Genomic DNA, 72,089 nt, shown 5'->3' with positions numbered 1-72,089 from the left:
CCACACTTGCCCTCCACCTTTAGAGTTACTATCTATTTAAAATAATTTGACAATTTGGAATAGCAGGCGGTCAGGATGTAGAGTGCATGAGATGAACGTGGTAAGGAAACAGAAATGATTAAGTGATGGGGGGTGCCCTTTTTCTGTAACAGAATATCCATGAGAGAGAAGGCATGAGCCCCAACCACATGTTGATGGTTTTATTCTAGCTACATCTCTGTATGTGTGTATTTACTCAGACATTTATCATGCACCTTCAGTGATGGAAAACTTCTTTTCTCAATGCACTACATTTTTAGTTAATTGTAATTATCAGAAAGCTTTTTTTTTTTTGGCTTTGTGCCCAAATACTTCTTGCAAGTAGCACCTAGTGAGTCAGGACCACAGTTGGAATATGAACCAGGACTTGATTCCAGAACCCAGTGTTCTTTGCCACTGAAGATTACCTCTGTTCCTTAGATATCTTTTCTACATTACACATTGACGTGCCAGAAATTAAATAGTTCACACATAATTCCAGAGTTCTCACCTGCTTGAGCTTTACGTGAATACTGGGAAATCCCAAGATTTCTGCCCTAATCTTGGAACTACATAGTATAAGTGTGCCCACAAGAGTCAGAGAACTGCAAGAGAGGTCACAGGATAGTAATCAGGAGATTACTTACTGACATACTGAATATAACTAATTTAAAATCATATCATTTAGAAAAAATTATCCCAGTCTTAATTAGATTGTTAATGAACACAAAATAAAACTATGTTAATTTTTAAGGGTATACATTATTTATTAATTTTGTAACTTTCCGCCAAAATAATTTGGTAAGTCGGGAAGCATAAAATGTGTAGTTCAAAGCATGATATTTAATTTGCTGAAATTTATTTCTACACTTTATGCTATAGGAGCATAGACACAGAAAACAAAGTGTTTAATTAATATAAATATATTGTAGACTACAAATATTTTTCTTGTTCATTGAAAACCTGTCAAATTGTGTGTATGTGGAAGCTTTCCTAATTTGCAATGCAATTGTTTAATTAAAGTGCAGCTTAATATATATAATTATTAACAAAATAAATTAATTCTCCTGTATGTAAAATTTCATATAAAAACCTAAAGCATATTACTTCATAAATTAGTTGCTTTACCATTTAAATTATTGATTTAGTTAATTTGCTTATTTGCTTGTTTATTTCTTTATTATTTTTTGAATGAATAAGTGAAAGTAATTTGGCCTACATATAATTCACTTTTTTAGTTTATGAATGTTTGAGGATTTGGGCAAAGTATTTCTGGAAAAGAGAAGAATGAAGCCATCTGTATTTATTTCAGGAAAGACAAAAATATTTTTAAAGAAGCAACACAGATGGTCTAAAAAGTGCCGTGGTCTTTGGGGCTTTTATTGTACTATCAGTGTCATGCTTGGGGAGTGTGTTTCCTCCACTATGAAAATAGGAGAGCACTATTTCCCCTATCACTTTATAACACTTCAAATATCATCAGGATTATCTATTTTAAACAACAGACTACATTTCTTACTGCGAATATTGTCACCCTGTCTCTCTTTTTGGAGGTATCTCTTTTGGCAACTTTACAATTTTTGCTGATATATATTTTTCTATTATTTTTAAGTAAAATTGCCACATTTTTATAAGTGATTTGTATAATGAAAACAAATAATTTGAAGTAAATTACTCCAGTAACCAAATATGATCCATAACTTTCTAATATTGGAAAAAATGTGCTTGTATGGAGTGCTTGACTAGCTTCTCCTCGCTTATGTAGGACACAAAAGTTATCCCTCTATTTCTTGAACCTGCTCGGTTTACAGGTACATGAATAAATCGCTGAATTCCTGAAAGCCAGAGAGCAACTGTGGAAACTAAGTTGGTTGCTCCTTTCATAACCAGAGCTCTACAGGCAGTCAAGGATACAATCAGAAACATTAGACCAACAAGCAAGGCAGCTCCTGTTTTGAGGCGGAGAAAAATATGCTGCCACAAATGCCTTAACACTTTATTATCTCAATTGATCATATTTATGAAGACCTCATAAAGTTGCAAACAGTTATAATACAAAAAGGCAGTTAGAATAATGCAAAGTGGTCTATCATAGCCTCTTGATGACAACTTTATTATTGCTATGGACTAATGTTGTACAGAGGAATCTAGTAGCCATAAGTTATCTTGAAGTGAAGCAGCACAGCAGGCTGGAGTATTACTGTATAAAATTTATTTTTTATGAGACACAGTAATTATATCAAACAGTTACCAAAACGTGTGGGAACTACAGGATCTATTAAGATATCACAACAGGGGCATCCCCTTTATGTACACTGGGAATGGCACTAAGCATTACTATCTGGGTAGAGAGACAGGCTCTCACAACTCATTCTTGGATTGCCTATAAGTTAGTGTCTCAGGTGAATGGCAAAGACGAAGTTTAATAACATGTGGTCTCATGGAGCTCAGCAGAGCAGGCTTAACGGCTTCTCTCCAGGAAAAGGGATTTAGCATTCACCGGCGTCTAATTAGGCTGTTACATTTCTTACTATAAGAGTCAGAAGGAAAGAGGTTAACTATCACCTGTGGACTATTGCCTATTTATTCTTGAACATTATAGTCTTATTACAGAGGATAGGAAACAAAGGAAACAAACAACAATATAGTTAATTTTCTAAGGAGCTTTCTTATAAACAAATCTAATTATCAGCCTTCAGATGAATGGGATAATTAGAATGTCACACTGGGAGTTTCAAATGTGTTGACTCCCCTCAGATATATGTCTGAGACTTACCCTAGAAATTACCAAATTCCTGAGACCATGCTAAATTTAACTTGAGTCACTTTAGTACTCTAGCATCTTGCAATCCTGGAACCATTTGTATTTTTTATTACTCATTAAAATATTTATTGTCTACCATATGGCAGGAACTGTTCTGGGCAAAATGAGAACCAAATTAGAATTTATTCCAGAAAAATGTGATCAAAGGTTGATTTGGATTAGAGACTTATTTTTTCTTACACTTACCCATTTGAATCTTCTGAATAGGTATAGCCAAGATGTAAGAAAAGCAACGTAGTGTCCTTTGAATAAATAACATGGAAGCTGTCTCTATAAACCTGAGCATTTTAATAAGAGAACTTCTGCATAAGGATTATGCTAACTGGCTTTTGAGGCAATTGCTCAGGGAACCCCCACTTCCATTTTATTTGGAATTTCTTTTATCCTTCCTTGTTACCCTACTAACAATTTTCCATGTCTGTGTCTTGACAGGTACCCCTACATATTGGATTTCCACTATATTTGGTAGGCTCTCATCCTGATTCTCACTCTAGCTTGCCTCTTAGGCTTCCTGCAGTGTATCTAGCATGCTCTTCTTCCTGATCCCTTGTCACCCACTGTCAGAAGTGAGGTCTCAAGTCTGAAGACATCAACCCTGTGTTATAATGAGTTATACCTTATTAGTTTAGCTTCAGTTTCACTTTAGGCTTAGTTTCAGTTTTAAATACAGTAACAAAATATAAATACATCCTTGTGTTATATAATTAAAATAAAATAGAAATACATGGATTAACAATCAGTCCTTACTTACTCACATATACTCTATCTTCTGTAGTTTTCTCAGATGTTTTCTGTTTCTTATGCTACTCTATAAGGGCACTTTCTCTCTATCTTTATTTTATTTTACTGAATCTTCTAATCTGTATTAGAAAATGTAAATTCCAAATGCAAAATTATATAAAAAAATTAATCACACTGCTAATAAAGACATACCTGAGACTGGGTAATTTATAAAGGAAAGAGGTTTGATTGACTCCCAGTTCCACATTGCTGGGGAGGCCTCACAATCATGGCAGAAGGCAAGGAGGAACAAAGCCACACCTTACATGGTGGCAGGCAAGAGAGAGAATGTGCAGGGGAACTGCCCTTTATAAAACCATCAGGTTTTATGAGATTTATTCATTATCATGAGAGCAGCATGGGAAAAACACGCTCCCATGATTCAATTACCTCCCAACAGGTCCCTCCCACAACATGTGGCGATTATTACAATTCAAGGTGAGATTTGGGTGGGGACACAGCCAAACCATATCATAATCTATTTGGTGATTTTTATTTGGTTGTACATTATATAGCCAGATGAAAATGGGTAGTTTCTATTTTCCTTTCCATATGTACTTCTCTACTTCTTCCTATGTTCCAAAAACCTGACCTTATGGTCTGCGTCAAATGTTCTTTTACTCTCTGTTATCTGCATGCTTGGGGGCAAAGGGAGCCATCAGCAAAAGCTCAAAGTGGGACATTTGATCAAATGGGATAATTATTCTTCTGGCCTTTCTTCCCAGTCCCCACGAGATGACTGTGCACCTTTACCAATGACCTCCACTGTTGTGGGCATCCTCCTTAATAACCACTTTCTCCAGGTTCTGGTAACCGCTTCCTTCTCTCATCTCCTTAGTTCAATGAATGATAAAGGCAACACATGGTGCTAGCCCACAGGGTACTTTATTATCCCAGGTTTTTTGCCTTTTATCTGCACACTTCTTTTGTAATTAAAAAAATCATTAATATATTTTCAGTTACTCCCAATGAATGGAACTTTGATAAATTTGTTTGTTTTTGCACAGTATTAGGACTTGATATTCTACCTATCAGATTGAGTGGGTTTCTCTTCACGTATTGTTATGAATTTCTTCATCTGTAAATTGACGAAAATAAAAGAATGAACCTCAGGTTCTGGGAATTAAATGAGATGAGGCATGTAAGGTACTTAGCATAATGCCTGGAACATGGTAAAGAATCAATAACGTGGCTGTTTTTAAGTGGACATTTCTTCTTGCAGCCTGCTCCTTGACATGGTCCCCAACATCAAGAAAATTTTTGTGTTGTCACTTTTTAATTACCACTTTGGTGATATATTCCCTGTAAAATCAATATATTTAAAGCTAACTTGGCATTCTGTCAGTAGGGTATCTATCTCACCTCTGATTAAAATTCTCCATGTTACTGGCATAAGAATTGTATCTTACCTTGAATTCCAGTATTGATATAAAAAGTTCATTACTTTGAAGGGAGGGAGGGAGGGAGGAAGGAAGGAAAAGAGGGAGGGAGGAAGGAAGGAAGGAAAGGAGGGAGGAAGGAAGGAAGGAAAGAAGGAAGGAAGAAGAAGGAGGAAGGAAGGAAGAAGAGGGAGGAAGGAAGGAAGGAAGAAAGGAAGCAAGGAAGGAAGGAAAAGAAAGAAAGAAAGAATTTAAACATACAAGCATTTCCGCTGACACAAAGCCTTGAGGTGTGTACACTCGGCGTGCAAGATACTGGTTAAGTCCTTTACTCCAGAGCCCAGCTACACTCTAATCTCTTCAGTCTAAGCATCAATTCAAGGCCCTCTGCTCGTTCCCCTTGTTAGGAAGGGAAAGGTATGTCTGAATTGTTTTGACAACTTTCTGCATTCAGGCTTCTTGGTGTTTTAAAGTGATTTATACAGTGAAATAAATATTTACAAATTTCTTGGCATGAGTAGAAGGGCAGGATCTAGGCTGAACTTCCCGAAATCACTCCCGTAGCAATATCCACAAACTGGCTGACTTGGAAAACTGGAAGGGGATATAGTCATTGTTCTGCTGCTGCTACTGCTGCTGTTCTTATTGTCACCACCAATGCTGCAGAATCGCCCTTCAGCTCTCACAAAGTTAGTACTGGAATGCTGCTACAGGAGCATCCGGAGCCGACACAACTCTGCTTTCCACAGCAGTTGCCACAGCAGCTGCAGATGGCCTCTCCCTCTCTCTGATTTTGTGTAAGTGCATCTAATTTACAGGAATAAATTTCCATTCAGAACTGCAGCTCTAAGGGAGTCTGGGAAATATTCATTTTAGCTTTCAAGACTCTGCAAAGCAAGAAGGAAATCTAAGAGGAGGTTGAAATTCACTCTGTGTACCAATTATTCATATACAGCATGTTTATGTTCAACATGGTGTCTATGTTTCAATGGCTCCTCAATAGCTTTAAGGAACTCCCAGTGAATTTAAGTACAACATCAACACTATCACCCAAAAGTCAGTACTACTTATAGATTTTCTGTTCATCATTTTGTTGTTACTGCCATCACGTTGTCTCTTGTGGAAGATTCCTCTGTTCCAGACACTTAGAATGAGGTTTTCTAGTGTAATATTAGAAGCCATCCAAGGAAGTAAATCTTTGTATCATTTGCTTGAAATAATTTTTTATGTTCTGTTTCATGAATAGTCTTCTTCCAGGTAAATATGCCCTCTTAGAAGTCTTTTAATAGACTTCTTTCAAGTTATTATTTTATCTTCAAGTATTTATCACACGAAAGGATGTACAGCTGCCACTGTACATGCCATTCTATATGTGGTAAACTTATATAGATTCTGGTCATAAGGAAAGTTGATGTAAACTGCATCTGTAGCTTCTTTTATTTTTCTCCTCAATTTAAGAAATGAGATCACATCTCTGTGGATGTGAGATATTTCAAGAAAACACAGACTTTTTGAGGATTTTATTTTTTATTCTGGGAATAATGCAGCAGTCAATTATGGGCAATTATTTTAGGAAATTGAAGTAAAGGGGATTTCTATTTTAGGACATTGAAGTAAATGGGATTTCTTTGTTTAGTATTAATATTTATTAATATTCACAATGTTATCAGGGATGAGTCTACTGAAAATGTCATGAAAAGTACAACGTCTTCTCTGAGATTCTACCACATGAATTATAGACTTTCAGCTATTTAATAGTGTTCTCTACTAGTCTAGAAAATAATCAGAAATGCTGTTTATAAAAGAATAATTTTTCTTATTCTTTCATAAATAGCATTTCTGATTATTTTCTAGAGAGCAACTAAGAAAAAATTATCCAATATGGAATAATTATAATAAAAATATGAAGAACATTCAAGAGCATGTGTTTTCCCTACTGTTCTGACAAATGGATAAAAACAGCAATTCTTACTTACTGCAATTCTTTCAAACTAAATTTAAAAAGTCAAAAATATTTTTTACTTTAACAGAAGAGATAATTAGCTTCCATATTAGGGCAGAAAGGGAGATAAAGAAAATGATATGCTAGGATTAAAACATTTTAGTCATCATAATTAAAATATGAGAGACACATGTGTTTGTGTGTGTGTGTATTTCTCTATCTCTATATACGTGTCTGTGTGTGTATGTCTGTTTGTGCACTTATGATTAAAGACTCTGAGACTATAATATTGGCACATCTTTCCAATATTGATTCCAAGGTCAAGGACATTATTCTGGGAGTCAGGAAAAACTGAGCGAGAAATCGATTTCAGTACTTGCTCTACCACTACATTTTAATTCATGACATCTCCATATTTCCAGTTCTACATGGCAGAAACCTGAGTTATCCTTGACTTCTCTCTTCACAACCCACATTCAATCTATCATGAAACCCTTTTTGCTTGTACCTTCAAAATTCATCCAGGATCTGTCAGTTTCTCAGTATCTCTACTATTTCAGTTCTGATCTGAGACCCCTAGATTTCTTGCTGGCATTAATGCAAGAAGTTGCTTCGCAGTCTTCTTGCTTCTATTCTTGCCTGCCTTACCCAACAGTGATTCTTTTAAAACTTTCGTAGGATCCTTTCACCCCTTTGCTCAATTTCTACTGCATTAGTTTGCAAGGGTTTTCATAACAAAGTACCATAGACTGAGTAGTCTAAACGACATAAATTTATTTTCTCACAGTTCTAGAGGCTAGAATTCCAAGATCAAGGTGTCAGCAACATTGACTCATTCTGGGAGCTTAGAAAGAGAATCTATTCCATGCTTTCTCTCCTAGTTTCTGTTGGTTTGCTGGCAATATTTATTTTGCTGGGAAAGCATCACCCCAATCTCTGCCTCCATCTTCATATGGCATTCTCTCTATGTGTGTCTACCTCCAAACTTCCCCTTTTTATAAGGATACCAATCATATTGGATTTGGGCCCACCCTAATGACCTCATCTTAATTAATTGGATGGGCAATGGCATTGTTTCCAAATACGGTCTTATTCCAAAGTACTGGAGCTTAGGATGCTAAAATATGAATTTTGGGGGATACAATTCAACCTGTAATGCTTACTAAGGCTTGCTTTTCACACAGAGTAAAGAGCCAACATCCTTAGAGAGGCTGTAAAGTGGTGCTTCATGCCTGGAATCTCCATTAACTGTCTCATCTTTACTCTCCAACTTGGTCACTGCTCTAACCACTCTCTTACCTGAGAGTTATTGCACTGACTCTTCCTTGTGCTTGCAGCACTTTTCATTCAGATGACAGACATGTCTACTGACCTTGCTTTCTTCATATTTTTGCTTAAATGGCACTTTTGCAATGAAAAACTGCCCTGACCACCTAAAATAATATTGGAGCTGCCCCTTCCTCTCCAGAATTTTCAATATACTTTATTATATTCTATTTTTTCCAAGCACTATGAAATTCTAATATATTGTATGTATTATTATTTATAAAAAATAGTTTACCGCTTTTCTTTCCCACAAAACAAAGTTCCATTTATTAACTTACCCTAAGCATTGATAACTGCTTGACACATAAAAATGATGGCTCACTCTAAATGAATTGAATCTTGGATCAATAGTCCTTTGTGAAATAGACAGTAAGAGTCACGTTAGATCTGATCAAGACTGAATACTGTAGAACGACTCATTGTCTACAGAGCCTCGATATGGACGAGACGGGTGTCCCGATATCACATCTGGATTGGGCATTCAGAGAAAATCTGAGATTGTCTCTTTTTATAGAGGTAGCAAAAATGTTTACAGCATTCTAAAGTGAGGACCTTTAGATAAAGGAGACAAAATGTGTATGTGCCAAGCAGTAAAAGATAGAATTTAATAGAAAATTCATGGAGTGAAAGATTGATTCACAAAAATTTTCCCTTTTATGGAATTGGGACTCAATATCAGCTTCCAATCATTAAAAATTGATACAGAGTCACCTGAACAATTTGAACAGATGTAAAGGAGTAAATGAGAATTGTGGAGTTAAATCACACTGTAGAGTTATGGACAGAAAAATCATGATTCCTGCTGCTGCAGGATCTGGAAATGTCTATTTCTTTTTCTTTTCACATTTTGTTTAATTGAAACATTTCATGAGATACTAAAATATTCTTTCAATAAATTGGCCTCCCCTTCTTTTAAGATTTAAGATAATCAGAGAATTTTTTTAAGCTTTTTTAAAATTTAAATTTAATCTTATGTAAAGATTTCAAAGAGACAAAAATAATGTAACAAAAGCTCACACTTCTTCTTATACTGCACTTTTTCATCTTGGATTTACCTTTCTTTACATATATAATGGATGTATACTTTTTAGATATAATTCAGAATTTGAATTTCATGCTTTTCCATCAGCACTTTGATAGTCTTATTCCATTACATTCTGGTCTCTATTGTTATTGGTAGCCTGTTATCAGTTTAACATGCATTTTTACATACAATTTTTTAACTTGTCATAGTTAAAGTTTCTCAATCTTGAGGATTCCACAGATTTATAACGTGAAATCCCAGATCTAAGTTAGCTTCTTTTTTGTTGTTCAGAAAATTGTGCACGCAAACTTTGAGAATTTATGTTTGCACAATATTTTGGAAAATTCCCAGCAGTTATGTCTTTCAAGCCTGCCCCTCCCATTCTTTCTCATTCTGATTCCATGTCTCATAACTTGTCCTCATTTGTATATTACCTTTTCAGTTACTTTTCTTCTGCAATTACTTTGTCTTCTCTAGAAGCATTATCTGTTTCTTTTTCAAATATTCTCATTCTTTTTTTCTCCTCATCCATGTGTTTCCTTTTTTAAGGGCATTAATTATTTTTACAGTTTTTAAAATGTTTGCATATTTGTATTTTACTCCTTGTGTTTGATCACTGCTCTGTTATCTGAGGATCCTGCTGTCTGTTATGCCTGACTCTAAATCATGACAAATTGTTTTCTCATTTCTTTTGTAATTTTATGCCATGAACTCCTGTCTTTGTGAGTGGTAGGAGACAGGTATCCCTTCTGGACTGAGTTTTTGAAGCGTGACTCCTGAGGAGTTATGTATTTGCTTCCTAAAAAAGAACCTGAAAATATTGTGTACCTATAACTTATCACTGTATTAATTTTTTATCTTGAGGATTCTGGATTTACATGGGTATTGTAAAATCATTTCTAAACCTGATGGCTGCCCAAGCTGAGGGACTCTATATTTTAGGTGACAATAACTTTTTTTTTTTTTAATGAGAGTCCAGACAGGGACAGATGAGCTTCATTGTCATCATTCTGTGCTAGAAAATGAATTTTCTTCTATTTTCCCATTTCTCTCTGGGAACAACCCAGCTTTATTCAGGCATCTCATTCACCTCCAACTGTCTACCTCACACTTTTCAGTAAGACCAAATCCCTTAGTAACCAAGGCACATAATAACCTTGGCTTAAATTTTAAGGGAAGCCATAGGATAAGTTTTTATACTTCAGCAAGTGACTTTCATTCACCTCTTCAGGTTTTTTCCCTGTAATATTCATTTCCTCTTAAGACCTTAGCTATACTTTTAAACATTTTTATGATATATTTCTCCAGGAATTTTTATGCGACCCAAGTTTTCCATCATGTTAGCTTTTATCTAGAGTATAGGCAGAATATAATGGCATGTCAATGTTTGTTTCTAGGGGGAGTATCTTTAACTCTACCCTTTCAAATTTTACCCAGGCAAATAATATTTTGGAGATAGGCCTAATGAATAAATTGACTATGTTTTATATGAGAAAATAAACTTACTGATTACTTTTCATTTGTTCCATATACCTAATTACATGCAGTGTTACTAGCATCTGAAACAGCCTCTCCTTTAGAAGGCTGGAACACGGCCTGGAATGGGCATAACTCATGGCAAGACTCAACATTCTTCTTTGCAGGTGAGCCTATAGTTACAGCTTGGCTAACAACAGATGGCATTATTTTAACACAGAGAAATGCTGAGTGACACAGTGATTCTCTCTTAAGAGTAGTGACAGCCTGAGATTCTTGGCTTAAATGAGACCCTGGTGACTGGAATTCATAAACCTGGACAGGAGAGAGACTCATCTACTGCCAAGCACATAAAACACCTTTAATGACAGTCACATTGCTAAAGGTTAAATAAGCCCAATGTAAGTAAAAATAAAAAGAGAAAGACAAACATTTTTTCTTAAAAAAACTTATTGAATGTCACCATCTTTTGTCTCAGTAGTGTGAAAATCCTGGGGTAAAAAAATACAGAAATAAATAGGAGAGAAAGCCTTTGAAGTTGAGAAAAAGAAAAAGATTTTTCACACATTTAATTTCTTAGTTACTACTCCTGGCTGTGCCTTTAAAATATGCCAAGAATCTGGCTCTATCTATTTCACTGATCTGGTCTAAGACACAACCATTTCTAGCCAGTATGACTGCAGTAGCCTCCCACTGATCTTGCAAACATCATTCTCTAGAGTCAATTTTATAACACAATCCTTTTTAAAAATATATTCTTTTTGCTTTTGTTTCATTTTTAATTTTGAAACTTCCACAAAACAGAGAGAAAAAATATAATGAGCTGCCATGTGTCCATCACCAGCTTTCAACAATTATCAACATTTTGCAATCTTGCTTCATCTATCCCATCCTTCCCACATGTCCTAGTTCTCCAATAATTCTTTTAAATTTGAATCCAGATCAAGTTTCTCTTCTGCTCAGAACTTTCCAAAGGTGTCCAAACTTAGAAGGAGAAGCCCTAATCCCGTTGATAGCCTATATGACTGATGTAATCTTCCATCCCTGTTCCCCCTGACTCCTTAATCCTCCTCCTCACTCCCTCTGCTCCAGCCACTGGCCCCTTTGTTGATGGAACATTGTGACCTGCTCCCACATTAGGAATTTGCGCTTGCTGCTCACACTGCCTAAAACTTTCCTTCCTCTCCCACTGTCCTCCTATACAAACAGATTCCTTCTTCAGTTTTTTCAAGATTTTGCTCAAATGTTACTTTAAAGTAAGGCACTTTCTGGGCATTCTATTTAAAAATTTAATTTACCCCAAGCCACCTGCTGGCACTTTATATCCTCCTGTTGGCTATATTTTCATCTTAGCACTATTTCATTTACTAATGCAACTTTTATGCAGATATATGCCTACTGCCTGGTATATAAGTGGTGTTCCATAAATATTTGTTGAATATTAACGTTGATTATACATTGCAAAGTTTTGAGTGAAGTCGAGATGCTAAGCATATTCTAATCACTGACATAATATGCTATTTTTATATATTTGTAAAACTCTCCAATGTGCAGCTGTGTTGTAATCTAAGAGGAAAGGGAAGTCTTCCCTGTTCCTGTCAGATCCTGATATTTGACAGCACAACAGATGTCCTGAGAGAAACAGACTTCTTACGAGTGTGATATTTTCTTACTTCAAGTTTTACCAACAAGCTCTATGGTGGTGGGGGTGGGGGAATAGGAGGCGGTAATAAAAGCCTCTTTAACCAAAACTACAGTCAGACTCCTTTAAAATCATCTCATTGATTAGGTCTGGAGTCTTTGGTCTTCCCTCTCCATCCTTGCAGAATCCAGTTTGAGCAAGAATCCTGCTAAGTCAGCTTACCAAAACCCCCCACGCTTGATATCTGACTTGGGATCTTATCATTGTGGCCTACCTTCAGCAGTAATCATATCAAGTCAGTTTAGCGAGGAACCTCTTATCCTTGGTGTTTCCTCTTAGCAATTTTCCATCCACTGACCCCCAATCATGCTCCTTGGTTATAAAACTCCACCTGTCCTCGTTGAAGTCAGAATTGAGTGCAATCTCTCTCCCTTGCTGCAAGACCCCACTGTAGTGGTTCCCGTACATAGTGCCATGACCACCCCTGGAATAAAGTCTGCCTTGCCATCTTTAACAAGTGCTTCAATAACGTTGTTGTTGTTTTTCTTGACTGGGGTAAGCGTGGTGTGCTGGTAAATGTTTAACAATCAGATTTCTGGGAGAGAATTAGAAGATCTGAGTAGTAGCATTGCTAAGTTCAGTGGTATAAATACTCCCTCCATGGCAAATTGCAAGCTACTAATATGCAATCTCCGAATGTGGATTTGGGGAGAAAATGCACATTAGAACATCATTTTAAAGCCTCTCCGTTATATGTATATGAGAGAAGCAAAGAATCTAGAGAGGAGTGTCAGCAAATGACAGGTTCTGAGCCAAACCTGACTTGCTTCATTGAGTACTGCCATCCTCATTCATTTGTGCAGTGACTGTGGCTGCTTTTACGTGGGAAGGACAGAGTCGAGTAGTTGTGACAGAGATGATATAGCTCGCAAAGCCAAAAATATTTACTCTTCGGCCCTATACTTAAAACATTTGCTGAACACTGGCCTGGATTATAGTAAAAGGTGTAAAGAGATTAAGTATGAGTGAGTTTTGAGTGCTTATTATCTTTGTGTCTTAACATCATTTGTTTAACAATAAGTTTATATAATTTAATTTTTAATAATATCTTTTTAATAATTTCACAAAAATTCTAAAAATTTTATAATGAGCTCTTGCAGTCAAGATCCAACATACCATTAGGGGAGAGGAACTTCTTAAATTCATTTGTAAAAAACTACTCATATCATCTGACCCAATAATATTTTTGATAAGCCCAGTAGATTTTTAAAACATTAAATTTGTTTTATATATACATATATATGCCTATAAATGTATCAACTTTACTATTGTACAGTATATTTTCATTAACATAACTCTATCATTTGGCCAGTCTGTCACTGAATATTTTTAGCCACCTACTAGGGGATTTAGTGATGAATAAGACAGACAGAATCTAAGGAGGTGGCATTTCAACTGAAACTTACTAATAGGAAGAAAGAGGTGCATGAAAATGGGAAATACATTGGCTCAATTATGAATAATGGCAAGTGCAAAGGTCCTCAAATGGGAACCAGTTAGATGTATTCAAAAGTCAGAATAGTAATTTGAGTAAAATAAATGATAAGTCACTTAAGAACAAAGGTAAAGTCTGAAAAGTACGTGGGGGCTTTACAGCTAGTAAGCTTCAATATTTTTCTTAGTATAATCAAAGACTTTTGCAAAAGTTTTAAGCTGTGACATAACCTGATCCGATTTGCATTTCCTTAATTGTGTTTGTGTGGAAAAGGGGCAGAACAGGGCAACAATAGGCTCAAGGAGACCCAAAGGAGGCCATTCACCAGGTAAGAGTGACTTAGACTAAAGCGACAAATGTGGAATAGGAAAGAAATGACCAGATTCATTACACATTCAGATACATTTGAAAGTCAACTAGAAAGTCCTTTTTTCAATTTTGCTCTATGAATTTGCTAAATGGTAACATTATGGTACTAATTTGACGACATATTACTAGTATTCACTTCTCCAAGTGGTCCACTTGATCTTAGAGCAGACTCCAACCTGCACGGTTGAATTAGGTCTTGCTTTTCATTCATGTGACTCAAACCTCATCTGGACTTTGCATATCTTACCTCCACCTTACCCCTACAGCGTCCCTTTCTTAGGTTGATCCTAGGCAAAACCCAATAAAATGAATTGATTCTTAAAATACAAATATATAACTAGCAGCACATTTCCGAAGAAAATCTCCAGCTGGCTTTTGGGGCTCAGGACAAGAACAGAAGAGCAGAAAATGTTATTTTTATTGTCTTTTATTGATACAATTGCAACGCTAATTTTTGTACACAATTCTAATTTACCAAAGGAAAAACCAGAGGATCAATATATAGCATACAGTTTTTTAAAAATTTCCCCTGCAAAGAAGTCAGCTTGTGATTATTTTTGTCTTGAGATGTATTTTCAGGGAAATATAATGAGATAACTGGCTAGGTGATACTTTCCAGTTAATTCTCTAATACTGTGGTGCAAGCTTAGGAATTGGTTTAATAAATATTTCCAAACCATACCTCCCGTCCCTCAGTTGCATTCCTTTATGTGGGCAATAAACACCACTCGCAGCATTATGAATGGAGTGAGTTTTAGTGGGTGTCCTGCAGGAGCTCATCTACTCTTCTATCCTTAGTGGCCCAGGGCTGATTAAAGGTCTGCACTGTCTAACATAATACAATATTTATCAAGAGTCTAGTAAGCATGTTTAAGTGTCAGAGTGACCTAGGTTTGATATCTAGTTGTAGTTCTGTCTAGCTGTGTGACCATAAGCTACTTAACCTTGCTTTGCTGCCATTTTCTTACATTGCACTTCACAGGTTGTTTATGAATATTAAATGAAACAAAGGCCATACAGTGCTAGATAAATAATAACTATTTTTATATTTGTCTTTAGGTAAAATACATAACAAAATCAGGGCTCTTAAAGATCGTATATAGAAAATATGGACAAGGTAAATATATTCTCAAAATAAATATAAAGCATCCAAAGATAAAAGAGAATGAAAGAGCTAAACTAACATGTTTTGGGAGTGGAAAGAAGTTTGGTTTTCCCTGTAACAATGTCTCATGACTATAACTCCCATCTCAGCCCCACTCTACAAATATGCTTCTTTTCAATACTTTCATCATAATTCTACCAAGGCAAATTCTCATTGCTTTATCTAGTAATTTAGGTATCAGCCTCCTCTAGTATTGTTTTGTCTAACGAAGTAGCTACTAGCCACACATGGTAACCTAGAACGTGAAATTGGGCTAGTGCAGCTGAAGACCTGAATTTTTAATTTTATTTAGTTTTAATTGTTTAAAATTTAACTTTCGAAAACTAATACTTAATTCAGCCAATGGAACACTTCATTCAGAACAACTTGGTTATGTGAATCTACTTTTTCAAATGTAAATTTATGAATCCACATATGGATCAAGTATTCTCAATAAAAATTAGTGTTTAAATGAAGATGTTCTCTAAGTATAAAATATACACCAGATGCTGAAGAAAATGTAAAATAGGTCATTAATAGTTTGTATTATTGATTAGTTATTGAATTGATAATAGGTTAGACACATAGGGATAAATAATATATACAATACAAATTAATTTTACCTGTTTCTTAATGGAGCTATTGGAAAATTTATCATTACATTTTGGCTCAAGTTATATTTCTATTGCACAGCACTGCTCTAGCTCTTCCTAACAGGATAAATAAGATACTTCATCATCCATTTACCTTAATGTAGTGGATTTTTATGCTTTTTCAAATTGAGCTAAGAAAGTTAAGCTTCTAGTTCAAGTTAAGGTTGGAATTTTTTCTATAAGTGCCTTATTGAATGTATTAATTTTCAAATTTGAAGAGGAGGTAGAAATTATAGAATACATTTTCTAATCTAACAAAGAACTATGCAGCAATGCCAATAATATACATTCCTCTATCTTACTGGAGCAAACTCACCAAGAGGAAAATCACAATCTCAAAAAGCAGTTCATTGCGCTGTATATAAGAGCTAACTTTTTGAAATATCCTATTTATACTAAAGTATTTAACTTTTATTTATTGTTCCTTCAACTTGAGCCAAACTAGAAATTGATTTAATTCCCTTTTTATGTGTTATCTCTTTACTGTAGCTATCATCCTTTCCCACTCTCACTAATGTATGGTAGTATGGCTAGAGTATCCATGACAGGCAGCAATCCATTCCATCCTAAAGTCTTGTTGCACTCTCCCCTCACGAAGTTTGCATGGGCACTCTGATCCTTTGCCCTTGTAAACTTCCCTTTTCAAAGCTTCCATTGTCTGCAAAATACCATTTCTGACTACTGTCACCTTTTCTTTCTTATTGGTAAATAAGAACATTCCTAATCACAAGCCACTCTATAGCTTTTCGTACATGGCATATTTTTCAAGTCGCTGCTATAATATTAATACATTCTAACTCTGAGTAATATTGATGATTTTTTTTTGTCTGGCTTTGTGGTCTCTAGCATAATCCTTATGATTTACTTTTCTCTATTTTACATTGATATTTTCCAAAATGTTCTTAAAAATGCCTCCATCATTTTGGGTATAGCATTTTCCTCCCCAGTATATATTTCTTCCTCCTCACTGTGGCCCAATATATACTCTTTGTCTTTTACTTTCTTTTTCTTTTTTTTTTTTTTAGGGGAAGAGAGATGTTTTGATTTTTGGTGTTTTTTCAAATTTGCCAATATTCTATAATCATCATAAAAATAATAAAAATACAAGTAAGAAAAGGGAAATAAAGAAAAAGCTTCACTAATCTTATAATATGAATATAAACATTTTTTGTATTTTAGACTGTAGCAAAATTTTTGTCTTTAGATGCAAATTTGCTTGTATTAAGTTTTAAAAGGACATTTTGCCATTATATAACTTGGTAGCCAGTTTTCTTTAGTAACAAGAAACAGCAACAACCCTAAAAACTAAAACTGATAGATACCTGCCATATTATTTATTCATTGTAGGACACAATTCAATAATCTAATATACAAAATTTACATGGCTTTCTTAGGCTTTTTTTCTTGCATATATAATATGGTCATAGACATTTCTTTTAATATATTTTAGGCAGTTTTAAAATTATTTCAAGATGAATTATCAAACATAAAATTGGTAATTAAGAGATTTGGAGATTCTTCAGTTTTTGACATTTACTATCAAAATACCCTCCAGAAAAGCTGTACCAATTTCTAATCCAACCATTTGGGTGTTTAGTCACTAAGAGTACATCACATCATTCTTTCACAGCTTTGTAAATCTTATAAACAAATGTTAGCTTGATATCATTGATTATTAATGATATTGAATATTTTTGTCAAATATTTGTTGACCATATTAAAGAAGTCTATTTTTGGAATTGATTTTTTCCTGACTGCATATTTCAGTTAGAGTGTTTGTCTTTTTAACAGATTCTATTCATTAAATATTTGATTGCTAATAATTTTACTGGCTGTAGTTTGAATCCATATGTCATTTATTAATTTAATATTTTATTGTTAAAGTTTCACAATTTTACTTAGTAAAATCTTTCTTCTTGTTTTCTTTTATAAGAAAACAAGTTCTAAATTTATAAATTTATAAATTTAGGTTCTAAATTTATAAATTTATAAATTTAGGTTCTAAATTTATGAAATTTATAAATTTATAAATTTATGTCCTACATTTATGAAATTTATAAATTTATAAATTTATAAGTTCTAAATTTATGAAAGACAAGTGAAACATATTCATAAAGTTACTGTCTTAGTTCATTTGTGTTGCTATAACAGAATGTCATAGACTAGGTAATTTAAAAAGAACAGAAATCTATTTTTTCCCTTTTGAAGGCTGTAAAGTACAATACTGATGCACTGGCTTTGACGTCTGGTGAGGGCTGCTCTGTTTCAAAGATGGCTCTGTTGCTGCATCCTCCTGAGAAGAGAAACATGGTGTCCTATATGCATGAGGGACAGAAGGATAAACGAGCACTCCTTTCAAACTTGAGTCTCTTGAGCCCATTTTTATTTTTGCAATTGTTAATTGATCTATTAATTTTTACATTTTAATTTTTTATATTGACATAAGAAATTGTATCTCCTGTGTACTACAGGATTTTTTCAGGTATGTATACGTTATGGAATGACTGAATCTTGCTAATTAACATATGCATTACCTCACATAGCTATTATTTTTATGGTGAGAACACTTTATATCCACTGTCTTAGCAATTTTAAAGAATACCATATTGGTTTTGTGCCCTTTTATAAGGTGCTAATACCATTCAGGAGAGCAAAGCCCTGATCATTTAATTATCTCCTAATCACAATTCTCAATACTACTGCATTGGAAATTAAGTTTCAACACGAGTTTTGGAGAGGACACCACCTCTGCTCAAACCGTTGCAGTGGCCATATTGTATCACACAAGTAATCATCCTGTGCTTGGTAAATTTACTTCAAACTAGAATAAAGAAGGATGTTAAATGAGCATTCTAAAAATCTTTAGCAACATTTTTTTGTCTTCTGAGACGCATTTATTAAAATCAGACCTGCAGTCAAAGTTAATTGTTCATTATTTCTGTTCTCATAATATGCATACTATCATTTGTATATGCTATTACACAGGACCAAATGTTCCTTATTTGGATGTAATCTGCATTAGGTAATCACAATTAACAATTGGTATTGACGTTTAGGGATTGTGTAAAGTAATTAATATATTTCCGATAATCTCTGCTATAATTACAATAACTAAATGTATTTGATTATATATAGTTCTCTTGAAAAACACATGCAATAGATAAAACGCAAACAAAATATAGAACTTATTATTTCTTCCCTGGATCATATCCTTGTTTGCAATGTAAAAGAAAAACAAGAATGTCTCTATAAAAATATGTCTGACTACACAATTAAATTGTTCTTTTTAATATTTTATTATCTAAAATCCAATTTTGACCGCTGAAATATTTTTTAAAAACAAAGGTCAAAATTCTGCCAATTACGTAGATATAATACAACTAATTTCTGCCAGTCATTTACTTGATTCTCATAAAGATAACCAATAACTTCTTATTTGTATTTTCTAATAGTTAAAATTTCTGTTATTGCTACTTTCCTTAAGGTCTTCTTATTTCTTGATATTAATATTAAATGAACCACTGAATGGAAATAAGAAGTAACACACATAGATATAAGGTGAGACTTAAACCAGAGTGATTTATAAAATCTACAGTAGGAGAGTTGTATTGAGAAAAAGTATATAACAATGTTACAATTAATAGAAAGTTAGCAGAAAAGTAAGCATTAGGAAAATCTCACTCAATCTAAGACTTTGGACACTTGTCTTACTCTAAATTGGCCATAAACTTCACTCCATAGTGAGAATAATCTTTTAAAAAATACAAATTACATTGCATTACACTTCAAATCCTCCAATCATGTTCTATCTCTTCTATGACACTATCTGAACTCCTTAGCTTTTTATATCGAAGGATTTATTTCATCTGTTCATCCCTCCAACCTCATCCACCAACACTTTCCATTTCATCTTTTTCTTCCATTCTTTTTTTTAAATTTTATTATTATTATACATTAAGTTTTAGGGTACATGTGCACAATGTGCAGGTTTCTTACATATGTATACATGTGCCATGTTGGTGTGCTGCACTCATTAACTTGTCATTTAGCATTAGGTATATCTCCTAATGCTATCCCTCCCCTCTCCCCCCACCCCACAACAGTCCCTGGAGTGTGATGGTCCCCTTCCTGTGTCCATGTGTTCTCATTGTTCAATTCCCACCTATGAGTGAGAACATGCACTGTTTGGTTTTTTGTCCTTGTGAAAGTTTGCTGAGAATGATGGTTTCCAGTTTCATCCATGTCCCTACAAAGGACATGAACTCGTTTTTTATGGCTGCAGAGTATTCCATGGTGTATATGTGCCACATTTTCTTAATCCAGTCTATTGTTGTTGGACATTTGGGTTGGTTCCAAGTCTTTGCTATTGTGAATAGTGCTGCAATAAGCATACGTGTGCATGTGTCTTTATAACGGAATGTTTTATAATCCTTTGGGTATATACCCAGTAATGGGATGGCTGGGTCAAATGGTATTTCTAGTTCTAGATCCCTGAGGAATCGCCACAGTGACTTCCACAATGGTTGAACTAGTTTATAGTTCCACCAACAGTGTAAAAGTGTTCCTATTTCTCCACATCCTCTCCAGCACCTGTTGTTTCCTGACTTTTTAATGGTCATCATTCTAACTGGTGTGAGATGGTATCTCATTGTGGTTTTGATTTGCATTTCTCTGATGGCCAGTGATGATGAGCATTTTTGCATGTGTTTTTTGGCTGCATAAATGTCTTCTTTTGAGAAGTGTCTATTCATGTCCTTCACCCACTTTTTGATGGGGTTGTTTGTTATTTTCTTGTAAATTTGTTTGAGTTCATTGTAGATTCTGGATATTAGCCCTTTGTCAGATGAGTAGGTTGCGAAAATTTTCTCCTATTTTGTAGGTTGCCTGTTCACTCTGATGGTAGTTTCTTTTGCTGTGCAGAAGCTCTTTAGTTTAATTAGATCCCATTTGTCAATTCTGGCTTTTGTTGCCATTGCTTTTTGTGTTTTAGACATGAAGTCCTTGACCATGCCTATGTCCTGAATGCTATTGCCCAGGTTTTCTTCTAGGGTTTTTATGGTTTTAGGTCTAACATGTAAGTCTTTAATCCATCTTGAATTAATTTTTGGATAAGGAGTAAGGAAGGGATCCAGTTTCAGCTTTCTGCATATGGCTAGCCAGTTTTCCCAGCACCATTTATTAAATAGGGAATCCTTTCCCCATTGCTTGTTTTTGTCAGGTTGTCAAAGATCAGAAGGTTGTAGATATGCGGCATTATTTCTGAGGGCTCTGTTCTGCTCCATTGATCTATATCTCTGTTTTGGTACCAGTACCATGCTGTTTTGGTTACTGTAGGCTTGTAGTATAGTTTGAAGTCAGGTAGCATGATGTCTCCAGCTTTGTTCTTTTGGCTTAGGATTGACTTGGCGATGCGGGCTCTTTTTTGGTTCCATGTGAACTTTAAAGTAGTTTTCTCCAATTCTGTGAAGAAAGTCATTGGTAGCTTGATGGGGATGGCATTGAATCTGTAAATTACCTTGGGCAGTATGGCCTATTTTCACGATACTGATTCTTCCAACCCATGAGCATGGAATGTTCTTCCATTTGTTTGTATCCTCTTTTATTTCATTGAGCAGTGGTTTGTAGTTCTTGAAGAGGTCCTTCACGTCCCTTGTAAGTTGGATTCCTAGGTATTTTATTCTCTTTGAAGCAATTGTGAATGGGAGTTCACTCATGATTTGGCTCTCTGTTTGTCTGTTATTGGTGTATAAGAATGCTTGTGATTTTTGCACATTGATTTTGTATCCTGAGACTTTGCTGAAGTTGCTTATCAGCTTAAGGAGATTTTGGGCTGAGATGATGGGGTTTTCTAGATATACAATCATGTCATCTGCAAACAGGGACAATTTGACTTCCTTTTTTCCTAACCGAATGCCCTTTATTTCCTTCTCTTGCCTGATTGCCCTGACCAGAATTTCCAACACTATGTTGAAGAAGAGGAGTGGTGAGAGAGCGCATCCCTGTCTTGTGCCAGTTTTCAAAGGGAATGCTTCCAGTTTTTGTCCATTCCGTGTGATATTGGCTGTGGGTTTGTCATAGATAGTTCTTATTATTTTGAGATACGTCCCATCAATACCTAATTTACTGAGAGTTTTTAGCATGAAGGGTTGTTGAATTTTGTCAAAGGCTTTTTCTGCATCTATTGAGATAATAATGAGGTTTTTGTCTTTGGTTCTGTTTATATGCTGGATTACATTTATTGATTTGCGAATGTTGAACCAGCTTTGCATCCCAGGGATGAAGCCCACTTGATCATGGTGGATAAGCTTTTTGATGTGCTGCTGGATTCGGTTTGCCAGTATTTAATTGAGGATTTTTGCATCAATGTTCATTAAAGATATTGGTCTAAAATTCTCTTTTTTTGTTGTGTCTCTGCCCGGCTTTGGTATCAGGATGATGCTGGCCTCATAAAATGAGTTAGGGAGGATTGCCTCTTTTTCTATTGATTGGAATTGTTTAAGAAAGTATGGTACCAGCTCCTCCTTGTACCTCTACTAGAACTCGGCTTTGAATCCATCTGGTCCTGGACTTTTTTTTGGTTAGTAAGCTATTGATTATTGCCACAATTTCAGAGCCTGTTATTGGTCGATTCAGAGATTCAACTTCTTCCTGGTTTAGTCTTGGGATGGTGTATGTGTCGAGGAATTTATCCATTTCTTCTAGATTTTCTAGTTTATTTGCATAGAGGTGTTTGTAGTATTCTCTGATGGTAGTTTGTATTTCTGTGGGATCAGTGGTGATATCCCCTTTATCAACTTTTACTGCATCTATTTGATTCTTCTCTCTTTTCTTCTTTATTAGTCTTGTTAGGGGTCTATCAATTTTGTTGATCTTTTAAAAAAAACAGCTCCTGGTTTCATTGATATTTTGAAGGGTTTTTTGTGTCTCTATTTCCTTCAGTTCTGCTCTGATTTTAGTTATTTCTTGCCTTCTGCTAGCTTTTGAATGTGTTTGCTCTTGCTTTTCTAGTTCTTTTAATAGTGATGTTAGGGTGTCAATTTTAGATATTTCCTGCTTTCTCTTGTGGGCATTTAGTGCTATAAATTTCCCTCTACACACTGCTTTGAATGTGTCACAGAGATTCTGGTATGTTGTGTCTTTGTTCTCGTCGGTTTCAAAGAACATATTTATTTCTGCCTTCATTTCGTTATGTACCCAGTAGTCACTCAGGAGCAGGATGTTCCGTTTCCATGTAGTTGAGCGGTTTTGAGTGAGTTTCTTAATCCTGAGTTCTAGTTTGATTGCACTGTGGTCTGAGAGACAGTTTGTTATAATTTCCATTATTTTACATTTGCTGAGGAGAGCTTTACTTCCAACTATGTGGTCGATTTTGGAATAGGTGTGGTGTGGTGCTGAAAAAATGTATATTCTGTTGATTTGGGGTGGAGAGTTCTGTAGATGTCTATTAGATCTGCTTGGTGCAGAGCTGAGTTCAATTCCTGGATATTCTTTTAAACTTTCTGTCTTGTTGATCTGTCTAATGTTGACAGTGGGGTGTTAAAGCCTCCCATTATTATTGTGTGGGAGTCTAAGTCTCTTTGTAGGTCACTCAGGACTTGCTTTATGAATCTGGGTGCTCCTGTATTGGGTGCATATATATTTAGGATAGTTAGCTCTTCTTGTTGAATTGATCCCTTTACCATTATGTAATGGCCTTCTTTGTCTCTTTTGATCTTTGTTGGTTTAAAGTCTGTTTTATCTGAGATGAGGATAGCAACCCCTGCCTTTTTTTGTTTTCCCATGTGCTTGGTAGATCTTCATCCATCCCTTTATTTTGAGCCTGTGTGTCTCTGCATGTGGGATGGGTTTCCTGAATATAGCATACTGATGGGTCTTGACACTTTATCCAATTTGCCAGTCTGTGTCTTTTAATTGGAGCATTTAGCCCATTTACATTTAAAGTTCATATTGTTATGTGTGAATTTTTTCCTGTCATTATGATGTTAGCTGTTTATTTTGCTCGTTAGTTGATGCAGTTTCTTCCTAGCCTTCATGGTCTTTACATTTTGGCATGCTGTTGCTGTGGCTGGTACCGGTTGTTCCTTTCCATGTTTAGTGCTTCCTTCAGGAGCTCTTTTAGGGGAGGCCTGGTGGTGACAAAATCTCTCAGCATTTGCTTGTCTGTAAAGTATTTTATTTCTCCTTCACTTATGAAGCTTAATTTGGCTGGATATGAAATTCTAGGTTGAAAATTATTTTCTTTAAGAATGTTGAATATGGGCCCCCACTCTCTTCTGGCTTGTAGAGTTTCTGCCAGGAGATCAGCTGTTAGTCTGATGGGCTTCCCTTTGTGAGTAACCTGACCTTTCTCTCTGGCTGCCCTTAACATTTTGTCCTTCATTTCAGCTTTGGTGAATCTGACAATTATGTGTCTTGGAGTTGCTCTTCTTGAGGAGTATCTTTATGGCGTTCTCTGTATTTCCTGAATCTGAATGTTGGCCTGCCTTGCTAGATTGGAGAAGTTCTCCTGGATAATACCCTGCAGAGTGTTATCCAACTTGGTTCCTTTCTCCCTGTCACTTTCAGGTACACCAATCAGACGTAGATTTGGTCTTTTCACATAGTCCCATATTTCTTGGAGGCTTTGTTCATTTCTTTTTATTCTTTTTTCTCTAAACTTCCCTTGTCACTTCATTTCATTCATTTCGTCTTCCATCACTGATACCCTTTCTTCCAGTTGATCGCATCGGCTCCTGAGGCTTCTGCATTCTTCATGTAGTTCTCGAGCCTTGGCTTTTAGCTCCATCAGTTCCTTTTAGGACTTCTCTGCATTGGTTATTCTAGTTATTCATTTGTCTAATTTTTTTTCAAAGTTTTTAACTTCTTTGCCATTGGTTTGAATTTCCTCCTGTGTCTTGGAGTAGTTTGATCGTCTGAAGCCTTTTTCTCTCAACTCGTCAAAGTCTTTCTCCATCCAGCTTTGTTCCATTGCTGGTGAGGAGCTGCGTTCCTTTGGAGGAAGAGAGGCACTCTGCTTTTTAGAGTTTCCAGTTTTTCTGCTCTGTTTTTCCCCCATCTTTGTGGTTTTATGTACTGTTGGTCTTTGATGATGGTGACATACAGATGGGTTTTTGATGTGGATGTCCTTTCTGTTTGTTAGTTTTCCTTCTAATAGACAGGACCCTCAGCTGCAGGTGTGTTGGAGTTTGCTAGAGGTCCACTCCAGACCGTTTGCCTGGGTATCAGAAGCGGTGGCTGCAGAACAGCTATGGCTGTAGAACAGCGGATGTTGGGGAACCGCAAATGCTGCCGCCTGATCGTTCCTCTGGAAGTTTTGTCTCAGAGGAGTATCCGGCCGAGTGAGGTGTCAGTCTGCCCCTACTGGGGGTTGCCTCCCAGTTAGGCTGCTCGGGGTTCAGGGACCCACTTGAGGAGGCAGTCTGCCCGTTCTCAGATCTCCGGCTGCATGCTGGGAGACCCACTACTCTCTTCAAAGCTGTCAGACAGGGACATTTAAGTCTGCAGAGCTTACTGCTGTCTTTTTGTTTGTCTGTGCCCTGCCCCCAGAGGTGGTGCCTACAGAGGCAGGCAGGCCTCCTGGAGCTGTGGTTGGCTCCACCCAGTTCGAGCTTCCAGGCTGCTTTGTTTACCTAATCACGCCTGGGCCATGGCGGGCGCCCCTCCCCCAGCCTCGCTGCCGCCTTGCAGTTTGGTCTCAGACTGCTGTGGTAGCAATCATTGAGACTCCGTGGGTGTAGGACCCTCCGAGCCAGGTGTGGGATATAATCTCCTGGTGTGCCATTTTTTAAGCCCGTTGGAAAAGCACAGTATTAGGGTGGGAGTGACCTGATTTTCCAGGTGCCATCTGACACCCCTTTCTTTGACTAGGAAAGGGAACTCCCTGACCCCTTGCACTTCCTCAGTGAGGCAATGCCTTGCCCTGCTTTGGCTCATGCACGGTGTGCTGCACCCACTGTCCTGCACCCAATGTCTGGCACTCCCTAGTGAGATGAACCCAGTACCTCAGATGGAAATGCAGAAATCACCTGTCTTCTGCGTCGCTCATGCTGGGAGCTGTAGACCAGAGCTGTTCCTATTCGGCCATCTTTGCTCCACCCTCCTTTTTCTTCCATTCTAACAGAATTATATACAACTCTAATTGTGATGTGAATCTGTTAATAGCAAAATTCCTTTCCCATTTGCTGCCTGAGTAATTCATTTTTGAGGCCCTGCTTGAGAATATTCTTTTCTGTGACACCTATCCAGACGTCCCCAGGCCCTAGCAGAATTGATCACACTTTCATGTTTTCCTGCTATGACCTCCATCTTCATCCCTTTATCTACATTGTGTTTGTCATTTTTTAGTTATATTTGTTTCCAATAATACATTATATGCTGTTTAAGAGCAGGGACTATGACCTTATTAATCTTCATGTCTACAACACAGTGCCTGGCATATCTAATAAATATTTGTTAAATGAGTAAGTAAAAGGAATAAATAAATAAATTTTTTAGAAAAGAGAAAATAACTGCTCTTAAAGACCTTGGGGAAATTAAATGACTTTTAAAGCAATACAAGTTATATGAATAGCACACACAATTTGGTCTTCAATGTTCCTTTGCCACAAAATTTGATTTAATGTCAAGTGAGCAAAGTAGCTATGGTGGCTTATTTCATTGACTAAGCATTTTGTGGGCCAAAAGTAAGCAGACGTGACCATTTAGGAGGGTATTTATTTTATAGAGGGCATTAGGGCTGTAGAGAAAAGGCTATGAAATCACTCTTTTCAAAGAATGCAGAAGTGAATTGACAAGGAGTTTAGTAAGTAGCAATTTTGTAGCTGGCTGTGTTCCTCCAATTTGTCATTGTCACTGGAAAAGTTGCCAAACCACAGCTCTATCCCAGGATAAAATTAAATATAATTTTTTAACTGAAAACACCCAATATCCACAAATGCATAGAGACATATCTCTATCTCAAGTACAAGTACCAGGTTGATTGTATTCAACCGGTGTATTAACATATGTTTTTATTAGTTGCTCCAGTAAAATAGAATTGTTATCACCCTGCATATTCAGCAATACTCTCTAAATATAAGGAAGCACTCCTTCTTTTATTCTACCAAAAAAATCAGAAAAGAATGATATAACTATATATCAAAATAATATTCATATTATAAAACCCACATATGGTAATTATGTGAAGAATTACTACTAATATTGTTAACACTTAATATACAGAGACTTGGATGAAAAGTTATGGCCTCTTAAGTCTGTTTCTTGCTTCCTCTTTTTATCTTTCCTAACTAGTAGCCTTAACTAGGGTAAGTGAAGAACCAAAATGTACTAAAGGCTGAATACCTTGGTTTATCTAATTGTGCTCTTTTTCTGTCAGTTAAAAGCTTTTGTGGTAGAGATAAAGTCCTAGAAAGAGGCATTTTTCCCCTTCTCGTGAATAATTTCAGGTAAAAAGATGTATTTTGAGGGGACTTCTCACTGCCTTTTTGCCAGAAAATGTGAGGAATGACTCTTCTCCTTATCCATGTGATAAATTGCAATGTGGGAAGATAATTTACTGAAATACTAATGTGTATGTATTTTATTCTTTCAGTGATTCTTTTTCCTTCCTCTCAAGAAAATAAATGGGCCCTTTTGGGATTCTTGCCTGGCAAGAGTGGGCTGGTTGATGAGACTCAGGGATTCATGCTTATGGAAAGAACATGACAGAAATGGAAATGCCATGGATTTCTAGAGACAAGGTGGGAACTGAGATCTTCAGATTCTCTAAGCATGGAGACCTATGTGCAGGTCCAGACCCCTGGTGGGGAGGCATGCCTTGGGAAGTGCAAGAATTTGTTTGCATGGTGCACCCCAGAGGTGGGATCATAATTTTGTGCTCAAGCTCATAATGAAAGTGGCACAGCCCCTTGGATAAGAAAGATATCAATAGCCAGCTGGTGGGTGAGGGACATATATGTAACTTCAGGAAAGATAAAGTGCTCCTAAAAATGATTGAATGTAGATGCTCTGTTCTGATAAAATGAAGTTTCAGTGTCAGATTTCTTTGATTTGATTAAAATAAAGTAATATGGTATTTCTTTGTCACCACCCAGTTTGCAGAGTGAGATTTACCCCTGTAAAATGAATTAAATAAGATTATACATATGTTAGATAAAGAGATACTGGCTATTAGGAAGACATGTGCTTGAGATATCATGGAGTGCTGGGAAGTTTACAATGTGTGTGGGTATGAGAAATTTAAATTCTTACATTGATGCTGTTGAAAATGACTTGATGTCAAGACAACTTTTGGCACACAGCCTTCTCCTTCTTCTATACCTTATCTTCCTATTTCCTATTCAAAACTTACTTGCATCTGATCTCTGTGAGGTCAGCCCATTCTGAATTCCTAGATTCGTATCATTTTCTTTCAAACTACTGCCTTATATTGAGTCAAATGACTTTGTAAATAATTTTTGAAACAACTTAGAATGAGGTCCCAGAAATTGCACCCAGGCACTCTGTTGTACAACTGTCCTGAGGAGATAAGTTGCCTTCTAACAACATCCTTGGGAATACTGATGGGCAGAATTTTCACTATGTTCAAAGATTAACATGGACACATTAATGTATAAACATATTTAAGTAGCTACCAACAAATCACAAATGTGCACATATGATTGTGCTTGTGGATGTTGACACACATTGAGAAACCTTAATATATACCAATTAATAAATGATATTTATGTAGATGTTTCTATTATTGTTGTGATTTGTTAATTTAAATATTTTAAATGATTTATAAAATGCTCTAGTGGTATAAAAATCAAATTTTTAGGATAAAAATGTAGCATCTCATAGATTTTGATAACTTCCATTTATCTAACAATGTTTATCTGGTTATGCCCATTTGGAGCACCAGAACTCAGAACTAAAGTGGTTAGTTAGGATTCATTTTGTTGGGGTATCAATATTTCCTTAATATTTCCAGGTGACTTTTCATTCTAGAGAATGGTGGAATTACATAGTAAGAATAATTCAGTTAATTTGATAAAGATAGCTCCTATCTTATTCAATATTTATCTGTGAAAATCTTACTGCATTCTAGCTGCTGAGCTCCAGTGCTGGGGCTTCAGTGGTTAAAGTTACAGATCCTTCTAGCATGAAGTCGGAAGTTTAACAAGAGCTATAAATGTAACTATAATCATAAATGTAATCATAATTATGAATATATGGCAATTATAACTGTGTCTGTAATTATAACTATAAATATACCTATAATTAGAGCATTTACTATTCAAGATTATTTACAACTACCAATAAAGGGTATACAGAAAATTTTGGTGTCTGTTATCCCTCATCAGGAATTAGTGATAACCCTTAATAACTTAATAAGTTAGCATTCTGGGTAGGGAATATTCTGCTTGAAAAAAGGGTTATTCTCCCAATGATGCGAGACAGTAACTGCATCTTGTTCACATTCTGAGTTTCCATTTCCATATTCTCTGATATATTATTACTGAGCATTAATTTCACTCCTTTGGAAAACTTCAGCCATTATTACCAGTTATTAATGCCTTCATCTTACAGATCCATCAGAGACTAACCATCACCTTAATATGATACAGCATTCCTGAAATTCATTGACATGTACATGTTACATGGAAAATGGGACTTCTTATTATATACTGGAAGTAGAAGGCAGAAGAACATTATACTCCAGGAAAGAGGCAAGAGTCCAGAGATTTAAGAGTCCCAAACTAGGCTTATTGCAGTAGTTTCGGGAAATGAGGATGAATACAGTGATACAACCAAGGAAGAGCTAACAAGCTTAGTATTAATAACTGAGGAGACACAAGGAGTGAGGGTGAAAGGGGCTTGGAGCCTTCCAATATAAATGCCTTGATATTTAGAAGAGTCATGTCACTTGCACAAGTGAGAAATTTGGGAGAACCAATAAATATGTAGAAAACATTAATTTCTTTTTAAATATGTTGATGACTTTGATACGTTGATGAGAATTCCAAGTGAAAGTGTCCTTTAAAAATGAGAAATATGGGATTAGATTTCATAAGATAAGGTAGAGCTGGAACTTAGTTCCCTGAGGACTTCATTTCAGAAAAGACATTGAATGACCTCTCCCTGGGTCTTCTAAATAAGAACTCTAGGATTTATAGTTTCAATCCATTTATATAGCCTAATTCATAATTTTCATATATACTTTCCTTAGTAAAACATTCTAATCTTATTTTTGAACATAGAAAGAATGAGTTTTAATTTAGTGCTTGGAAAGAACAAGGTACATTGGCCATTGAATTCTATCTAAAAAGAGCTACAAGAATTGAGAAATTGCATGCTTTGGCGATACTGGAGAAAACTGATTTCTTACTTGCTAAGGCAAAGCACACATTTTTGCTGAAAACACCCATCACCTTAGCAGCAGAGTGGTAGCAAATGCTTTACTCAGACTCTGAGCACTTTAGCTTCTATCTGCCCTAGACAGCAGAGTTTTCAGGAATTTCCTAGGTCCTTGCCAATTCACTTTTCTGTTTTAATCAGGTATTTCCACTCTTCTCCATTTGTGGATTCAGAATTCTTAACTCTTTAATAGTAGGTCTTTGAAATTGCAGGAAAGAAATAGTCTCTAATTTAGAAGGCTTTTGTGTTAGCATACAGCTCTGTTCATATTTTGAGGTGTTGTGACTTTTATGTGACTTATTGTTTATGCTTTGATGCAAATCTGAACATAGTAACTGATCATTTTTCTTCTCTGGCTAGTCTGTGGGATTACTGATTACTGTGATCAGCTTTGACATATTAGACGCTTATAGTAGTGGCTTCTTGATGCTACTTTCTTCATAATTTTGGAAAAATAAAGTTAAATAAAATTAGATATTCCATTTTGTTTCTTCATCAGCCACATATACATTCTACATTCCCTACCGAGGCTCAGCCAGGTTTCCCATTGACTGTGAGAAAGGCTTTGGCAATACCCTATATCTACTCTGCAGTAGTAGTTCTCAAATTTCTGTAGTTAGGAATCAGTTAGTTTACTTTCCAATCAGAGATTCATTCTTTTTAAAAATACCCTGTAGGCTGGGCACGGTGGCTCACGCCTGTAATCCCGGCACTTTGGGAGGCCAAGGTGGGTGGAACATGAGGTCAAGAGATCGAGACCATCGTGGTTAACATGGTGAAACCTCCTCTCTACTAAAAATACAAAAAATTAGCCAGGCGTGGTGGCAGGCGCCTGTAGTCCCAGCTACTTGGGAGGCTGAGGCAAGAGAATGGCGTGAACCCAGGAGGTGGAGCTTGCAGTGAGCTGAGATGGTGCCGCTGCACTCCAGCCTGGGTGACAGAACAAGACTCCGTCTCAAAAAAAAAAAAACTACCCTGTAAAACAGGACAAGTCTAGTAATTACATGTTGGATGTTGTGACTATGTTAGGTTGCTATATATATATTATATATAAAATAGATAATATGTATATAATATATAATATATATATATTTTTAAATTACTCTCAATTTTATTCTTATCTCATTTTGGACCAGTAACAAACATTTTTATAGCTACTCAAGTCCATCGGCCAAAATTTTGGTCATACTGCATCTAGAACATGTACCAATATTTTGAAGTTCCAGAGCAATCTTGAAAAGTAATTTATTAAAAGGGTAAAAATAATAAATTACATCTAAGATCCCTCAAAGCTATAAAGATTGACAGTGTGATTAAATGACATTCTTCAGCCATTTCACTCCTCTCTATAACCCTAATCCCCAATATCTTTAAATAAAATAAAATAATAAATTATAATTACATCTCACACTGTTTACTGTGAGCTTACTATGCATCGGGGACCAGGATAAGCGATTTGGAGACATCATTGCATTTAATTCTCACATTGACCTTATGAGGGGAGTAATTTTATAGATAAGGACTTGAGGTCCAGGGAGCTTAATTATCCTTTCAAAGTCACACACTTACACCACGACTGATAAAACTATCAAAAAATCTGCAATCCAGAAAATAAAAATTAATTAGATTACAGCCTTGTCTGTTTCCCAGCCCAGAGAATTTACTCTGGGTATTGTACTGAATTTCATAATTCCCAAATCTCCAATAAGAAGATATTATAATCCAAATTCCAAGCTCCAGGTTGTCATACCATGGCCTTCTGCATACTGATTATCGAAGATAGGCTGTGATCAACTCCACAACCCAACCTAATGCACAGGACTATAGAAGATGCAAGGGCCACTTGTGTACATATCAATCATAAACTATCATGGAACAAGTAACAAAACAAAGTAACATTAATCTCCCTTAGACCTATTCAATATCCCTTAGGTCGACAGAATTAGATTATGAAATATTTTGGGTAGTCTTCCATTTTCACCATATATTCACATCTTGCTTAGCAAAATGAGCTGAACACATTTTCTCTTTCGAGTGTTTGATGAAAGGTGAGACCTTTAATTTGGTGAACTTCTTGTTGCAGGAAATATTCAATATTGTGTGAGTGAGACTTTGATTTTGGTTCTGATTCACACGCCTCTAATTACAGAGTAAAACTCAGCAGTAGCCTGGACCCCTATGGTAAATAACACAATTTTAGCAGTAAAATGGAAATGATAAAGACATTTCACTCCTCAATTTTTATCAGGAAATACTGGGAAGATATTCACTGCTAATAAAAATGTGCATATTTGCTAAGGTTGTTAATATATTGCCTGCATTATCACAGAAACAGAATCACGAAGTTTTATAACTTGGTAACACTGCACCAGTCTCTTATAGACATTTCACAGAGACAAAGCATTTAAAAGGAGCATTGTAGTCAGGTAATTCTAAAAGTTACTTCTGTGTTTGTTTAGGGTACCATAGGGAAATTTCGAACTTAAAATTCATCTAGTCAACTGTGTGCACTGTATACATTTTACAGGTAGATGATATCCTGTATTTATAATAGTTGTTGACAGACTTGCAGCTCACATACAAAGATGACTGGTAGGGGCCATGCCAACAAATGCCATCAATCTGTGAGACACTGATGCAAAGGCATGCAGATGTGCAGTGAGTAGTTGTCAATCTTGGAAAAAAGTATTTTATTACTTCCTTCTGGTATGTGGGACTAATTAGAGGGTGGTGGTGTGTATGTGATGGCCACTAATGCTCATCAAAACCCAGTTGCCAGGATGTGGAATAGGAACAGAGGTAGATATCATCATGTGTGTAATTGCATATGATTGTTTTATTATGGTCATTAATGTAGATGCCTCCTTTTCCTCTGTCTTTGTGACAAGCCTCTCCTCTTTCTTCTCTTATTTGCCAACATTTTCTTTTTTAGTATGCTTGGCATCCATTCTGGTGTGGAGCATCACATTTAGTTAGATTTTCAATTACTTCTCACAAAAATGCAAATCATCTTAAAGGAGTCTTTAACATAATATGTTTGCATATACATATACATATATAGTACAATCTGATACACAAATCATGTACTATTGAACTATTGTACTGATGAACTGCTGTACTGTTGAAAAGGTCTGTGATCTCATGTGGTTATTTAAAAATATATCGATAGATTATTGATACTCTTCTCTTCAAAAGGTGAAGTGTGATTCCCACTGTAAAAATGTAGGTTATCTTTTTTTTTTTCTTTTTGAAATGGAGTCTCGCTCTGTTGCCCAGGCTGGAGTGCAGTGGCGTGATCTCAGCTCACTGCAAGCCCCACCTCCCAGGTTCAAAGTATTCTCCTGCCTCAGCCTCCCAAATAGCTGGGACTACAGGCACCCGCCACCACTCTCGGCTAATTTTTTTTTTTTTTTTTTTGTATTTTTAGTAGAGACGGGGTTTCACCATGTTAGCCAGGACGGTTTCGATCTCCTGACCTCGTGATCTACCCACCTCGGGCTCCCAAAGTGCTGGGATTACAGGTGTGAGCCACCGCGCCCAGCTTGTAGGTTATCTTTTGTAATTCACTCCTAAGGAATAGAATGTGACAGAAGAGTGAGTTGTGATGTCTAAGATTAGGACATAAAATGCACCATGTCTTCTTCCTTACTTTCTTGGAAAATTTGCCAGGTGCCTTATTATGATGATACTCAGTCCCATGGAGAGGTCCAGTAAGCAAGAACCCTACAGCAAAGTACAGAGCAAGGAAATAGAGCCTCAAACTAACAGCCATCTGGGTTAGCGATCTTGGCAGCAAATCTTCTAGCACCAGTCAAACCTTCAGATGATGGCAGCCCTGGCCAATCACTCAACTAAAACCTCATAAAAGACCCTGAGCCAGACCCACCTATCTAGGCAATTCTTGGATGCTTGACCCTGAGAAACTGAGAAGGTCAATTTGTTTCAAGCTGCTAGGTTCTGGGTTAATTTTTCATGCAGCAATAGATAACCAATATGCCAAAGCCTCCTTCATAATTCAATTGGACAGTTTCTGAGTCTGTTTCATCCAGGTTGGCTAAGCCGTTACTATGCATTTGAATAAACAGCAAGGAGAGATGCACTGTGATGGCAAGTGCCACTTAACATTAAAAATCACTCAGACACATGTCATAGGTTCTGTCTGCAGTGGCAATTTATTTTGTAAATCATTCTGCATTCAGCGGAGTTCAAAGCATAAATCTAAATGCTAGGCAACTCTTTAATTTTGTTATTGAGTCTTGAACACCTACTATGTATCAATATTTATTACAGATATTGGTGATACAAAGATGCTGAAACAAACACAATTGATCCCCTGCCTATGATTGTTTAATTAAAGGATGTGTAAATCTAGCCACAGTATTTCTGTTTGGGGTTATTTGTTACAAAATACACTTACCATTAAATGTACAATAACTCCTTAAATTGAAAAATTGAAAAATCTTTCTCGCTCTCTTTTCTCTCTATCTCTCTGTCTCTGTCTCTCTCTGTCTCTCTCTCTCTCTCTGTATGTGTCTAAATAATTATTTGTGTTCCGGAGTTGTCTACTCAGTTTGTCATTTCCTGTTTCTAGTGGATGTGATGTTGGAATGGTTCTAACGAAGAAGCAAAAATGATAAAGCAGAATGTTCAAGGCACTAAGAGTCAGATCCCCCAGCTCTTCTCCAATTTTGCCTGTGACTAGTCATGTGTCTTTGGGTGAGTCTCACGTGTTACTCAAAGTCCTTTATGCAGTCGTGCTGTGCCCCCTTTTCTTTGCCCTAAAATTTTTACTTCTGAGTAGGAAAGGGTGCTATTACTCAAAATTCCCACTAGTGTTCTGATTTCACAGCTGTGTATTTGTTTGTTTAAAGGTACAGTTAATTGTAAGTCTATGTGTTTTAAAGTACCTGACTAAATTGCTTCCTGTGCCCATACTCTCTCCATCTTTTTTGTTTCTATTGCAATGTGCAGCTGTTCCTCTCCTCTCCCCTCCTCTCCAACACATAGGGCAGAAAAGTTAACTGATTCCTGCAGATATGCAGTCCTCAGTGACCTTACCCAACACCAAAAGTGTTGACATTAATCATAAATTGGATTTCTGACCTTCAGTTTCTTTTTCTTAAAATAGTCATGTTCCCATGAGTCAATCAATCACTACAAAAATAAAATATTCATTGTAAATTATTTTGTTCATAGCATTGTACTATGGCATTATGAAAAATCTTAACTGTAGTTGTATAAGTCTTTATCTGTAAAATGTAATAGTGCTACTGGTGTCCATCATTTTAAAGTCTGTGCCAAATTTGAATATTACTTTTTACTATTACATTTACACATTTTTGCATAATTGCCATCGTGTTACAGAAAAAGTATTTTGCATGCTTTTATCACATTTCCTGATACTGTATTTTCCTTATTTTCTATGTCATCTTAACTGTTTTTAATTAGTTGAATAAAATTTGCATAGCTTGCATGTAGAAGATGACAACTCTGAACGTAGTGATCCAATTCTCAAAAGTACACAATCAAGGGTTAAAATATAAGGAGGCATAACAGGTTGCAAAAAAGAAACCATGAAGTTTATAAGCAGAAAATGAAAAAAAATGACTGTCATGCTTTCTCTCTAAGAAAAACCAACAGAGTCTCAAGAGAAACATACAGTGCAGATAATTGTATGCATGGTAGTTTAGAAAGGGAATAACGAGGCTAGGCTGAGGTTATTTTTCTGTTCTATCAGGCAGATAGAGACTAAGGGAGTAGTCAGTGAACAATGGGTAGGAACCAGCAGGTTTGTAAATTATGCCTGGATGCCTCACAAGCCCGCCTCTGACAGGAAATGACAAAAATACTCATTGCTGAGTTACTTATTACTGTGGAAAAATCACTCATTTGTTTGACATTGCTCTCCCACCAAGGGGGCCTTCTGTTGTTATCCCTTTACAATTTAAAAATTTATAGTGAAATTAAATTCTGTTACTTATTGTCACTGTGTACTATCTTAAGCTACCATTAATCACAAAGGCAGAGAATACAAAGGAATGAGTCCAATGCTGTGTCTTTAAGGAACTGAAAAGAAGTAGGAAATCAAATGCACAACTGGAAAGAATAGGGACTAGATAATGGCAAGAATAGTAGAATGCCTATTTTGAGACCATTTATGTTAACAGTGGTAATAAATTACCCTGTAATTCAGAGTATATGTATTGCATTTGTAATATGTTATTTTGGGAAACAAAGCCAAACTTCATTATGTCATGCTGTGTTATTTCTACAGCTGGTACTATTGTTGGCAAATGTTTTTTGAAAAACCTTAATAAGACAAGGAAAATGCTCCAATTGGTCTCATTACTAAGAAGTGATGTTTTCATTTAGACTTTTCACATAGTCTCCTGATCTCACTTGATTACATTGATATGAACAAATGCTTGGCTTGGAAGAGCCCTTGGTTTCTACAGACCTGGGGTCCACCAATTGCTCTTTCTGGGTTTCATGTGTTCTCTGTGGCACTTCCAAAATATATCCACAGATTCCTTTACACTAGTCCCATCACCTGGAGTTATCTGTATCATCTCCCCCTTGAAAACGGGCAAGTTTTGTGATGTTTTTGAGCAACAGAGAATGGCAGCATTGGCAAAGCACCATGTGACTTCTCAGTCTAAGTCACACAAACGCACTGCAGGTTCTGCATTGTTTGCTTGAATACTCACTCTTGAAAAATATTAGCTGCCATGCAAGGAGTTTGACTACATGTTTCTGTTGACATGCTATGAGGAAGCCTAAATTAATTAACACTGAGAGACTGCATGGAAATAACACGGGTAAAGACTCTAAGACTCCTGGAGAAGAGAGTTTTGCCCAGACGTCCCCAGCTGCTCTACCGTCCAATATATCTTACTCTATTGTTGAGTTGGAACTGAATGAGGGAACCAAATTATCACCACCTGGTTCAGCTCTTTCTGAATTCCTGAAGTTAACAGAATAAAACAACGTGGTTTTTTAGGCCAGTTGGTGTGGGGCAATTTGCTATGCAGCAATAGACAGTCAGAACATTTTCTGAACCTAAGTGAAATGAAGATGTTTCCTATATGAGAGGATAGGTGAGGGCGGCACTTATTTGTACATGGTTCTACCCTAAGCAGTTACTCAGTAAATTGGAGCACTAGCAAATTTTTAAACTATACAAAAGTTTCATAAATAGAGGAAAACATCCAGTCAAAATCCCAACCTTCTAGTGTAATAGGCATGAAATTATCCGCAATACTTGAATTGTCTAAATCAACTTTGATTTGTTTAAGTCGAATGAAATTTGTCACAAACCATAAATAACTGGATTAGGAGAGTAGTCCAATCTCACTCAGTCTCTGCTTTCTCCCTGCTTCGGATAATCCCAGAACCACAGAGAGAGTGCATTGCTCTAAAAACAGTTTCCCTTCTCAATCAGAAAAGGTCCCAAACCTCATTGCCTTGCTGCTGGTTACTGTATCTCTTCCTGTGCCTGCCGAACTCTAATGGAGCCGCCATGGCAGAGTTGTAGAACTCTCACTTCCGTTTCTTTCCATTCTTCATGTATCCTCCTTCTCCAAGGTGGCTGCCTCGAGGTAGGGCCCTTTGTAGAACCCATAATCTTGATCTTCTTCTTCACAGTGTTGCTAATTTATTTTTTATACTCAATACAACAAATATTCATGTCATTCTCTACTTCCATGATATCTTCTGAGGACTCATGTGGAAGGCCTGTGGCTAACTCTAACTTCAGCCATTAGAAGCCAGAACAGTGAAAAGCCCATTTTTAATGGAAACTATTCTAGTATAATACCATTCTGTATACTTTCACTTAATAGCTAATAATCATTTTATATTTTAATGTTGATTTTATAATTAAAATTTATTCCACTGTTGCATTAAATTATTTTTAAAATTTATTGTTTTTATGTCTTTGTATAGAACTATAAAATCTTGACTACTTTATAGAACTTTTTTTGTATATTTTGTTGAAAAAAGCAAATATAAAATATTACTGTGATTTTTTGGTGAGATCCAATTACCCAGCATTCAATAACAGCTATCATTTTTATTCCTGTATACTAACAGGTACATTTATGTACAGATACATTTTATGTATACACATGTGTATATAACTTGCATTCATGTGTATGCAAATCCAGCATTTTGTATGTTACTGACACTACACTAAAAACAATGTATGACATCAAAATAATCATAACTTTTTCAGTGAATTGACAATAGAAATAATTGTTATATTTTATTAATCAGTTGTCCAGTTCCTGGGCCAAATTAATTTGGATTTTAAGTGCTATGCAATAGTTTTACCACTGAACAGCTATTAACAATGGCTTAAATAATGTTCTGAAGATTTGATTAATAAATTCATCATTAATAAATAATACTATGCCATTGAAAACTTGAATATAAAGTGTATCGCTTCCCCAAAGCAATCTAAAATGTTAAAAACCAGTTATGATTTGTCCATTGTTAGACAATTTACTCTTCTCTGTGTTAGCCTCAGAGGAAAGATGTGGAAGTAATTGCTTTTTTACTGTTCTTATTCTGACTGATATATGTTTATTCAGTGTGATTTCATGCAAAATGAAGATATCATAAAAAGGACTCTTCTGCTCTAAGAGTCCCTTTGGAAGTCAAGCATTCATAGAAAATATCATTTTTAGACTTAAAGAAAATATGTCTTGTTTTCAAGTTTCACATTATGCAAAAATCACTTACTTAGAGTTACAGAATTTATGGGAATGCTGCCTTAAAATTCCATCTGACAAGAACTGCCTGAAAAAAATTTTGTCTACTGTTCACATAGCCAGTCTCAGTCATGTGCAACTTCACCATGTGTATCTTCACCATGGCTCAGAAGTACTGGTTTCTAGTTAGAACAAAAGAGGAAAGGAATAACGAGATCCAATAACACATACTTCTTTTGCTAACTCATTATATTTAAATATGATACTGTGCTGTGCATTTCTCTCTCACTAATAAGTTCTTAGGCCCCATACAGTCAAATGAGTTCTGTTGTTCTTTGATTTTCTGATTTTTGCAATAATATCTGTGATTACTTCTCGTCTGTTCCACTGGGCAATACTCACATCTCTCACTCATGTAAGCAATGGAAATAGGAGTGACTCTGGTTGCTCTGTTGAATCAGCAAAGGATAGAGATGATTTAGTGTAACTTTTATTTTACCAAGAGACAGAAAATAATAACTTACTTAAAGGCAAATGACTAGCTGATGGGCAAGCCAGAGGCACTAGGATTTCAGTTAGGAACACTGCCACCATTTTGATAGGTCAAAAATGGGGGAAGGATTATCATTGTCAGGAGCTGCTGCTCCTGCGGTTATTATTTTAGACTTTCAACTACATTTTATTACCTTATCTCACCCTTCCAGTGTGCCAGATTTGAGCTACTACTGATTTTTCATCTCATAGGCTGAACTCTGCATTTCCAGATGAAATGTGACTGTGTACTTCAGCAGCGCCTGGTCCTCATCTATTGGGATGTCCTACAAACCACTATTCCTATCACTGATCAGAGGTTGCTTCCTGTTCACTGCATCGACCTCCTGGATTGCTTTTCTTCATCTCTAACCACTGACCTGTTTTCTCCTTAATTGTCTCACCTCCGTTTTGACTATTATCTCCAAGTTATTGCCACTTTCTAATCTTTCTGATTACATGTTATGATAATAGATTTTTCAGACCCCAGTATCCAAAATACCAATAACTAGGTTTCAACTCATCAAGGTGATCACTGGTCTTGTTTATGCTTATTTTTAATAGAGCAAGTGGACTTGCTTTCATCAGACTAGTACATCTTTCTAATTCCTATAATTTTCATCATGGTAAGCCACATTTTTCCCTTTGGTACCTTCATTTATTTACTTTATAATATAGAGTCAAACCTTTGCCATGCTTTTTAAACATTGGACTAATATAGTTTGCCATTTAAAATTTTCTCTTTGTATGGTTAGTATATGTCACTCCATTATTCATGTTAGTTGAAAAGTGTAGTGCTATGTTCTGATAACTCTTATTTACTATTTGCTTTATACTAATATGTATAAAGACTGGATATACAAATGAACAATGGTCAGGGTATAAATAAAAATAGAAGTCTGACTCACAACCTGCAGCAATCAGCCAAGGAAGCCAACCTACTATCTGTTGCAACCACTCTAGGAGGTCAAGCAATACCCCCTGTAGCTAAGTATAATTAAAATAGCTTGCTTCCAGCAGGAAGTATAATGAGGATTTTTTTTTCTGTATTTCTAATGCTCTATTTCTAAAAGTTTTTGATTAATTTTTCCTTGGTAGAGAGGATGGAAAACATACCTCCTAAGAAGACAATATTCAGACTATTGTAACTATATTAATTTTGTATTCTTACACATTGTAAAGACCATGTGATTCCATTTTAAGCAATTGGCTCAAAATGACAAGAACTTGATTAATAACTGATGGCTTTCCTATTTTTTGCAGCTGCTTCCCACTTAGGACCAACTGGAGAAAGCAAAATAATGCACTCTTAATCGCATATGCTTCCCCACTTCTAGTTTGACTACCTCCAGCATTCCCATGCCAACAGCCTCCAAAAAGGGCATACCTAAAACCTTCTGTTTTTTTCTACTACAAAGCTTTCCCAACTCTCAGTCTGCTTAAGTCTCTGTAAAATGCAAGTGATGATAACTGTTTCTCTTGCTATGGTAAACTCCAAAAAAAACCTGCCTTTGCTTGTTCTCATTTGGGTGGTCTTCATATATTTCCACAGTTAACGCCATATTGTGACATATTTTAAGACAAGAAAAGGGTTAAGGGTAGTCTTTCTCTGATAGACCCAAGATGATGCTCCTTGGGGATGCCTTGAAAACCCAGGAAGCTCCCTTTGACTGGAATCACCACCATGGGTAGCAGGCATGAATTGGTTACATAAGAACCAGTTGATATTTAGGTTTCCTCGGTCACCGCTGATGTCTTACAATCTCTTTGAGCCTAATTTGCCTCATCCGAAAAGAGGAAGATAAAGAAATCTATCTCCTGAGTCAGTTGATTGGAATAAATAAAGAAATGAATACAAAGTAACTATGATGGTGTTTCTAAATGCTCCTTTCTTTTATCCTTTAAGGGCATCTAACATTCATCATCAAAGAAAAGTTGTGGTGGACTGTCATTTCCCCAGAGGTCATTTTTCTGGTTGAGGATGAGGTATGTATATTTATTCTTGCTCTCTTTTATTCTTAATATATTAGTTAATTAATTTAATTTAATTTCAGTGAATGCTTATTATATACAAGATTCTTACTTAGATACTGGGGCCATGGAAGAAGACAAGCATGGGTCCTGCCATCTTACAATGCAAATTTAGGAAAACAAGGTACACACAAAGTGATATGAACCGATAGAAGGGGAAATTCAAGAAGCTATAAGACTGTTTAGAAGTAATATTTAGTTCAAAATTGCACACTGATAGCATATGTCCAAATATGATTGAAAGAACCATATTATTGCTGGAAAATAAAAAACATCATTATCATACAAAGAAGTTTAGGAATTGAATAATTACTAAACAATAGAAAATAGATGGGATGAAAGTGGTAGAATTATCAAAGAAAACAAGCCAAAGAGAATAGATACTAATAGATACTGAGCACCATGTACAATGTATTGTCACTTAATGCTTAATGAAGTAAATATAATTTTTCAACTTAGTCTTTTAAAGAAGTCAACAGTTCCATGATAACATGTCTGAAGTCACACAACAGAAGTGGAGAAGCTGTGCTAGCAAACTAAGTAGCTTGGCTCCACAGCCCATGCTCCTAACCAGTGAATTTTGCTGGCTCCTGAGGTAAATGAAAGCAAAAATGTAAACAATTATTCTCCATGGAAAAATGCAGATTTCAAATTCTACAAACAAAAGGAGGAGGAGTTTCTTTCAAGGTTTCTACTTTGGCAATTCAGTAGGTAATTGTGCCAGTTAATAAGATAAAATCTCTGGAAGACATATGTGGATTTTGGTGGGGTGGTTTCTTGGTTTTGTTTTTGTTCTTGATCAGGAAGAGACTCTAGGGTGTTTTGGCCAATGTCCACAAAGTTGAAATAATAATTTAATAATGTACAGTTTTTATTATAGTAAATATATAATCTTTGAGCTAATTATAATAACTTGCTGTTGCATTATTTATAATATGGAAAAGCTTAGTGGAGGCTATTTAAGGAAGGGCTCATTGCTATATCTAGAATAGTTTATAAGAAAAGAAGATACAGGTTTAAAAGTATTTATTTTACTAACACTTTAGTGAATAATCAAAATGTTGTTTCTTCTGTAAATTATGTTAGATTCTATTGTATTACCTTTGTGATATACATAGTACCTGGAATACAGTAATTGCACAATAGAACACTTAATAAATACATTTATCATAATATGTATTCATTTAAAGAATATATAAATAGAGACCAGAAGTCAGATTTTCTAGATTCTGTTGTGTGTATTCTCTCTGTCTTTTTCTTGAAACAGAAGATGAAATACAGCACTGGTTAAAAAACTCAAAAAACAAAAAAATACCTCTGCCATCACCAAATGAACCATGTTTCTAAATTATTAGTGCAATATGAGCTGTTTAACCTTTATTCAAGTTACTGAAACTTCGCAGTAATACTTTTTAAAAAATATTGAGTAACTTTTGAAGAATTCAAAGATTTGGGGCTTTGACATCTGTACGTGTGTGTGTGTGTGTGTGTAACACAAACACATACTCAAACTTACATCCTCTTGACATTTTCAAATGTCATTTTGATATATTAAATGCTATTATACAATGATAAAAAATCTGCTCCCCACCCCCAGGAAATGTACTTCAGGGAGCCTGAATAACATTTTGGCTGAAAATACTCAAGATGAGCCAAGTATAATGAAAATAGCTTGAAACTAGCAGGAAGTGTGACAGAGAATTCCTTTGCTGTGTTTCCAATGCTCTATTTTATTTTAAATTGACTATTTTTTTCCTTTGGCAGAGAGGATGGAAAACATACCTCTAAGAAGAAAATATTCAGACTGTTATAACTATATTAATTTTGTTTTCTTATACATTGTGAAGACCATGTGATTCAATTTTAAATAACCTGAAGGAAAAAACAAGTTGTATTAAGATTCTCAGTTTCTTGAGCAATGCATTTATATGGTTTGAGCTTTTTGAAATGTTATATAAGTAATGCTTAAAATCATCTCCTTTTTCCCCCTGCCAGTATTTTAGAATATCCTAAGTTGATGCTAAATTATTAAGATATTTAAGAAGTCTTCATTCTTTCCACAAATTTTCACAGGTAATATAATTTTTCCCTGACCCAGATGAAAAGCATATCAAAAACATGTTCTTTTCATAATATCTTTAACCAATATCTTTAATTGAGGGAGTAATGAAAATGAAGTAGTGAGAATGAAGTAGTTATACAAGAAAATGACAAATAAGAGTCTTATCATTCAGGCTTTATCACAAAGACTGCCAGTCCTAAGTCTTTGTCTCCCACTTATGATAGTTCATTACCTGATACGGGTCCCAGTGTAGGTAGAGGTAATTTTTAAGACAACTACAGTTAAAGGGAATATTAAAGGGGTCTAAATGTTGTCAATGTAGCTACATTTCACTTGAAGTGATACATATTCTAACTTCTATCTTCTGTTTGTTGCCATCATCTTTGTTTTCTTTATATTTTTTTAAAATCAAGCTTTCTTTAACACCACATTGCCAAAATTTCTCAATTATCTTTAATTTATCATGAAGATTTTTTATGGGAAAATTAATATAAAGCCACCATTAGTGTGAACATTGCTTTTTAAACAAAATATGCATACTATTTCCCAGTAATGTAAAGTTAAAAATATTATTTTGGTGATTTAGAAATCTGAAGGAATGAAGCATTCTGGTGAGGTTTAAAAATGAGTCCATTTATAAATTTTCCGTCCTTATTTCTAAAACTCTAAGAATACAAGTCATATTTCTTCTATAGTAGGTGTGTAATAAATTAAATTCAATCCTTGTAATATTAATTGAAAACCTCTAGAGATTTAAACTGAAAAATATATTCTAACTTTTTACTCTTGATAGATTAGAAATATTATAAAAAGCATTGTCAACTAATGTGCATGTGCATCCCTCCTCCAAAAGTTTGCTTTCTTATTTGCATATTTTTCTTAGGCATGAAGTACCAGGGAAGTGAAGAACTGTCAAATTCTCCTTTGTGAGGTAACAAAGGTTTTTGTTAGCTAATGCATCACAATTGTTCTTTCAGGAGAACATTTTATAGCACATAGCAGCATATTTTATAATTCAATGATAACTTGATAAGTATTGCATTGGGAAAAGCCACCCAAAGTCTTAGTGTTGGAATTAGAGTGCCTAAAGTTAAAAATCACAAGCATTCTTATACACCAATAACAGACAAACAGAGAGCCAAATCATGAGTGAACTCCCATTCACAATTGCTTCAAAGAGAATAAAATACCTAGGAATCCAACTTACAAGGGACGTGAAGGACCTCTTCAAGGAGAACTACAAACCACTGCTCAATGAAATAAAAGAGGATACAAACAAATGGAAGAACATTCCATGCTCATGGGTTGGGAGAATCAATATCGTGAAAATGGCCATACTGCTCAAGGTAATTTATAGATTCAATGCCATCCCCATCAAGCTACCAATGACTTTCTTCACAGAATTGGAAAAAACTACTTTAAAGTTCACATGGAACCAAAAAAGAGCCCGCATCACCAAGTCAATCCTAACTGAAAAGAACAAAGCTGGAGACATCATGCTACCTGACTTCAAACTATACTACAAGGCTACAGTAACCAAAACAGCATGGTACTGGTACCAAAACAGAGATATAGATCACTGGAACAGAACAGAGCCCTCAGAAATAATGCCGCATATCTACAACTATCTGATCTTTGACAAACCTGACAAAAACAAGCAATGGGGAAAGGATTCCCTATTTAATAAATGGTGCTGGGAAAACTGGCTAGCCATATGTAGAAAGCTGAAACTGGATCCCTTCCTTACACCTTATACAAAAATTAATTCAAGATGGGTTAAAGACTTACATGTTAGACCTAAAACCATAAAAACCCTAGAAGAAAACCTGGGCATTACCATTCAGGACATAGGCATGGTCAAGGACTTCATGTCTAAAACACCAAAAGCAATGGCAACAAAAGCCAAAATTGATGAATGGGATCTAATTAAACTAAAGAGCTTCTGCACAGCAAAAGAAACTACCATCAGAGTGAACAGGCAACCTACAAAATGGGAGAAAATTTTCACAACCTACTCATCTGACAAAGGGCTAATATCCAGAATCTACAATGAACTCAAATTTACAAGAAAAAAAACAAACAACCCCATCAAAAAGTGGGCAAAGGACATGAACAGACACTTCTCAAAAGAAGACATTTATGCAGCCAAAAAACACATGCAAAAATGCTCATCATCACTGGCCATCAGAGAAATGCAAATCAAAACCACAATGAGATACCATCTCATAACAGTTAGAATGGCCATCATTAAAAAGTCAGGAAACAACAGGTGCTGGAGAGGATGTGGAGAAATAGGAACACTTTTACACTGTTGGTGGGACTGTAAACTAGTTCAACCATTGTGGAAGTCAGTGTGGCGATTCCTCAGGGATCTAGAACTAGAAATACCATTTGACCCAGCCATCCCATTACTGGGTATATACCCAAAGGACTATAAATCATGCTGCTATAAAGACACATGCACACGTATGTTTACTGTGGCACTATTCACAATAGCAAAGACTTGGAACCAACCCAAATGTCCAACAACGATAGACTAGATTAAGAAAATGTGGCACATATACACCATGGACTACTATGCAGCCATAAAAAATGATGAGTTCATGTCCTTTGTAGGGACATGGATGAAACTGGAAATCATGACGAGTTAATGGGTGCAGCACACCAACATGGCACCTGTATACATATGTAACAAACCTGCACATTGTGCACATGTACCCTAAAACATAAAGTACAATGATAAAAAAAAAAGATAAAAATCAATTGGAAATTTGAGATTTTTCTGTGGGCAAATAAATAAAATGTGTTATCATTAAAGGTAAAGTAACTACAGTTTATACCCTGCAGAGAAAAGATTGGTTGATTTGAAATTGGAAAAGAAACAAAACTGTAATGCCAACCATACTTTTGGGCAATCAAGGACCATTAAAGCTATCAGTGACAAAACTATGTAAATGCAAGCATTGAGGTTTTTAGTAGCCACATCCCATCAACTGCCAAATTTGGTTTAATTTGATAGGTATGAGGTCACACAGGGATGTCAATTACCAGTCACCATCCGTCTGATTTACTTTCTGGAAAATGGAAATCTGTGTATATCATATAAGCCCAATTATAGAGAAGTTTCCTAATAAACCCACATTAAAGAAAAAAATAATGACTGAATTAATATATATGTGAATAAAAATAGTGAAGGCTTCCATTCAATGGAGCAGAGCACTGAAAACCTTAACTAGCAGGGTGTCAGTATATTTATTCTTTCACTGCTTTTCTTACAAATGCAGATCAATACAAGAAAAAGGAATATATTCAGTTCTTACCAAAAACGCATGCGTGCACGCACACACACGACAAAACAAACAACAACAAGAAAAAAGAACAAAACAAACAACAGCAGCAACAAAAGGCACCATGTTACATAAACCAATTTGGAAATAGGCAATTTAAATTTTATTTTATTTTAGTGCCACAGTATCTTCAGTTAAGCTGATCAAATAATAAATGGAGTTAAACACAGTTGGTTTATACTGTGTATATACTGTGTTAAAATATTCCTGTAATTTGAAAGAAATACATACTTATAGAGAAAATATTTGAGTTTGATATCTGTCTTTTTAGTCATTTTTCACTCATTTGGTATATATAATTATGATTATTTCCCTAAAGGTTAAAAGTTTATATCTAATATATTACATGTTTTTGCCAATATGATTTTTAGTGATCACGTAATACAGATTTGTCTAAAAGTACTTCAGAAAATTTACCATTTCCCATTAACTTATAATATCTTTCTGTAATGTTAACATATAACCATAAAAATACATCAAATCTAAGAAATTAACATTGTGAAACTAATAAGTAAACTAGACTTTCTTTGAATTTTACAGTTTTTTCCATTAATATCGTTCTTCTGTTTTCAGGATTCAATTCGGTATTTCACATTGCATTTACTTCTGTCCCTCCTTAGTCTCATTCTACCTGTCACAGCTTCTCAGTTTTCCCTTTTATGATTTAGACAGTTTTGAAAAATTGGTAAATTACTTTGTTTAATGCCCCTCAGTTTGGGTTTGCTACCAGTTTGATGTTATCTAATGATAAAATTGTGTTACACATTTTTCTTGAGAATACCACAGAAGTGATATTTTCTTTTCAGTGAGTCATATTAGGGGTTAAAAACATTAATATGCCTTATTAAGTCTGAATCACTGGTTTAAGGGATAACTGCCAGGTCTCTCCACTATAAGGTTTCTATTTTACTTGAGGATGATGCAAATATGCTGTGCTTTCACTTTGGTATCTACTATTGAATCTTGCTTGCAAAAATTATTACTGTGGTATTTTAAGGAGATTCTCTATTTCCTTCATTTTTGTACATTTATTAATCACTTATGGTTAGTGCTTTTTGAGACTCTATTTTAAAAAATATCTGCCTTTCCCAAGCTCATGAATGAATTATCCTCTGTCATCTTCAGTGAACTTTATTGTCTAATTATCTATACTCAGACCTATGTTTAAATGTATAATTAATTTTTGTGTATGGGATGAGATATGGGTGAAAACTTTTTGTATGTAAATCCAATTTACCCAACACTATTGATTAGGAAGCTTATTATTTCCCTATTGTATTGCAGTGGCACCTTTGTCATAAAATAACTTTGAGTGTATGTGTAGGCCTATTTATGAACTGTACTCTGTTCCCTTTATAAATGTGTTTATCCTTAACCTATACCCTACTGTCTTAAATACTGCCTACTGTCTTAAATACCGTGGCTTTATACAGATTCATGATATTTTGTATTGTAAGTTCTCCAATATTGTTCTTTTCCAAATATGTCTTGGGTATTTTAGATGTGATGCATTCCCACGTCTACTTGAGAAGCAACTTCCCAATTACTAATAAAACTTGCAGGGATGTTGATTGGGATTTTGAGGAATTTATATATCTTCTTTACAATATTGAATTCTTCAATTCATAAACATGTTACTAACTTCCATTTACTGAAGATACCTTCACATTTTCTCAATAGTGACAGAGCTTCCAGTGCTGAGGTATTTTATGTCTTTCATATTGATGATTTTTTTTTGCTGTTGCAAATGGTATCATATTTATAATTTCATATTCTAACAGCTTGTTGGTGTTGTACAGAAATAATTTGTCCTTTTATTGTATATTGGCCTTAAATCTTGCAACCTTCCTAACTCAATTTTTATAGTTTCCTTGTAGATCCTTCTGCAGTTTTTTCAATTTTGTTTTCCCTGTATAAAAATTATTTTATACCGAGAAGTTGTATATTGTCCCTGTATATTTTCTTGTTTTATTTTTTTCTTTCATTATTGCTTTGGTAGTAATTTCAGTAAAATATAACTAGAAATAGTGATACAGGATTTCTTTACCTCATTCCAAATTTCAGAGGGAAGTTGTCACTTTTTCTGTAAATGATATTTGCTGCAACCATTTGGTTATTGTTATATAACTTCTTTGGCATAATAATGTTCCTGTTTTTTAGCTGGCTGAGAGAGTTTGATTTTTATATAAATAGTTGTTAAATTTTATAAGAGCTTAGTCTGCATCCATTGAAGTATTTAAAGGTTTTCGTTTTGTAAATTTGGAAAATTACGTTGGCTGTTTTTTAAATGTTAAATAACCTTTATAGTCCAAGATTAAACCCAGTTTTGTCATGATGGATACATTGTTTTGTCATATATATTTTTTATTTGCCAACTTAGCACTTATATTTTGCGTCTATGCTGATAAGAGGTATTGTCTGCACTTCTTTTTTCCTTTTAATGTCTCTGTAAGCTTTCAATTATCATGGTTTTGCTTACTTCATAGAATTAGTTGATAAATGTTTCTTCTTTTTCCATTCTTTGGAACATGTGTGTAAAATTGATATTATTTCTTTCTTAAATGTTTGAGAAAATTTGCCAGTCAAGGTTATTTAATTTGGAGATTTATTTATGGGAAGGTTTTTAGTTATAGATTCAATTATTTTAATTAAATATAAAACTATTAAGAATTTCCACTTGTTTTGCATTAATTCGGGTAACTTTAATTATAATATCCTTAAGATCAGTAGTGATTTTGCCTGTATCATTCTTAATATTGGTAAGTTGTACCTTCTTTGTACTTAATTAACTTTTCTAGAGTTTAACCTAATAGTCTTTTCAAAAACTAACATTTAGGTTATGCTAGCTCTCTTTTGTTTCTCTATGGATTTTAGGGTAGTTTTTTCTAGTTCTGTGAAGAATGATGGTGGTATTTCGATGGGAATTGCAGTGAATTTGTAGATTGCTTTTAACAATATGGTCATTTTCACAATATTGATTCTACCCATCCATGAGCATGTGATGTGTTTCCATTTGTTTTTTGTCATCTATGATTTCTTCCAGTAGTGTTTTGTAGTTTTCCTTTAGAGGTCTTTTACCTCCTTGGTTAGGTATATTTCTAAGTATTTTAATTTTTTTTTTTTTTTTTTTTTGCAGCTGTTGTAAAAGGGGTTGACTTCTTGATTTGATTATCAGCTTGGTTGTTTTTAGTATATAGCAGAGCTACTGATTCGTGTGCATTAATTTTGTATCCTGAAACTTTCCTGAATTCATTTATCAGTTATAGGAGCATTTTGGAGGAGTCTTTAGGGTTTTCTAGTTATACGATCATATCATCAGCAGTGAGAGTTTGACTTCCTCTTTACTGATTTGGATGCCCTTTATTTTTTTCTCTCATCTGATTGCTCTGGCTAGGACTTCCAGTACTGTGTTTAATAGAAGTGGTGAGAGTGGGAATCCTTGTCTTGTTCCAGTTTTTAGAGGGAAAGATTTCAACTTTTCCCTGTTCAGTATTATGTTGGCTGTGGGTTTGTCATAGATGGCTTGTGTTACATTAAGGTATGTTCCTTGTATGCTGATTTTGCTGAGGATTTTAATTATTAAAGGATGCTAGGTTTTGTCAAATGTTTTTCTGCATCTATTGTGATGATCATGTGATTTGTGTTTTAAATTCTGTTTATGTGGTTTATCACATGTATTGACTTGCACATGTTAAACCATCCCTGCATTCCTAGTATGAAGCCCACTTAATCATGGTGGATATATGTTTATGTGTTGTGTGTGTATGTATGTATGCATATGTGTGTGTATGTATGTGTATATATATAAAAATACATACCTCTGCTCTTTTACTTTGCTTTGTTTTTAATCAATATTTTTTCTCTTGCTTCAGTTTGGATATATTGTATAGCCTTATCTTTCATGTCACTAAAACTTTTCTCATTAATGTCCACTTGACTAATAAACACATACTGAGTTCTCAAATTCAGGATTGTATTTCTCGTTCTAGAATTTCATAGCAAAAAATCCATTTTTCCCAGTACTAATTCTATTTCTTTAGTGAAATATTCAACCTCATAATCTATTTTGTTGAATACATTAAGTGTTTAATTCTGAAGGCACCTAATGTATTATAACTGACCATCAATACTTAGGGAGTCCATTGATATATGAATAAGTCATGCATTTGCCATTGTTTGGATGATGTGTTTAAGTAATGCATTATTGTTTTTTCTGGAATCAAAGACATTTTTTATTTGAAATTTTTAGTAACTATAAAATTTTAAAGAAAAGTGGAGTATAAAATATTAAAGTAATTTAATAGATTACTAAGTCTGTGAAGGCTGGGGTCCACCTACCTATTTTCCAGTTTATAAAATATTGATTTGTTGAAGTAGAGATAGAGCTAGTGAAAAATATTGAAGTAGTAATTGTTACAGATTGGCCTCATGGGCTTTATATCTTACTCAAGTGATTAATGCATGTTAATTTCAGATAGTGAAGCTCTCCAAGTCATTTGAAACTGAATGTATTATTGAGTGAGAATAAGTATGACTTGGTCATTAAAATTAGACAAGCAGCACTAACCTTAAACTCAGACAGAGAATAAAGTACATTTGATTGTAATGGTATAGGTCTATAGCTTGTAAAATAAAAACAGCTCGTTTTTCTCTCTACTGCTATGAAAGATGGTGTTGGCTAATTTGACTATATTGCATTTAAAATAAGTCAAAACCTTTTGTTACATGATTAGGCATAGGGAGACAGTCCCAGGAGGTATGTTAGTGACTTTAAATTTATGGTAAAGTAACTATTATTAGACCCATACTCAAAGGCAGGTTTGAATCTAAGTCGTATTGTGAGGATAGTATCATAGGCAAACTTCTCTTCATAATTCCTCATTGTTATTACCACCTGTAATTTATATTAAGTTTAGATGTATATGCTCAGTTCTTCTGAAACAATGTAAAGGAAACTAAAAATTGTTATCCAAACATTAGCAACATACATAAGAAGTTTGAAATGAAGAACAAGGTCTTAGTCTTGGCCTGGCCATATTAGTATTACTTATGCATTTAACAGAGTTTAGCTTCAATAGATAATAGTTACATAAGCTGTATACCTATCATGTATACAAATTTAGACTCAATATTTAGGCAGCTATATCATCTTTTCTCAAATATGATTTGTTTTCCTGGAGTATTCTTGCTACTTATCTACACAATTTCTCTGCATTTCTAACTTACCAAATCACTCATTTTCTTTTTTCCCTCCTCTTTCACGATTTTCTTCCCTTCCTCTCAGATAATCTCCTCTGGCAATACATGCTTATCTAATTATGTTCTTGTTTGAGAAATCCCAGAGGCTAACCTTGAAACAAACCAGGCATGGAGCCCCTGTAGAATCCTCCCACTTCTAGGGAGTTGGCAACAATTAGTCCACAACCATTGGGTGGATGTCAAGATATCATCAACCAGACCTCTAGATGGGTGATTGCCCAAGATAGCCATTAGAACAAAGACACACATACCCTGCACCTCGTATCATTCCTGCATGTCTCCCATACCAACTTTCTCTTTAAAAACCCTGTGGTGAAATTTAAAATGTAAGATAGTGCTTCATACTTTTTATTTTCTTTTTAGTTTTTATGGGTACTTTAGAATGCTAGTTCATCATCTCTCAGTTTTCTTGCTCTCTGAATAAACCTGCTTTTCCTCCCACCAACTCCTCTCTCTCATGTCTGGCTTTTGAGCAGCAAGCAGTTGAGCCTGGGTTTCATTACAATAGGATTAATAAGTTGAGTTGGAGTAACATTCTCTGGAATTCAGACCTGTTTCAGTCATCAACATGGAAATTGGTTGACCTTTGAGAATTCATTTTATTCACCTTGTTAATGATAAAAAACTAGAGAGATGAATAGTATATATTTCTTCATTTTATCAAAAGAGTGTATTACGTTGATGTAATTCTTTCAAATCTTATTTGATGTCTAGATGCTTTCTATATATTTAACAATATTTTCCTAAGGTACTTGAAATAAATTACAAGAAAATAAAATTTAAGTGCAATATCCCATTCCTTTGAAAGATAACTTTAGAAAATAATCAAGGAACTTAAGATTTGTTTTGTTTTGTTTTTCCTGTAAGAGAAATGGAGGAAAGATATGGACTGAAGGAAAAGTGATTCTGTCTTTTTGCAAATGTTTCTATCATTTTATAGAAAAACATGAATCTTTTATTATCAAAATTTAAAAAGTCAGTTTTTTACTAAGACAGACATACAAATTTTTGTATGTATATATTTTCAGCATAGTACTCAAGATACTTGCAATATTCTGGCTACATAATTACAGCTTAACTCTAACTGGAATGTATATTCATCATTTATCAATGTATTGAAGTAGTGCACTATTTTAATGGGTCATTCATTTTTATATTGTACAATGACAATTTTAAATGCAAATACAAGAGCATTGAATGCATATGCAGAATGACCCTTATACAATTTGTGTTTCATAGCCTGCACATGCATATGCATTTTGTCCTTATCAGAACTGTAGAAATATTGAACAATACTAACTTGACTGTTTTTATTTCATTTCTTTTTAAAAAACTGTTTTACTAAGATATAATTCATATAATACAATTCACTGATGTAAAGTGTACAATCCAATGGTTTTCAGTTTGTTCACAGAGTTGTGCAACCATCATCACAATGGAATTTAGAATATTTTCATCACCCAAAAGGCAAACTCTACTACCATTATTAGCCATCTCCTGATTCTCTCCTTCCCTCCCATTGATCACCTCCTCTCCACTTCTCAGCCCTTGATACACTCAACACTTTCTACTTAGGCATGCTGATGAGTAAGGAAGGACTAAAATAAAAAGGAAGCTATGGTTGGACTAACTTTCTCTTTCATTCATGTTAACATTTTCAGCATAAATGGTTGGTTAATGCAGAGCAATAACATGAGAAGGAAAGGATATAATATTGATCATTCATTTTTTTAAAGAATGTCATTACCTTATTTCTGTGTTAGAAGACAGTTCTGATTCAAACATAAAAGCATGACATCTCAGTGCTGTCAGCATCTCTGATTACTCATTATAAATATAATGGACTTACTTTGTACCTGCTTTGAGTCTTCCTAAACTTCCACAGATTATAGTTCTACTGGAACTCTGTAGTCACAGGGCGTCACAGGTGCTGTATGAGAAGGGGGGTAAGGAGATGCAACAGGCATGCATTTTGCACATATCTCTTCTGTTCACATGTATGTTCTACTGTCTTACTGGACTTCACTTATAAAATATAAGTTCAGAATAAAATTATTTAGAATTTCAAGATGATGACAGTACACTGCTAAATCAATATAGGAACCTTCTGAGCAAGGAAACTTGTGCAACTGCATAGGTCACAGTCCTATGAACTTGTCCTGCCTATCTCATATCATCAGTGCAAGTCTCTATTGGTATGTATAGATCTATAAATAGTCCTATCTATAAATATGACTATTAGGATATACATATATAGATCTATAAATAGTCCTATTTATAGATAGTTCTATCTACCTACCTATCTATAAATAAGACTATTTATAGATCTATATATAGTATATGACTATTTATAGATCTATATATAATTAAGACTATTTATAGATCTATATCAATCTTTATCTGGCACATATCGATGTGCCAGAGGGACTTCATTAACATGACTCAAGTCTTCTCACCTTTACTAAATTGATTTTTTCTCCAGTATTTGATAACTTAATGAAGAACACCATCCTCACTTCAAGTATTCACTTAGAAATCTACAGCTAGTCAGCCGGGCACGGTGGCTCACGCCTGTAATCCCAGCACCTTGGGAGGCCAAGGCAGGTGGATCACTTGAGGTCAGGAGTTCAAGACCAGCCTGGCCAATATCGTGAAACCCAGTCTCTACTAAAAATACAAAAATTAGCCGGGCACAGTGGTGTGTGCCTGTAGTTCCAGCTACTCGGGAGGCAGAGACAGGAGAATTGCAGGAGAATTGCTTGAACCTGGTAGGCGGAGGTTGCAGTGAGCTGAGATCATGCCACTGCACTCCAGCCTGGGCGACAGGGCAAGATTCTGTCTCAAAAAAAAAAAAAAAAAATCTGGAGCTAGTTCAAAATGATCTTTTGACTCCTGCTTCCTCACCACCCACATCTAATCACTTGCCAAGTTCTTTCCATTCTCCCTTTCAAATATTTCTAAATCTGCAAACTTTGCTCTATCCACTTAGCTCCTGCCTTAATAATATAAAGATTTCAGTTAAAATCTTTATATTATGTCAAATAGAAGTTCTTTAAGAGCTGCACTAATTCTTCCCTAAAAGACCTCTTACACAATTTCCTTAACCAGTGTTTTTCCCTGCCGGTCTATTTTTCATTAGGAACCAATTTTCTTTCTAGAAATAGTATCATGTCATCTGCTTAAAACTACAATACCTCTCCATTGTATTTAGGAAAACATCCAAACTTCTTCACGTGGCTTCCAAAGTCATTCCGCTCATGCAGATATTTCCAGTTTCATTTCTTACTACTGTTTCTCACTCAGATTCTAAGCTGTAGCGATCCCTACTAACTCTTATTTTTAGAAAATACCACTTTTCTGTCTCTTGTCCTTCTTACACCCCTTTCTCCCTCCCTTTCTTGTTATATCCTTCCATCCTCTCTTTCCTCTTTCTTAAGTATGTACTAAATGCAAGCTGTTCTTTTTTACTTGAATGCATTTTTTTCCACCATCTTAACTCCTGACTTCTCTATTCCTTCTTCATGTCTCAGAGATATCTATTTAACTGTTTCTCAAAGATACATTCTTTACCTCTAAATCTGGTACACTACTTTAGTGCAATACTACTCACTTCATTTACACCATGTTTCATACTGTATTATACTTCTCTTTTTGCCTGGAATCCCAGGAATGTGTTAACTTCTTAAGGAGAGGCTTGACCTACTGTGCACAACATTGATTGTCCAGCATCTAACACAGTGTCTGACATACTGTAAGTTTTCAATAAAATTGTATTAATGAATAACTGTATTGCATGCACTTTTTTTTTTTTTTTTTTTTTGAGACGGAGTCTTGCTGTCACCCAGGGTGGAGTGCAGTGGCTCCATCATGGCTCACTGCAAGCTCCGCCTCCCGGCTTCACGCCATTCTCCTGCCTCAGCCTCCTGAGTAGCTGGGACTACAGGCGCCCGGCACCACGCCCGGCTAATTTTTTGTATTTTTTTAAGTAGAGACGGGGTTTCACCATGCTAGCCAGGATGGTCTCGATCTCCTGACCTCGTGATCCGCTCGCCTTGGCCTCCCTAAGTGCTGGGATTACAGGCATGAGCCACCGCGCCCGGCCTACACTTACATTTTTAGTAGAATATCTGCAAATGCTGCTTTAGAGATTACCAACTGGATATAATTTAAAACTAAATGGCATTGTACTAATCTGTGCACCATTAGCTCTGTCTTTTATTTTGATTGTGATATACGAGCTTCTTAACAACTCTTTGCTATTTGAAATGTTTTGGTTGTGTTTCTGAAAATATTTGTGGTATTAAACACTCCGAAGGCTATTTTCAAGATAAATTTTTATTACATTAATTTTATTATTGATCAGGTATGTTTGGTGTTTTATCTTGTGATGTAACTTATAAGTAAGTCTACCAATGCCTATTCCTTTTTTTAGAGGGCATTGGAAATAATGTTTTCAAAAATTACAACAACAGTTTACTTCTACATACTGCACTCTATGACAATGTTCATGTTATCAAGGAAAGGGCAAGCGCATAAAGTTTTTCAAGATGTACGATGGGAAAATTGGCAGTCAGCTTTGATAATAAAATTCTTGGCTAAAATCTTTATATTTTTGTAAAATAGAAGTTCTGTAAGAGTTCCAAGTTTCATTTCTATTCGTCTGCCATTTTTTCCAATCTAATGATTTTTTATAAAGTACAATCTGGAGGTGAGAGAATATGCATTTATAAAGTTAAAGAGAGAACTTTTCAAAAATAGTTATGGTTCTTAAACTCAATTTGAATCTTTAACACTTTCTCCTATAGTTAAAGAAAATGAACTTATTTAAGAGTATGTTTAAGATTAATATTATACTTCATCCTCATTTCTTAGAATTTGAAATAATACAGAATTTTATATATTATTCAATTTAGCTTTATATCAGATAACATTCCAGACTTCTTATTCCAAGTTTGAAAGCTCATAGGGCAGTCTGTTAAAATTCTATTAACAACTTATATTTTGGCATTTAAAACTGACAATTTCAACAGCTTGGGATTTTTAATGTTTCCATATGAAATGATATCTAAAAATTTCATATAGTTCAAAATATCGATGATTTCATCGTGCTTGATTAACATTAACGTAATTGCTTTAAGAGGCAAAAAAATCATTTTCTTTGATTTCATTTTATTAAGACAGATGGGTGGCAAATGGCCATTCAACATGTAATTCTTTTTGTTAACATTTCATCTTTAAGGGTATAATAGATAAAAACGGGGCACACTAAGTTAAGAACTACAGTCCTTTCTCATCTCTCTGATCCTATTATCTCCCTTTCAGCTTTCCTTCATAAGTTCTTTCTGCCTTTGCCCTTTCAAGGAAAGAAAGTCTTTGATTTTCCATAGCATCTTGTCTCTATAGGTAGTATTCGTAACCTCTTTGTACCTCACTAAGACTTCCAGTCGTTTCCTTTTCACATAAATGAAAAGGGCTAAACTCTTCTCCTTTAGGAGCCAAAGGCATCCAAACACAATTTTCTGCATCCTCTTTTAGTCCATCCATTATCTAACAATTTCTGGTCTTTTGTTCATAAAGTTATGAGCTCGCATTTATCAAGTTCCTCATTCTGTCTTCATTCCACACTAATTTCTGGTACCATTCTGGGCAAATCACAGTCTAGTATCTAAGAACTTAATTGCATATTTCCTTTAATGTCAGTTCTGAAGACATATTAATCACCCCTTTCCTTAGCTTTTCTGTGGACAATTTCTTTACCAAGAATTGTAATAACTTAAAATATGAAACCATAGTATATAATACTTTATTCAAAAATTTTTTCTTTATTACTCTTAAGCCCAGCAAATTGCTTTCTCCAACATTAATTGTCAGATAATTGTATACCATACAATTTCATATAGAATATAGTGTCACCACTAAGATCTCTTTAATTCCTTATTCTGAATATGCAAACCACAATCTGAAATGACAAACATTCTTCTCTGCTTTCCCCAATCACAATCATAGAGCATGTCAATTATACATTTATTATCTTTTTCTTTGGATGTCATCCTGTCCCGTGTCTAGGTTTTTGGACATTAATTATCACTTTTTTTCTTATGGTCCCCTCTTGTCTCTACTAACTCTCTTCCTTCAACATATACATTGATCAAATAATAATTCTTTCTTGATTTATTTATTCATCAAATAAAAATTAATTGGGTATCTACTAAATGCTCATTATTGTTACAGGTGCTTGAGATACAGCAGTGAAAACATCAGACATAAATCTTTTCTCACATGAAGTTAGATTTTAGTGGACTCCTGAGTCTCCCTACAGCTACCACTCTATATATTAATTGTCTACTGCTGAGTGACAAGTTACCACAATTAAGGGCTTAAAATAACAGATAGTTTCTGCAGGTCTGAAAACTAGGTAGGCTTGATTGGTGTCCTACAAGGACAAAATCGAGGTATTGATGGGACTGGGCTATTATCTGGAGATTTTGTTGAGTAATCTGCCTTCAAACTCATTGGATTGTGTGCTGAATTCAGTTTCTTGCCTCTGTAGGACTGAACTCTCCATTTCCTTGCTTGCTTTCATCTGGGAGCTGTCCATAGCTTCTGCAGTCTACCTGCATTTCTTAGCATGTCTCCCACCAGCTTCAAAACCACCAACAGTGGGTAGAATCTCCCTCATGCTTTAAATCTCTGATTAATTTTCTGCTCCCAGCTAGAGAAGGCATTCTGCTCTTAGGGCTCATGTGATTGGATTAATATACCCAGACAATCTGGCTATTTTAAAGTCAACTGTTCCATATACGATAATCATGAGAGCAATATATCATCATAGTCATAGGTTCTAGATATTAAGGCATGGGATATTGAACTGGATGGGAAGTGCACTTTCAGTATTCTGCCTGTCACACTCCATATTTTTGATATTTTTTTCTTTCTTAATTATGCTTGTTATTATTGTGGTTAAAAATATTATTATTGTGGTTACAAAAATATAACATGAGATCTCCCATCTTAACAAAATTTTAAGTGTACAGTAGAGTATTCTATACTATTGAGAGACAGGACTAGCTGGATTTCCTAGGCCAACTAAAAATTCCTAAGCCTAGCTGGGGAAGGTGATGGCACTCACCTTTAAACACAGGGCTTGTAACTCAGCTCACACCCGACCAATCAGGTAGTAAAGAGAGCTCACTAAAATACCAATTAGGCTAAAAGCAGGAGGTAAAGAAATAATCAAATCATCTATCACCTGAGAGCACAGGGGGAGGCAATGATTGGGATATAAACCCCCGGCAAGGCCGGGCGCGGTGGCTCACCCTTGTAATCCCAGCACTTTGGGAGGCCGAGGCGGGCGGATCACGAGGTCAGGAGATCGAGACCACGGTGAAACCCCGTCTCTACTAAAAATACAAAAAAATTAGCCGGGCGTGGTGGCGGGCGCCTGTAGTCCTAGCTACTCGGAGAGGCTGAGGCAGGAGAATTGCTTGAACCCGGGAGGTGGAGCTTGCAGTGAGCCGAGATTGCGCCACTGCACTCCAGCCTGGGCGACAGAGCGAGACTCCGTCTCAAAAAATAAAAAATAAATAAATAAATAAACCCCCGGCATTTGAGCTGGTGGTGGCAACCCCTTTGGGTCCCCTCCCATATTATGGGAGCTTTCTTTTCACTCTATTAAATCTTGCAACTGCACACTCTTCTGGTCTGTGTTTGTTCTGGCTCGAGCTGAGCTTTCACTTGCTGTCAACCACTGCTGAACGCCACCATCACAGACCCCCCATTGACTTCCACCCCTCTGGATCTGGCAGGGTGTCCACTGCACTTCTGATCCAGCAAGGCGCCCATTGCTGCTCCCAATCGGGCTAGAGGGTCGCCATTGTTCCTGCACAGCTAAGTGCCCGGGTTTGTCCTAATCGAGCTGAACACTAGTCGCTGGGTTCCACGGTTCTCTTTGGTCACCCACTGCTTCTAATAGAGCTATAACACTCACCGCACAGCCCAAGGATCCATTCCTTGGAATCCGTGAGGCCAAGAACCCAAGGTCAGAGAACAAAAGGCTTGCCCCCATCTTGAGAGTGGGGCAAGAGCAAAGACCTGCCAGTAACACGATAATCACAACTCTATAAAAGACATCTCTAAACTTTGCCATCCTGACAACCACCATTCTACTTTCTGTTTCAAGAGTCTGACTACTTTAGAAACCTCATATAAATGGGATCATGAAGTATTTGTCCTTTATTAACTGGCTTACTTCACTTAACGTTATGCCCTCAAGGTTAATACAGTTGTGTCATATGACATGATTTCCTTCTTTTTACATTTGAATAATACCTCATTGTCTATATAAATCACATTTTCTTTATTCATTCATCTCTCAAAGGGCATTTAGGTGTTTCTACCATTTGGCGTTTCTGAGTAATGCTGCTATGAACGTAGGAGTGCAAATACCTCTTTGAGAGCCTGATTTCAATTATTTTGGATAAATACCCAGAAGTGGAATTGCTGGATCACATGGTAATTATATTTTTATTTTTTTGAGAAACCTCTATACTGTTTTCCATAGTAGCTGCTCAATTTTACATTCTCACTAACTACACAAGGGGTTTAATTTCCTCACATCCTTGCCAATATTTATCCTTTGTTTTTTCATAGTAACCATCCTAACAGGTTTGAGGTGATTATATCACTGTGGTTTCAATTTGCATTTCCTTTTATTCCTAGTTTGTTGAGTGTTTTTTTCTTTTTATCATCAGGAACAGGGTTGAATTTTGTGAAATGCTTTTTGTGCATCTATTGAGGTGATTATGTAATTTTCTCTTTGTTCCTTTATTCTGTTAAATGTGATGTATTACATTGATTGATCTTTATGTTGAACCATCCTTGTATATCTTAGAAATCAATCCCATTTCATCATGGAGTATGATTCTTTTTTTTTTTTTTTTTTTTTTTTTTTTTTTTTTTTTTTTTTTTTTTGAGACGGAGTCTTGCTCTGTCGCCCAGGCTGGAGTGCAGTGGCGCGATCTCGGCTCACTGCAACCTCCGCCTCCCGGGTTCATGCCATTCTCCTGCCTCAGCCTCTCTGAGTAGCTGGGACTACAGGCGCCCGCCACCACGCCCAGCTAATTTTTTGTATTTTTGGTAGAGACGGGGTTTCACCGTGGTCTCGATCTCCTGACCTCGTGTTCCGCCCGCCTCGGCCTCCCAAAGTGCTGGGATTACAAGCGTGAGCCACCGCGCCCGGCCGCGTATGATTCTTTTAACATGCCATTACATTCAGTTTATTAGTATTTTGTTGAGAAATTTGGAACCTGTATTCATCAGGGATATTGGCCTGGAGTTTTCTTTTCTGGTAGGGTCTTTTTCTGGATTTGTTATCAGGATAAATGCAGGATTAATTTTGGAATGCTAGAAAATCTTTACTATTGGCCTTACTCTGTCTACCCCCATACACAGAGTTCATAAATTCCCTGTTCTGAAATGAGACTAAGTCACACATGACACTAAAAACAACATATAAAAATATTGCTGGTGTTACCTTATTTATTTTTCAGATTTTTTTCTGCTCCTAGGGTTCTGCCAGAAATGTCAATCTGCCCACTTTCTAAAAAATTTATCCAATTTGTTAGCATTAAAATTATGCACTGAATACAATGGCAATCAAATACAATACAATTTTTTAGGGGCGGTGCTGTCACAAAGGGATATCAATTTCAATCTAGAAAACATTGAAAGTTTCAAGGAAAAAAACAAAGGAAAGAATAATAGTAGGTGTGGACTTATTCATTAGATACTAAAATTTAAAGGTACAGAAGTTAAAATAGGGAAACATTAATAAACAAAATAAGAAATCCAGAAAATTTGAAAATATTTTAAAATATATTTGACATACATGAAAATATAAATATATATTTCACATGTATTTGAAATCTCAGAGTAGAAATATATAATCCACAACTGTAGTTGGAAACTTGAAATGCTTCTCTAAGTTTTCAACAGAATAATAAATTTTAAAATCCTCAAGAAGATAGAATAGCTAAGCAGTATCATAAACCGAATGGATATAATTGGCACTGATAGGACACTCTACCAACTGACAGTAGAATAGACATTATTTTCAAGTTGGCATGAAATCATTCGTTAGTATTAATCATTATCTTATAAAAGATAATGAAACCTTATGTAAAACAATTGAAAACACACAAGGATGTTCCTTGATCATAATGAAATCAAATATAACTGGAAAATGTGCAAATATTTGGAGATCTAAAAATATACTTCGAAGTTATTTAAAAGCTTAAATAGGAAATCTCGATAGATATTAGACAATATTTTGAACTGAACAAAAATTAAAATACAACATCAAAAGCAGTGCTAAGAAGGAAGTTTATTAGAATAAATACTAATATTAGAAAACAAGAAAGTCTCAAATCTAAAATCAAAGCTTTTCTAAAGATACTTGAAAAATTAGAAACAGTAATTCTAAAGAAATCAGAAGAAAAGAAATAATAAAAATAAGAGCAGAGAGCAATGAAACTAATAGCAGAAGACACACACACACAAAATGAATAAAACTACATAAAGATGGTTAATGGGAAAAATAACACAATTTATAAACTTCTAACTAGTCTGATAAAGAAAAAAATGATGGAAGACATCAATTTTTGTCAATATTAGAAATAAAACAGTGAATACTACTACAGACCATGCAAAGGTTAAAAAATTAATAAGAAGATACTGGAAGAAAACGCTATGAACAAAAATATTTACAACTCAGATGACATGGACCAACTTCTTGAAAGAGAAAAGTGTCTTCATCCCTTCTGTTGCTATCACTGAATTCCTGAGACGAATTAATTTATAAAGAAAATATTTCTTAGAGTTCTGGAGGCTGAGAAGTCCCAGATTGGACAGCCACATCTGGTCAGCTTCTGGTGAGGGCCTGGTGCTGCATCATTACCTGACACAGGGCATCACAGGGTGAAAGAGGTGCATTGAGAGCCAAACTGGTTGTTATAATGAACCTGCTCCCATGGTAACTCATTAATCCACGTATCCATTAATCTATTAATCCATGAATACATGAATCCATTTATGGGGGTAGAATCCTCATGACACAACTTCTTAAATGCCCCATCTCTTCATACTGTTACATTAGACATTAAGTTTCAATATGAGTTACAGAGGGACAAAACATTCAAACCATACCAGAACGCTATCAAAATTTACTCAAAAATAAGTTAATTTATTAAGAAACTTAAAATAATGGTTAAAATGGTATGGGAAAGGACATTTTATGCACAAGTCATGTCACTGGGAAGTAATATCAAGCATTTAAAGAAAAAAGTCAATTCCAAAAAAGTTAAAAAATAGGAAGAAGACCCTTTCCAATTTATTTTGTGAGTCAAGAATAGCTGTAATATCAAAACCAGATGGAAGATAGTACAAGAAAATGAACACACAAATTTTCATCATGAACACAGATCTGAAAGTCCTCAAAAAATTAGCAAACTGAATACAGCAACATATAAAAAGAATATTATACCATAACCAAGTCGGTTTTATTGTAGCAATAATAACTGGTTCAATATTCAAAAAATCTATCAATGTAATACATTATATCATCAGTATAAAACAAAAATTATTTGTGATAATTTTTGTGATTATATTAGTTGATAGAGAAATAGCATTTGAGAAAATTTAACATCTGTTCATGCTATAACTTCCAGTAAGCTTGGAACATAATAGAATATTTACAAAATTTACTTAACCTACCTAACCTCATATTTAATAATGAAGTACTGAAAGTTTTCTCTTAAGATCAGAAAAAAAAAAACCATGAATGTCTACTCTCATCATTGATATTAAGCATTATACTGGAAATCCTAGCTGGCATAATAAGGCAAGAAAAATAAGTAAAATGGCACATATATTTGAGATGAATTTCCCAGGTGTTCCTTGTGCTTTTTGTACTTGGATGTCTAGGTCTCTAGCAAGCCTGGGAAAGTTTTCCTTGATTATTCCCCAAATATGTTTTCCAAACTTTTAGATCTCTCTTCTTCCTCAGGAACACTTCAGGTCCCTAGTTTTGGTTGTTTAACATAATCCCAGGCTCCTTGGAAGCTTTGTTAATATTTTCTTATTCTTTTTTCTTTGTCCATGTTGGATTGGGCTAATTCGAAGACATTGTCTTCGAGCTCTGAATTTCTCTACTCTACTTGTTCAATTCTATTGCTAAGACCTAACAGAACATTTTGCATTTCTATAAGCGTATCCAATGTTTCCTGAAGTTTTCACTGTTTTTTCTTTATGCTATCTATTTCCTTGAATATTTCTCCCTTCACTTCTTGTTTCGTTTTTTAGATTTCCTTGCACTGGGCTTCACCTTTCTCTGGTGCCTCCCTGATTAGCTTAATAACTAACCTCTTGAATTCTTCTGCAGGTAAATCAGGGATTTCTTCTTGGTTTGGATCCATTGCTGGTGAGTTAGTGTGATTTGGGGCAGTGGGGGGACGGTTGTTAAAGAGCCTTGTTTTGTCATATTATCAGAGTTGGTTTACTTGTTCCTTCTTATTTGGGTAGGCTCTGTCAGAGGGACGGTCTCGGGGTGAAGGCTGTTCAGATTCTTTTGTCTCACAGGGTGTTCCCTTGACATAGTACTCTCCCAATTTTCCTATGGATGTGGCTTCCTAAGAGCCGAGCTATAGAAATTGTTATCTCTCTTCTGGGTCTAGCCACCCAGCAAGTTTACCAGGCTCCCAGACTGGTACTAGGGGTTGTCTGCAAAGAGTTCTGTAATGTGAACTGTCTGTGGGTCTCTCAGCCATGGATACCAGTACCTGTTCCAGTGGAGGTGGCAGGGGAATGGGATGGACTCTCTGTGAGTTCTTAGCTTTGGTGGTTTAATGCTCTATTTTTATGCTAGTTGGCCTCCTTGCCTGGAGGTGGCGCTTTCCAGAGAGCATCAGCTATGGTAGTCTAGAGAGGAACCGGCAGTGGGCGGGGCCCTAGAATTCCCAAGAGTATAAGTGGTTTGTGTTTAGTTACCTGGATGGGTAGGGAAGGACCATCAGGTGGGGGCGGGGCTGGGCGTGGCTGACCTTATACTCTCCTTGGGCAGGTCCTGCTGCAGCTGCTCTCGGGGTTGGAGGGGAGGTTCCCAGGTCAACGGAGTTGTGTACCTAGGAGGATTATGGCTGCCTCTGCTGAGTCATGCAGATTGTCAGGAAGTGTGAGAAAGCCAGCAGTCATGGGCCTCACCCAGCTCCCATGCAATTGGAAGGGCCGGTCTCATTCCCACCCTGCCGCCATTAACAGCACCTAGTCAGGCAGTGGGCAGAGCTGAGAACTTGCCCCAGGTTACCTGCCTCCCAGCCGCTAAACAAAAGGGACGCTTCTCAGCCGGTTCAAACTGTTACAAAGTTCAGCTAGAGATTTCCTTCTACCTGTGGCGTTTTCCCCATGCCACTGGCTGCCCTCCCGAAGAATTGCTGTGACGCCAGGCAGGAATGGCCTGGTTGGAGACCAGCGAGCTCCCAGGGCCTTTCCTGCCACTTCCTCTACTCCTGTATTTCGCTGTGCTCTCTAAATGGATTCAGCTCCAGGTAAGGTCAGAATCTTCTGCAAACTAGACCTTCCGTTTCCCCAGGAGGTGTGTTTGTTGGTTTGGGATGGTTGGGGAGGGCAAAGGCTCTCCCTTTCCCACTCAGTATTGGTGGTGTCTTCCGGGTCCTGCAGAAGCAGTCTGCTTCCTTAGAGGGTCTGTAGGTCCTCTTAGGATTCCTGGTTTATTCCTGCAGTCGTTCTGGAGCTAAAATTTAACTATGCGAGCCTCTGCACACTGCTCTGTCTGAGTCAGAGCTGCAATCTAGTTCTGCCTGCCGTCCGCCATGATGGACCCAAAGTGAATGGCACATATATTTGGAAAAAAAAAAAAAAAAACTACAGTGGTTTCTCTTCACTTATGACATGATTATCTATTATAAAGTTCCAGTGTTTTTTTTTTTTTTTTTCTAAAAAATGTCCTAAAACTAATAAGAGAATAACAAAATCACAAGTTATAAGTTTGGCATACAGGAATCAATTGCATTTCCACATATAATAATTTCGACATAATAAGCAATTAGAAACTAAAATATCAGTACTATTTAGAATAGCTCTGAAGTGTAACAAGAATAGCTGTGAAAATATGAAATACAAATCTCACAGAAAATGTGTAAGATCTGTCAGCTGAAAACTACATAATATTGATGAAAGTAATCAAAGACTTAAATAAATGCAGAGACATAACAGGTTCCCAGTTTTGAAGTCTCAGTGTAATAAAGAAGTCTGTTCTCTTCAAATCAGTTTATGAACTTAAAGTTAGTCGAATCAAGGTCCCAGTAGGTGGTTTCATTGATATTGACATGGTAAATCAAAAGTTTATATGCAAAAGTAAAGAAACTCCAAAAGATGAACAGTTTTGGAACGAAGAATACAGTTGGAGAAATCTCAATACTGGATTTTAAGCCTTACTAAAAACCTGCAGTAAAACAGACAGTGTGAGATAGAATGATAGATCAATGGATTAAAATAGATTACATAAATATTCTCAAATGTACTTGTGCTTCTCCTATACTTCCCCCAATAGTAGTCTGCTGTTACTTGTTTTTCAGAAAGCTAGATAGCCTAGTGGTAGGCAGAAATAAGCTGTGATCTCTGTTGTTCTGGTTGAACCTCTGTCTTAGGCATGCACTGTTTTCTTGTGTTTAGGGACTTAACTCTGCTCCTTCTATGGCTGCAGATGTGGGGTCAGTGGGTAATCCTGTTCCTCCTGCAGGACTACAAATTTCTTCTTCTTGTTCCTTTATCCCTTATTCAATGAGATTTCACCAATGTCCTTACAGGTTTCCCCCTATAGATTGAGGCTTTTGTTTCATGGTGGGGATAATGAAGAAAATCCAGGAAAAATGTTTTGCTGCTTTTGCATAGATGTGTTCTTTTTCTCCTCCAGGTCTGTCCTGCTACTTAGAGCTTTTTTTTTATTTTTATTTTTTAAATAATATTTTCTGTAAGCATACAATGGAGCTCATGGAGGAAAACAACCTAAAAGAGGTTACATATTGCCCCAGTTTGTTTGCTTGTTTGTTTGTTTGTTTGCCTGCATCCTAGGTATTTCATATTTCTGCATCAGCCTGCACTCCATTTTCACTCATTTTGTTCAATTATTCTATATTCTAACTGTTCATACCTGTAAGTGGTTGCATTTACTCCAGATGTGCACATCCTCTCTTCTCTCTCCCCCTGCAGACACCTCCTTAGGTTTTGGGTTGCTGGTTGTTATGGTACCTCAGCTTCTCTTTGTTAGACTTAAAAAAAGTCATAATTTGAATTTAATCCAGGTCTTTGTCTAGGTCTTCATGGCTGTTAAGAGGGGAGTAATGCTTCTTCCAACCTGGGATGGAAGGTAGAATTCCCTTGCAAGTTAAAATTTTAAAAATAATTTACCAATTAATGTTTTTAAAAGTGAATTAGTTTCATTCATCTTATTTTGCCTTATTTTAGAATTTTTTTTTTTTAATTGAGACAGAATCTTGCTCTGTTGCCCAGGCTGGAGTGCAGTGGCACCATCTCAGCTCACTGAAACCTCTACCTCCCAGGCTCAAGCGATTCTCCCATCTTGGTCTCCCAGATAGCTGAGACTACAGGTGTGCACCACCACACCAGGCTAATTTTTGTATTTTTATTAAAGACAGGGTTTCGCCATGTTGGCCAGGCTGGTCTCGAGCTCCTGACCTCAGGTGATTCGCCCACCTCGAGAAAAATGTTTTGAGAGAATCATAGGTTCATGTAGAGTTGTAAGAAATAATAAGATTCTGCATACCCTTCACCAGGTTTTTTCTGTGGTAATATTTTACATAAGCATAGCAAAATCAGCAAATTAATATGGATAAAAGGCACCAACATTATTTAGAATCCACAGTTTTACAAGCACTGATTTGTGTAATTCATATGCTTGTGTGCACACATCTGTATGTGCATATATTTATTTCTATTCAATTTTGTCAGATGTGAAGATTCACATGACAACCACAGTCAAGATACAGAACAGATAGTTTCATTTCAGGGATCTTTCCTGCTATACTTTTACAGAAACATCCATCTTCTTGCCATCATTTCCTTCTCCAGTTCATAATCCCTGGAAATATCAAATCTCTTTTTTTTCTCTCTAATTCTGTAACTTCAAAAATGTTTTATAAGTCGAACAGGTATATCTAACCTTATGATTGGAAATTTTTACTCAGTAGAATTACCTTCATACACAAGTTGGTCTGTTTCTTCTTATTGCTAATTAGCGTGTATTCTGTGGTGTGATTGTACCACATTTTGTTTAACCATTTACCTGGTGGACATTTGAGTTGCTTCCATTTTGGAGCTATTGAATAAAGTGACTATGGGCATTAGTTAGTATACAGTTTTTTGTGTAAACATTGGTTTTTCTGTCTCTGATACAAATGTGAAAGAGTACAGTTCTGGGTTGTGTGGTAAGTGCATGCTTAGTTTGTAAGGAACTGACATACTCTTTTCTAGAGTGCCTATGTGATTTTGTATTTCCATTAGCAAATGTGAGTAATGCAGTTCCCCTACATCTTCATCAGCATTTGGTGTTATCATATTTTGCTTATTTGTTAATTTTTAATTTAGTCATGCTGATATGTACATAGTTGTATCTCATTTGGCTATTGATTTGCATTCCCTGAGGCTAATGATGTTGAACATCTTTTCATGTTGTCATCTGTTTATACTTCTTAGTGAAATGTCTGCTGCTTCTGTGTAATTTTAAATTAGATTGTTTTTATTGCTGAGTTTTGAACTTTATATATTCTAAATCAAGTGCTTTGTTGCTACTGTAATTTGCAAATGTTTTCTCTGTCTACAGCTTATTTTTCATCTTCACAGAATCTTTTGAAGAATTAAAAGTGTTAATCTTAAATGTGATTATTAAATTTTCCTTTTTTGAATCATGCTTTTGGTGTTAAGTCTAATAAATCTTTTCTAAATCTAAGCTACAAAGATTTTCTCTTTTTTTTCCTAAAAAGTTTATAACTTTACATTTCACTTTTAAGCCCATGATCTATTTTGAGTTAATTTTTTTTTTTTTTTTTGAGACAGAGTCTTGCTCTGTCACCCAGGCTGGAGTGCAGTGGCACCATCTGGGCTCACTGCAAACTCCACCTCCTGGGTTCACACCATTCTCCTGCCTCAGTCTCTCGAGTAGCTGGGACTACGGGTGCTTGCCACCGCACCTGGCTAATTTTTTGTATTTTTAGTAGAGACGGGGTTTCGCAGTGTTAGCCAGGGTGGTCTCAAACTCTTGACCTCGTGATCCACCTGGCTCGGCCTCCCAAAGTGCAGGGATTACAGTGGTGAGCCACCGTGCCCGGCCTTGAGTTAATTTTTATATAAAGTGTGAGGTTTTAGGTTGAGGCTCTTTCTTTTACTTTCCATAATTTTTCAATTGCTCCAGCACCATTTGTTGAAAAAGCAATCCTTTCTATATTTAATTGTTGCTTTTCTTTTTCAAAATTTGTTTGACCATATTTATGTGGTTCTATTTCTGGGCTTTTTATTCTGTTCTATTGATTTATGTTCCTTTTTCTCCACCAATAAAGCATTATATTGATTACATAGTTATATAGTAAGCCTTAACATTGAATTGTATGAGTCCTCTACTTTACTTTAGTCTTCATTAAAATTATTGTAGTTATTATACAGCCATTTTGCCTTTCCATATATATTTCAGAATAAACTTGTCTGTGTCTGTTTATAAAATCTTGCTGGGATTTTTATAAGAATTGCGTTGAATCTATAGATCAATTTGGAGAGAACTGACATTTTTGCTATGTTGAATCTTCTAATTCATGAACATAATATGATTCCACATTAAATTGTCTTCTTTAATTTCTTTAATCAGTGCTTTTTAAATTTTCAAGTAAAGATTCTATACATATTTTTTTGTTTATATATGAGTCATCTTTTGGAATACTTGAAAATGATATGGTGTTTTCAGTTTTGGCTTTTGCACATTTATTGTTGGTTAGATAAATTTAATTGAATTTTGTGTGTTAATATTATATTCTGTGACTACTATGAATTTACTTATTACTTTTGGAGCTATTCTTTATAGATTCTTGGAATTTTCTATGTAAGCAGTCACATAATCTGTTAATAGGGACATTTTTGTTTCTTCCTTTCCAATTGGACTCGTCCCTCTATCCCTCTTCCCCTCCCTCCCTCCCTCCCTCCCTCCCTTCCTTCCTTCCTCCCTCCCTCTCTCTTTCCTTCCTTCCTCCCTCCCTCCCTCTCCCTTTCCTTCCTTCCTTCCTCCCTCCCTCCCTTCCTTCCTTCCTTCCTTCCTTCCTTCCTTCCTTCCTTCCTTCCTTCCTTCCTCTTCCTTCTCTTTTCTTCTCTTTCTTCCCAATTGAGAAGCCTAGAACTTCCAAGAGTGACGATAGAGGATATCTTTGTTTTGTTCATGATTTTTGAAGGAAAACATGCAGTCTTTCCATTAAGTGTGTTAACCATCAGAATTTTTATAGATGCTTTTCATCATATTGTAGAAATTACCCTTTATTTTTATTTTTTTGAGAGTTTTTTTCATGGATAGGTGTTGGATTTAGTCAATGTTCTTTGGTATTTATCCTGTTTATAGAACAAGTACAGCCAGCTATCTTAAAGTTAAAAAAAAAATGTATTTTTATCAGTGTGAAAAAACTCTCTGTCTCATGTTTTTTGACCTTGTTTCTTGATTTGGTGAAGAGATACATAAAGGAATTTAAAAAATCCTTTCTCAAGGCAGTAGCCCATCTTATGAGACTCTAGTCTTGCTGCAAAATTCTATGTTAAATGTCTGAAACTAAACATTTATTCTTTATTTTTCATTGTATTCATTTGTAATGGTCATTTTCTAATCCTTCAGGTTAATGCATTGAGTCAGAAAGGCAGAAGGTCATACACTAAGAAAAAAGAGAAAAATATGTTCATATTTTCCAGATTTCAGCCTTTTCATATTCAAATAGTTGCTTGAAGGAGCTCAAATTTTGAGGCTTTAAAGTCATGAGAGACTACATTGATTTAGGAGCTTTCTTAGGGTGCTTTCATATCTGGTTTTCAACCAGAAACTGAAGAAAATTGATTCATTGACCCCCTATGTGGTCTGCTCTCTGTCTCTGCCTCCTTCCCATTGCAATCCAGAATTCAGCTGAACAAAAGAAACCCCAAATATAAAAACCTTGAACTATTTCTAGAAATATCTTGTGGTTATAGTGATAGGAAAAAGCAAGGTTTTCTAAATAAACATCTTTACCCTCATTTTCGGGGAACTCTTAGAAAATTTGCCTGCAATTTAGAAAAAGCCAATATATTAGTTTTTAAAAAGTAATTTTCCTATTGGGTAAATGTATTTTACAAGTATTGCCTGCAATTTAGAAAAAGCCAATATATTAGTTTTTAAAAAGTAATTTTCCTATTGGGTAAATGTATTTTACAAGTAATATCTGTGACTAAAATTAATTCATAAATATTTTTAGTTACTAAAGTAAGAAAAATACTATGGCATTTTCAATTTTGAACATTTACTTTTTTGTCTATTCTTTATTTCTAGAAGGAATTATAGTACAGTAATCAGTGACTGAACAATGGAAATA

At 35.5% G+C, this 72,089-nt stretch overlaps 1 long non-coding RNA gene across 1 annotated transcript; it reads right to left on the bottom strand.

Moving 5' to 3' along the window:
* Nucleotides 1-39,462: 39,462 nt before the first annotated feature.
* On the bottom strand, nucleotides 39,463-65,389 carry LOC116484094 (uncharacterized). Its single transcript, XR_009210138.1, has 3 exons — nucleotides 65,244-65,389; nucleotides 54,260-54,340; nucleotides 39,463-39,629 (listed from the first exon to the last, which is right to left on the bottom strand). It is a non-coding gene; the product is annotated as an uncharacterized LOC116484094 (long non-coding RNA).
* Between the last annotated feature and the right edge of the window lie 6,700 nt (nucleotides 65,390-72,089).

The sequence above is a fragment of the Hylobates moloch genome, unplaced genomic scaffold, assembly GCF_009828535.3.
Source record: "Hylobates moloch isolate HMO894 unplaced genomic scaffold, HMol_V3 SCAFFOLD_15, whole genome shotgun sequence".
Classification (NCBI taxonomy): Eukaryota; Metazoa; Chordata; class Mammalia; order Primates; family Hylobatidae; genus Hylobates; species Hylobates moloch.
This window is presented reverse-complemented; position numbering and strand designations above follow the sequence as displayed.